The following is a 50,538-nucleotide window of genomic DNA, read 5'->3' as shown; positions in this document are numbered from 1 at the left end:
ACAGAAGAGCTAATGCCACCTGCTTTGTCAGAATCTCGTGGGACGGGAGTGGGAAACACTCAGCACAGCATGTAGTGAGTAGCGGGTACTCAATAATTGTTCGTTTCACAAAATGAAAAATGTATCGCCCAAGAGTGAACGCTAACGTAAACCATGGGGTTTGGGTGACTGGGATGTGTCACTGTAGGTTCATCAGTTGTAACAAATGTACCACTCTGGTGGGAATGTTGACGGTGGAAGAGGCAGCTCTGCCTGGGTGGGGGCGGAAGGTATATGGGAACTCTGTACTTTCCTCTCGATTTTGCTGTAAACCTGAAACTGCTCTGAAGAATAAAGTCTATTTTTTTGTAATTATTTCCTAGAATTCCTCTTAGGAAGAGTCTTATCTAGGGGTAGAGAGGACAGCATCTAAGCTGTTTGGGGCAAAGGACAAGGTCGGTGCCCCAGCCCCTGGGGCATGGTCAGGTGGCCATATTTGGTCACTAGCTGGTGGAGGCGTCAGCTTGGGCTGGGCGAGTGAAACAAAAGGAAAGACCTTCACCTTCTTGGTGGTAGAACTCTCAGCCCTGCCCAGGAAGAGACCCAGTTTGGGTGGGTGAAGATAAGCCACTTGGGAAAGGAAAAGATCATGTAACTCTCTTCACATGACCATCCCTGAGCTGTTTTCTCAACTGGGAGCAGGAAGCAATTCGCAAGCTCATCAGAGATGCTTGAGGCTGGAGTAGGAGACCAGGAAACACGTCTGATGTTGGTGAGGAGGAGGCTGGGGGGACAGTCAAGCGTATGAGTGTGGATTTGCCACGTGCTGTGTCAACGAACCCTCTCTTCAGTCTGGAATCATCTAGAGCAGTGCTTTCCAGTAGAAACATAATGCATGCCACCCATGTAACTTTAAATTTCCTGGTAGACACATTTTTTAAAAAGTAAAAAGAAGCAGGTGAAATTAATTTTAATAATCTATTTTATTTAACCCATATATCCAAAATATTATTATTTCAATAAGCAATCATATAAAAGTTATTGAGATATTATTTTTTATTTTTGGCTGCATTGGGTCTCCGTTGCTGCGTGCAGGCTTTCTCTAGTTGTGGTGAGCGGGGGCTACTCTTCCTTGCGGTGCGCGGGCTTCTCATTGCCGTGGCTTCTCTTGTTGCAGATCACGGGCTCTAGGCGCACGGGCTTTAGTAGTTGCAGCACGTAGGCTCAGTAGTTGTGGCTCGTGGGCTCTAGAGCGCAGGCTCAGTAGTTGTGGTGCACGGGCTTAGTTGCTCCGCGGCATGTGGGAATCTTCCCGGACCAGGGCTTGAACCCGTGTCCCCTGCATTGGCAGGCGGATTCTTAACCACTGTGCCACCAGGGAAGCCCTACATTAGCTTTTTTAAAAATAAAATAAAAATAAAAATAAACCTGAGGAGGTATGGTCTCTGTCCAAGGAAGACTGCCAAACACACCTGTGAGCTTCTCCCAGAGAGGGACCTGGTGTGAACTGACTTCCCCACAACGACATCTGATGCTCTTTACTCCATCTGGAATGTCTACCCCCACCCCCACCCCACCCCCAGGGGACTCCTACTGCCACGCTCAGAACGCAGCACCCTCTGTGCACCTGTGCCCCTTCCGCCTGCGCCCCTGGCTCGCTGGGGGCATCTTCTGAACCCTGCCAAGCTGTGAACTCCCTGAGGGTAGGTGCCAGGTCTGGCCCTTCTAGGCTTCCTCCGCAAGCCCAGGCTACACTTTATCCTCCCCGCAACCGAGTCTGCAGTTTGCCTGCCCAGGGGAGGGGAACCAGGGTCTCTGGCCTGTACCTCCCTTCCTAAGCAAAGCTGCCTCCCCCCGATCCCATCCACAGAGGGTCCTGCAGGACTCCCAGAAGGAGGAGGAAGCAGAGGGGAAGGAGAAGAAAGCAGGATGGGGAAGGCAGATGCTCCACCGGCAAAGGGGGGCCGAGCAGGAGTCCCTGGCAAGCGGAGGAAAAGTGAGAACAAGAAGAAAGCCTGGGGCGCAGCGGCAGGGGCCGGGGGGGGATGGCTGGAGGGGAGCAAAGCACGCTGGGCTTAAGGGTCCAGCTCCGTGAATTTTTACCACCAGGATCAAGATGGAGATCGTTTCCAGCACCCCATAAGGGTCCCTCGCGTCGCTTCCCACCACACACCCTGGGAGGGGGGAGGTTGAAGGGTGATGTATCATGAGCGGAACCCCGGCTGAGGGCTAAAGCACATCTCACAACAGCCCCGTGCAATCTGGGTCAGTGCTGCAGCAAGCCCAGGTCTGCCTCCTTTTCCAAGTGGTAAGAATAGCAGACTTCATTCCCTGAGGAGCGGTGGGGGGGACATGATTCCCATCATGTACATACATACTGGTAGCTCCCAAATAAGGAATGCAAGAAAGATCGCATGTATTTGACTTTCTTTCAATCAAGTTAAATCCTGTGCCAGTTATCCCACCAGCTGCCCAGAAATCTGACCTTGGATGTGACAGGGCCTGATCCCCAGGATTCCCTCTAGGTCACGGGGTTCTCTGTAGCACCAGAGCTACAGGGAGGCTGCTTGGACCAGATGAGCCATCTGCCTTGGTTACCATGGAGATGCCTATTTCCCCAGAGGATGTGATCTTTTCCTGGTGAGAGATTCTGCTGCTTCCATGCCAGGTTCAGAGCCCTGGGGAATCTTAATCAAGGCTGAAGGTCCCCAGGAGTCCCACACAGCCATGCCCTTGCCATGTCCCAAGCTCACCCTGGAGAGGTGCCCACCTCTGTCCCCCCATTCTCAGGGACTTGCTCCTGTCCCCTGCGGCTCTGAGCTCTCTCTCTTTCCCTTCTCCTCTGAGAATCTGGCATTATCTACTTAGTGATTTAATAACATTACATTTTTATCCTGTCACACTTATTTTTCTCTTTAAATCTCCTCAAAAGCTTAAGAGAGAAAGTATTCATATCCCTTTGTGCAGATGAAAAATATGGAGGCTGGGAGACTAAGTCACCCAGGCAGGAAGAGGTGGAGGTGATACTCAGATTCAGGTACTCCAGAGCCCGTGCTCTGGGGTCAGGACTCGGAAGTAGAGTGCGGTAACAAACAGGACAGTATTATCAGCAGGAACAGATGTCACTTTCAGACAAATTTGTCCTGGCTCCATCATTACTATACAAGCTCCCCGGGCTGGGACAACCTCTGCACTAGGTGGTGGACTCTTTTATTTTTTTTAAATAAGATTTTTTTTTTTAATGTGGACCATTTTTAGTCTTTATTGAATTTGTTACAATACTGCTTCTGTTCTATGCTTTGGTGTTTTGGCCCCAAGGCATGTGGGATCTTAGCTCCCCTACCAGGGATCAAACTCGCTCCCCCTGCATTGGAAGGCGAAGTCTTGACCACTGGGCCGCTAGGGAAGTCCCTGGATAGTGGACTCTTATAGACCCTCCTTGGAAATGTCCCCAACGGGAACACAGAACTACAGACTTTAGACCTGGAGAAGGCCTTAGAAATCACTGAGTCCTCCTTCTAGGGGATAAAATGGAAGCCCTGAGAGGCGAACAGGGTTCGCCCAGGAAGCTGGTGGTAACCAAGAACTGGGTGTCCCACTTTCCTAGCCACCTGCCCCCGGCCTGGCCTCTGAACAGTAGGCTGGCCAAAGCAAAGCCTGTGTGTGTTTGTGGCAATAACTGTTTACAGTGCACTGAGGTCAGGTCTGGCACCGGACACCAGGTCCCTGTAAGAGGAGCTGGGGAACATGCTTATCTAGGGCCACCCTCCCTGCCCTGCACCAGGAAGCCAGGTCCAGGAGCTCCCTTTAGAGCCCAGAGTCGGACCTCTGAAAAGGACCTTTTCTCAGTGCTTCACCCCAGGACTCTCTAAGAGGGCGGCAGAGGTTGCAGCCTGGAGCCAGGGGTTGGCCATTCCTAGTAACTGAGCAACTATGAGACAAGTTGGGACCTGGCACTCTTTGCTGCAGTGTTTGCACCTGAACAAACATCTCCTAGAGCAACAAAATGCAAAGAAACTATGAGGGACTAAAAATAACTGCATGCATGCACAGTTGGGGCAAATTATGGATAACAAGATACAAAAAGACCAAAAACCCAACTGCCACTTCTGAAGACCCAGGAGCAAAAGCGGGGTACTGCGCATGCCCCCTGCACTCAATTCCACCAAAGGGGTGGGCAGACCTCCTGAGCCACCCCTCTGGCCCGACCCCTGGACACACCCCTACCTCACCCCATATAGGGAACCAGCTCGCCCCCCCTCAGGAGCAATCAGGGGAACCGGTTGCTTGCTTTTGCTCCCCCCTGCTGCAGCAGGGCCCCCAGTGAAGCCTTGCCTGAATTTCTTGTCTGGCCTCTTAGCAATTTCTATCGATTAAGGAAGGCCAAGAACCCTAACCGGTAGCACCTACAACGCCTGTTCATTCGACAAGTATTGCGCACCCACCGTGTGCAGGCACCTACTGCACATACACAGCAGAGGAGAGAGGCACGTACCCTATTCTTTTGAGCTCACAGTCTAACAGGGAGATAAATAAGGGAACTGGCAGAGCCAGACCACGGGCATGCCACCTGCGCCATCACACAGGGCCCCACGCTTAGGAGGGCCCTGTGCCTGGCTTAATGTTCTGCTGTCGCTGTCTTCAAATTCTGAATCGTTTTTGAACAAAGAGCCTCACGCTGTCATCTTGTACCAGGCCCAGCAATTTATGTAGCCGGTTCAAGGAACAGGCAAGCAAAATGCAGTGTGATTAATGCCAAAGAGAGGAAGCGGGGGCACAGAGATGACTCCCAGCTGAGTCCTGGAGGATGAGTGGGAGATATCAAACAGGGAAGAGGAGGGGAAGAAAAGGGACAGCACGTACGGACCCTGCAATGTGAGAGATCGGGTGCTTCATAGAACGTTGTAGAACGTGGGGAGCGGTGATACACCATGAGGTGAAGGGGAACTAGGACCAAGAAAAGCCAAGATAATCCTGAAGAACAAAACAGAGGAGCTCACGCTATTGGGCACAGAGACTTTTTATAAAACTCCGATAATTGACAGATTATGGCTCTGGAATAAATAGAGCAGTGGAACAGAACAGAGAGTCTGAAAACGAACCCACGCATAAATGGAAATACGATTATGATAGAGAAGGCAGGACAAATCAGGTACTAGTCAATAAATGGTGCTGGGACAATTGGCTATCCACATAGGAAAAAGAATTAGACCCCTCTCTCACATCTCACACACACACACACACACACACACACTTCCTTCCAGGTGGTTTAAAGACCTAAATGTGATTGGGAGATTGCGATCGACATATATACACTAATATGTACAAAATAGACAACTAATGAGAACCTGCTGTATAGCACAGGGAACTCCACTTCGCTGTACAGTAGAAACTAACACAACATTGTAAAACAACTATATCCCAATTTTTTTAAAAAGATCTAAATGTGAAAAAGCAAAGCTTTAAAACTTTCAGGAAAAAAACAGCGTATCTTTATAAACTGGAGGCAGAGAAAAGATTTCTTCAATATGACATAGAAAGGATCTTTTCCTAAAAGGAAAAGATGAGCTGGACCACACTGCGATTTTAAATTTTCTTATAACAAAATACGTGTGCACACTGGGGGAGCCAGCTCTGACTCATTCACTCTCTCCCCCCAAACCCCTTTCAAGCACAGCCACGTCTGTGAGTGCAGAGGTTTCCAGGTGGAGGAAGGTTGTGTCCTTAGCTTCTTCTGGGATGGGTGTGAGACTGGGACGCCCATGCCTTCTAGCCATGGTTCCCCAATTCCTGATATCAAGGAAGCCAAATGATTATTCAAAAGACTACTTAGTAAATACGGAATCAAAAAAACTATCAAGAAGAATGGTATAGATGATCTTACTTGCAAAACAGAAATAGAGAGACACAGACATAGAGAACAAACGTAGGGAAACCAAGGGGAGCAGGGGGGGTGGGGGGATGAATTGGGAGACTGGGATTGACATATATACACTATTGATACTATGTATAAAACTGATAACTGGGCTTCCCTGGTGGCGCAGTGGTTGAGAGTCCGCCTGCCAATGCAGGGGACATGGGTTCCTGCCCCGGTCCTGTAAGATCCCACATGCCGCGGAGTGGCTGGGCCCGTGAGCCATGGCCGCTGAGCCTGCGCGTCCGGAGCCTGTGGTCCGCAACGGGAGAGGCCACAACAGTGAGAGGCCCGCGTACCGCAAAAAAAAAAAAAAAAAAAAAAACTGATAACTAATGGGAACCTACTGTATAGCTCAGGGAACTCTACTCAGTGCTCTGTGGTGACCTAAATGGGAAGGAAATCCAAAAAAGAGGGGATATATGTATATATATAGCTGATTCACTTTGCTGTACAGTAGAAACAAACACAACATTGTAAAGCAACTATACTCCAATAAAAATTAATTTAAAAAAAAAACTATCAAGTACACCCAGCTTTTCCTCCTTTGGGGTTTTCCATGTTATGGGCTCTTTCTCTTTAAGCATCAACTGGGAAGTCACCTCCTCAGAGGCCTCCTGAAGCCCTTGTTGTGATGCGCTCCACGGACAAAGAACAAGATAAACTCAAAGGGCCAACATCACCGGAACAGAGAGTTACCAGACCCTTATCACTCTGTCACAATGAGACCATTGCAACATCTCTGAGCTTTCCCAAGCAGCATGCCTTGCTCCTTTCCCATCCCATATAAAGGAAGATACGTATTCATCCCACTGGAAACATGTGGACCCTACCCAATTGGCAGGTGACTCACAAGTCCCTGGCTATAAAAACGGACAAGCAACCCATGCTCATCGTCGACTTTCCCTGGCTACCAGGAAGTCGGCCCACTGTTCTTGCAGCGACCCTTCTCTTTAATAAACTCTTCTTTACATTCTGCCTTGTGTCTGGAAATTCTTTTCCAACCCGTGCTCAGACCATGACATTTGTCACTCTCTCATGTCACCTTATTTACTTCTTTCTTGGCACCTGTCACAATCTGTCATCTTATTTATTGTCTCTCCCTCCCATTAGACTCCACTGGTGCCAGTGACCCTGACCATCAAGATACATAAACCCACAGTCCTTGGGGCCAGCATACATGTTTCTGTTTGCCTTGCGCAGTGTTTTTCCAAAATTAAATTTATTGGCAATGATTAGAAATCAAAAGATTTTATAGAAACATCTGAATTTCAGGGTTCTCTTGAAAAAGAAGATCCAGCACAATGGGCTGGAGCCGCTGCAGCCTCTGATTTTCACCCCGGCGCTCACCACACCCCGTTACACCACCCTTGGCTGTCTGCACTCCTTTAACTTACCTCTCTGGTCCCTAGAAGCCTTTGGAGTCTAAAACCACACTAGGTACCCCTGCAACTATGAGCATTTCAATTAATAAATTGAAAGTGCAAGAAAGGTTGACTGTTTTTAAGGAAATAGTTCAAGCTCTGGGAAGGCTCAACCTCACACAATTTGTATGACAAAAGTGCATGAATTCTTCTTGACCCCCAGAACCAGCGTTACTCTCCCTTGAACTTGTGCTAATGATCTGGGAATTCTTTCCTTAGACGATCTAAACGATACGTTTAAAGTAGATTAATTCATTTTTAGATTAGATTCATCTAAATGATAAATTAATCTAAATGATAAAGTTAAGGTTTTGGTTATACTATTGTACGTTGAAAAAGTGCCGCCCTAAATCTGTTACGGAGCAAATCTGTAAAGTAGGGAGTAAGTGGGTAGTTGGGTGGGTATGAGATAGTGGGAATTTGTCGTGTTTGGGAGGGTCAGCATCTAAATCCCCTCTAAGGAGTGTCAATCTACCCCAGGAAAAAACCCTTCCCTGCAACAGGATCAAGAAGGCGGAACAAGCCGGAGAACATAGGGTGCAGGCGCAGAAACCTCCGCCAGTTGTCTGCACCGGCCACCTTCCTCCAGCACTGCGCAGGCGCCTAGACGAACCAACCCTTCCCTCCCCCTTCCATCTCTCCCCTAGTCGAGAGGACGCCCTCCCGCAGCACACAGTTCCTGCGCAAGCGCCGTCCCGCGTCCCCGCCTCCGGACCAATTGGAAGCGGCGGCGCCCGGGCGCAGGGGGCACAACGTCGTGGGTGGGGCCTGGACGTGAGGGCAGCGCGCTGGCGTCACAGGGCGGCTACATAAGTGAATACAGGCACCGCCCCTCCGTCCCAGTCACTGAGCCGCCGCCGAGGACTCAGCAGTCTCCCCTTCGAGCCCCCTAGCTTCCCGACGCTCCGTCCCCCTCGCCCGCCTTCTCCAGCCGCCGCCTTCCGCAGGCCGTTTCCACCGAGGAAAAGGAATCGTATCGTATGTCCGCTATCCAGAACCTCCACTCTTTCGGTAAGTCCCGGAAAGGTCCCAAGAGGAGGAAGGCCCGGGCGGGGCGCTCCGGCTCCGCAGCCAGGGCTCGGAAAGCTGCTAAGAGTTCCGTACCTTAGTGAACTTGGGTAGAGGAGAGATGTCGGGGCTCGCAGGCAGTGGGGCCGCGGCCTGGGCCCTGGGGTTGGCCCCTGAGCGCGACCGGAAGGAGCGGGCGGGAGGTCAACCCTTGGGCGGGTCCGGCGTCTCGGGTGGCGCATTTACTAATGGCTCCCTGGCCTTTTCGGGCCACACCCGCCCCTCCCACCACCCTTTCGTCACATCCCATACGTCACCGCCGTTGTCACAGAGCCGGGAGGGAGAGGCGGTGCCAGCCATAAGTGACAGCTGCGCGCGCCAATGGGGCGGGAAGCGTGGCCCCGCCTCGGAGCTTGGGTTCCGGCCGGTTGCATCAGCTGGGTGGGGCGCCGCCGGCCAACCCTGGCTCCCCCGACATGTGATCGGCTTTCGAGGGCGGGCCTGGGGCAGGAAGCCCAGACTTTCTCCCGGACTGGGGAAGCCGGCCGTCCCGGACTGACCTGTTCGAGGAGAGCCAACAAAGAACATATCTGATCTGACCAGGCCCTGACGATTTCAGTATCAGTTTCTGCACACGGAAGAGATCCAGTGGGAGGGTGGCAGTGGGATCTGAGCACAATAGCACTAAACGAGCTTGACCTTTCTTCCCAGACCCCTTTGCTGATGCAAGTAAGGGTGATGATCTGCTTCCTGCTGGCACTGAGGATTATATCCATATAAGAATTCAACAGAGAAACGGCAGGAAGACCCTTACTACTGTCCAAGGGATCGCTGATGATTACGATAAAAAGAAACTAGTGAAGGCGTTTAAGAAGGTAGGTTTTCAATGAGATTGTAGGGAGATCGTGTTCACCTTGCCTACATGGGGCTGCTGTCCTGTATTACTTTCTGAAAAGGGTTTATTAGTGGCATTCAGGTTGTTGCGCTGCCTAACTTGTTTGCTTGCATTGTCCTTGCAGAAATTTGCCTGCAATGGAACTGTAATTGAGCATCCAGAATATGGAGAAGTAATTCAGCTACAGGGTGACCAGCGCAAGAACATATGCCAGTTCCTCGTAGAGGTGAGTGGTCACTTCCTGTTAGTACATTTGTGCCTGTGCCCTGGCTAACTCATCTGAGATCTGCCTAGTCTAGTCGGTCTCTGCTGGGGACGTAGAAGTTTGTTTTCTAAGGCTAAGCCAAACAGTTGAGTTTTTGAAGTTCATCGACAAAATGTATTTCTGAAAACAAGGGATTTGTCTGCCTTAAGTTTACTGTTTACACGGGTCTGCTTTAAGGGTGCAATTGCATGCAGACAGATACTAAAACAAGCAGGATGTCTGGTTGGCTGTTCCTAAGTGCTGAAATCCTATTGTACCATTGGTGGTTAACTGAGTGTACCCTGAGTTGAGAGCATCTGGGCTCTGGGACTTCTCTTGACCAGTGTAGAAGCAGGAAGACAGGATTGTTGTCATCAGAAATGGAGGCTTTAACTCTATTTCCTCTTTAAAACTGCCCTTTTTTCCTTTGCAGATTGGACTGGCTAAGGACGATCAGCTGAAGGTTCATGGGTTTTAAGTGCTCCTGGCTCACTGAAGCTTAAGTGAGGATTTCCTTGCAATGAGTAGAATTTTCCTCCTATCCCTTGTCACAAGTTTAAAAACCTCACAGCTTGTGTAATGTAACCATTTGGGGTCTGCTTTTAACTTGGACTAGTGTAACTCCTTCATGCAATAAACTGAAAAGAGCCATGCTGTCTAGTCTTGAAGTCCCTCATTTAAACAGAGGTCAAGCAGTAGGCACCTGGCAGTGTCCGGCCTGAAACAAAGCAATAACGGTGATGTTTCAGCCAAGTCCAGAGCCCCAAGATCACAGGCGACTATGTCTGGCCAGAAGCTCCTCAGCAATCCCTCTACAGAGTTCCCTGCCCTAAGAGAATGTCGCCACCTGAACAGCCCTCGGTGAAGCTGAGAGTGGAGGATGGGGTGAGGCAGCGACGGCAGCTGTACTGCTAGAGGGAGTCTCTGATCATCAGGGGAAAGATCCCGTGGTATCTCCAACGTGACCAGGTGGGCAGAGCTTAGAGCAGCCACCTTCCTTCTATTGAGGTGACAGGACATCTGGCTTGCCACCAAGGTCTTTTTGACCAGACATATCCTAGCTGATCGATGTCCAAACTAGAATGTGAGGCCAACCTTCTATCAGAGTTAAACTTTTGACAAGGGAACAAATTTCAAACCGATGTATCAGTCATGTAGCTGTAGAGCTCGCAACTTACTAGCAACAGCTGCCCGATGCCACGTGAAGTAACAAACTGGTTTTTGGTTTTTGGGGGGTTTTTTTCCCCTTCAGTTTTAATGTTATGTAATGTATTTAAACCCTTATTTAAATAAAACTTGTTTTCAGAAACATCTGACTTGCAGATTTCTGTTTAATATATAGTCATAGTCAATCTTGTATGTGTGGAGGAACCACAGAAATGGCAGTAGAGGTTACATCTGCACCTGCAGCTCCTCCAGTGGGGCCTCAGCCTCTTAATGAAAAACTAGTGAGCTTGTCCCTCCAAGTGCCCCCCATGTCAGCTGTCCTGTAAGCATTCAGCCAGAGCTGTGCTGTCCCATTAATCTGTCCTGAAAGAAGGTGCTGCTTGGCTGACGGACACTTGGTCAGCTGCCTGAGTGGTGTAGTGGTTGTGGAGGGACTTGCCTTGTGAGACGACAGAGCAGGGTTGGTTTGGAAATCCTTGACTTCCCTTGTTAACAGGTCTTAAGGACTGTGACAAAATGATGAATATGGTGTGCGACTTGATGTAATCCGCAAACCCTAGAAAAGGCATAACGAAAGTAATTTTTCTAGAGAATAGGTTTGTAGTATTAAAAATGTAACTAAAATGTTGGAGAAGCTGATACTTAATGTTGGGAGGCCATCCCTTGACAAAGGCAATGAGTAGTGAAGTGTATCAAAGTCTGCTCTTAGGGCCATTCTATTAAACACAAAATTTTCCGTTTGTGGATTATGAACTGGTCAGACTTCAAACTCGAATGGTCGTTAGGAGTCAACCCTTCCCCTCTTGGTTGCCGGCCCATTTTGTAGATAAAGGTTAGCCTCCCACATAGAGGCCAACCTGGAGCCAGGGAGGTGTTTGTGGAAGAGGAGGACCAATGAGATGCAGGGCTGAGCCAGTGGTAATTGCCCTGAAAAGAAGATTCTAACCCCAGAGGCAGAAGCTTGTAACCCAAGATCCTACAAAACTGATTGTGTTTAATAAACAACTTACCACTTGGCTCCAAATGTAGTAGCATTGTTCAAATTATTTGGATGATACTTTTAAAAATCAGAAAGATCTGACTGTTAGCCAAAAGGGCTTATAGGGGCTTCTATTATAGAACAACCTAGAGGCCAAACCCACAGAAGACCACAATCAGAATATGGGACGAGGGGCTTCCCTGGTGGCACAGTGGTTACGAATCCACCTGCCAGTGCAGGGGACACAGGTTCGAGCCCTGGTCCGGGAAGATCCCACGTGCCTCGGAGTAAGTAAGCCCGTGTACCACAACTACTGAGCCTGCGTGCCTAGAGCCCGTGCTCCTCAACAAGAGAAGCCACTGCAATGAGAAGCCCACGCACCACAATGAAGAGTAGCCCCCGCTCGCTGCAACTAGAAAAGCTCGCGTGCAGCAGCAAAGATCCAATGTAGCCAAAAATAAATACGTAAAATTTTTTTTTAATCTTTAAAAAAAAAGAAGATGGGATGAAACAGTAAGAGAATCCTGTGCTGTTGATGTGCTGGTCCTGTGCTAGGTTGTTAACATCTGTTGTGGCTATTAAAGACCTCCAGTTCTCCAGGATGGGACTTGGAAAACCGGCAACATCAGTATTCAATCAGCTGTCTGAAACTAAAACAAGTATCTGAACATAATGGCAAGAGGTTTGTGAACATTATTTATTTTGGCCTCACCAAATGGCATGAGAGATCTTAGTTCCCCCCGACCAGGGATCAAACCTGTGCCCCCCTAGTGGAAGCTTGGAGTCTTAACCACTGGACCACCAGGGAAGTCCTGGTTTGTGAACATTCTAATCAAATTGATGTGACTTGGGTGTATCTCAGGGAATGAAATAATTAAGAAAGGCTAGGGACTTCCCTGGCAGTCCAGCGGTTAAAAATCCATGCTTCCACTGCGGAGGGCACAGACTCAATTCCTGGTCGGGGAACTAAAATCCCACGTGACACGTAGTATAGACAAAAAATAAATACACAGGGCTTCCCTGGTGGCGCAGTGGTTGAGAGTCCACCTGCCAATGCAGGGGACACGGGTTCGTGCCCCGGTCCGGGAAGATCCCAAGTGCCGCGTAGTGGCTGGGCCCATGAGCCATGGTCGCTGAGCCTGCACATCCGGAGCCTGTGCTCTGCAACGGGAGAGGCCACAACAGTGAGAGGCACACATACCAAATAAATAAATACACAAATGGGCGTGCCCCCCCAAAAAAGCCTAATTGTCTCCATTTGATAGTTAAAAAATATGAAATGTGGAAATTCCCAAGGCTAATAGGTGGTTGCACATTTTCTAGAACCCAGGACTCTCCACTGCTCTTCCCACCAGATGACCTAAATAGTTTATTTTACAGAGGTTGCATGCTTGGTATATGCAGTGCAGTATGCAAGGAATCGTGGGCCTCAAAAAGGCTAGTCAGACACCCTGTGCTTGGGATGCTGACCCCAGATAGGGGTGTGAGACTGGCACACAGCCATGACACAAGGCAGAGAGGGGTCAAGGCCACCAGTGGCTTTACCAAAGAGCTGCAGGATCTCTGAGGATTAGGAAATGTTCCCCACTTCCATAGGACCTCCCATAGGACCAGGGAAGGCTTCATAAAGGAGGTGCCGTCAGAAGCAGGGCATTCCAGGCAAAGAGAAGGAATCAAGACCCAGGGGTGGAAGCACCTAGTGTGTGTGAGGAAGCCATGGCTGGAACAAAGGCTCTGCCTGGAGCAGAAATAATTCAGTACTGCCTCTCACTATATGCCAGCCCGGTGCTAAACGACTCATTTCACAGTACGGACTCAGTCCCATGGTAGACAGATTCAGAGGGAATATAACTTAACCAGCAAGTAGGTGGGGAGGAGGGGGTGGAGGAGAATAAGGGCTGGGGGAAGACTGGTGTGAGGTCAGAGTGGGCTGAGACACGAGCTAAGACGTTTTAATGTCAATAGGCAAAAGAATCACAGTAGAGAATGTCTCGCAGGGAATTCCCTGGTGGTCCAGTGGTTAAGGGTCCCCGTTCCCACTGCAGGGGGCACAGATTCGATCCCTGGTTGGGGAACTAAGATCCTGCATGCCGTGCAGCTCGGCCAAAAAAATGAAGACTGATTAGGAAGATGATTAATAAAATTTACGGCCAAAAAAAAAGTCTCCCAGCTCTCTGCTCCTTAGTTCCTTTCTCCCACCCCCAGTTTTTTCTCTCTGCCTCATCCTTCCCCTCTCTTCCTTCAGTCTCCCTGCCCAGCCCAATGCTCACCCTCGGCAACAGGGACAAGCAGGACCAAAGACAAAATGAAGGCAAAATGCAGACTGGTGAGCTAAAACTACTTTAAAATCTATTCAATTTTTAATCTATAAATAGGTCAAAGAAACCCAGTATATTCGTGAACAAGCATTGTACCAGGAGGCTCTAGAATTGACTCCCTTCCTCGTTTACCAGCCTGGGTGGTATGTGGCATCAGTGTCAAAACACTTTACTATTAATCTGAAAAAGAATGAATATATGTATGTATAACTGAATCACTATGCTGTACACCAGAAACTTAACACAACATTGTAAATCAACTATACTCCAATAAAGTTTTTTAAAAGAGAATTAAATTTTAAAATCTATATGGGAGGGACTTCCCTGGTAGTCCGGTGGGTAAGACTCTGCGCTCCCAGGGCAGAGGGCCTGGGTTCGATCCCTGGTCAGGGAACTAGATCTCACATGCATGCCACAACTAAGAGTTCACCTGCCGCAACTAAGAGCCCACATGCCACAACTAACACCCGGAGCAGCCAAAATAAATGAATAAATTTTTTTTAATAAAAAATAAAATGTATATGGGAAAAGAATCTAAAAAAGGTTGAATATATGTATATGAAGAACTGAATCCCTGTGCGGTACACCTGAAACTAACACAACATTGTAAATCAACTCTACTCCAGTAAAATTTTTTAAAAAGAATTAAAAAAACAAAACAAAAAAAACTATTCACTGTCACAATTACTTTGAAATTAAGAGCTCCTTGACTAATTTTTAACTTTTAAGGAGATAAGACATTATTTCAAAATTAGCTCATAATCAACTCCAATTAAAATATTCATAAAATGCACTGTTCTTGGGGGAGCCTGTTAAAAATTCAGATTCTAGGCCTCCCCCAGGACAGTTTGGCTGTACCGGGTATTAGCTAACCAGTGCCCGGGTCCCAGCTACTTTTCAAGGGCCTACAAAAATGTCTAAGGACTGAAGAAAAATGCATCATTTCCAAAATCTGACTCAAACACTGCAAAATCAGCATAATTGTTCAACACTACAAAAGCTAACATTGTCCGTAGCTGCAATATAATTCTTATATAACTATATGTAAACGTAATAAAGGTTCTAGAGAAAGAATAATATTATTTTTAACAAAACTCAGATTTGTAAAATTTATCAATATGTTTTCAAAAATGTTACAGAATTGCTTCCTCCCTCCTCAAAAAAAAAAAAAAGTTACAGAAAATGTATGTCTATATGGCCTGTGAGTACATTTTATTCATTTGGTATGAGGTGTGACGTAGCCTCGGAGGATATTACAGAGGCCTACAAACTCCAGGAAGTGGCCCTGCCTTTAGGGCCAGAGATTCTGATCCAGAAGCTCTGAAATGGGGCCCAGGAACCTGCCCTTTAACCAGCATCAGCCAGTTCCTATGGGAGGGCCACAAACCCCATGTGGGAAAACACTGCTGTGGCTAATGGGGAGATATTGAAGAAACTTGAGCAGGAGAGAAACATCAGCAGAGCTAAACTTCAGGGCAGGTAATCAAGAGTATTTTATCTAAGGGACTTCCCTGGTGGTCCAGTGGTTAAGACTTTGCCTCCCAAGTTAGGGGGTGCGGGTTCAATCCCTGGTCGGGGACTTAAGGTCCCACATTCCTTGCAGCCGAAAAACAAAAAACAGAAGCAATATTGTAACAAGTTCAGTAAAGACTTTAAAAATGGTCCACATCAAAAAAAACTTTTAAAAAAGAGTATTTTATTTATTTAAGATGGTAGAAAAAGGGGTAACCGAGAGTTACCAGCATCTGAGAAACCAACCCCTGAGACTGTGAGGGTTCATGTATAACGTATGTGTGTGCGTCTTCTTCCAGACCTTCCATAGCTTTAATCAGATTCTTAAAGGAAGCCACTACCCAAAACAGTTAAGAATCTCTGGCCCATGATTTCCTCCCAAGACTTGCGAAGCCCCAGGGATTATCAAAGGTTTTCCAGGCACATCACTACAAGCAGTAAAAGTGCCTATTTCAATGTCGATTTTTTAAATTAATAACTATTTAAAATATTTAAAAATAACTCTGAAACGAGTGTGTTGAGCAGAAGACGCACGCAGCAGCCAGACTCCAAGGCGCTCAGAAGCCCACACACGACTCACTCGCTGCACAGCCACTATCACCAGCCGTCATCCAGCTGCAGCCATCCAGATCGTTGCGAGGTTCAAATTATCTTTAATCTTAGACCTTGATGGTTAATTTATACCCAGAATGGACAACTGGTTGAAAACAGGAAGCATAGGGAACGCAGAGGTTGGAAAATGTTAATGTGGAAGCATAAACATGACAGTCATTCTGTGCGTGTGTCAGGTCATTGATTCTCACTCCATTTCTATGAAACAGTAGAAAACAAACACAGGACCAAATCAGGTGCAGGGAGATTGCGACTTAGGTTCCATTGTCCCATCATGGAAACAGAGCTAAAGACCTGCTGCTCAGCAGCACCTGGGAGCTTGTTAGATGTGCAGAATTTCAAGCCCCACAGTAGACTTAGTAAATCAATCTTTTTTTTTTTTTTTTTTTTTTTGGCCGCACTGGGCTTTCATTGCTGCGTGCAGGCTTTCTCTAGTTGCGGCGAGTGGGGGCTACTCTTTGTTTCAGTGCACGGGCTTCTCAGTGCAGCCGCTTCTCTTGTTGCAGAGCCCCGGCTCTAGGCGTGCAGGCTTCAGTAGTTGCGACGCGTGGGCTCAGTAGTTGTGGCTCGTGGGCTCTAGAGCGCAGGCTCAGTAGTTGTGGCGCACGGGCTTAGTTGTTCCAGGACATGTGGGGTCTTGCTGGACCAGGGATCGAACCCGTGTCCCCTAGCATTGGCAGGCGGATTCTTAACCACTGCGCCACCAGGAAAGTCCCTCAATCTTCACTTTAACAATCTTCATTAACAAAGTTTAAGAAGCACCAGCTTGGACCATAAAATTAGCAGACCTCATAGAGTGATCTGCAAGCTGGTTAAAGAAAGACGGTAACGTTATGAGTTTAAATTTTTTATAAATGCATTTCCCATTACAGTTTCAGATATGCATTGAAATGCACAAAAACAGGCCGTTGAAGAATGGAAAGCAACAGTTATGAGCTAAATATGAACTGGTTAGTACCATGGTACACTGATTAGTACCATGCATCTCCAGGTTATTCAAGCAGACAGCACCTGAAAATTATTTTTCTCCTAACATGCTGTTTTCATTTATGACACAGCAGCTCCTTTGTAAGTACCAGGTCACATCCATCCCTTGGTACATATCTCTATTTGCTTTTAGACCATTTCTTTTGTTTAAAAATAATAATAATGAAGCTGATTCTATTGAAATGCAAAAAATAAATAACATGGCAGCGGCTGAGAGGTGCAGAAACCTGGCTGTCACAGCAGTCAGCTGGGGTGCTTTTTACTGGTACCAAGCCTGAGCTCAGCCCTCAGATCCTCAGGCCAGAACCCCTGGAGTGGCCCATGAGTGATCTCTCCATTCACCACTACCGAACCCTACCAGATCTGCAGGTCCTGTTCATCGGATCAAGGATGTCAAAAACAATGTTGGAGGAGAAAATACAAGGATGGCTATATCAAATGTGGCTTTTCATTTACTGGGACCAAAGGCAGCGCCCATCTCTCATGTGCTATCTGTAATGTGCTTGCATAAGTAGCCTGAAACTCTCTTATATCACCCTCCAGGAAAAATAATACAAAGTTTATTAAAAAATATCAGGTGATCCGTATGGACTACAGCTTTAAAAAAAATACATAATGAACTTTAAATCTGCATTTTAACATATATTTGTTCTCATAACCAAGCATGATGCAATATCACTTTTTAATTTGTCTAAAATCGTGCTTTTTCTTCTAATTAAATATAAGCAATGTTTTGTCACTTTTAAATGGGAAAGTCAAATTTTATCTTTAAATGGTATGATTATTACAGATATTTTATTTCATTTTTATTTTTTATTGAAGTATAGTTGATCTTCATCGTTGTGTAAATTTCTGCTGTACGGCAAAGTGATTCAGTTTTACATATATAAATACATTCTTCTTTATATTCTTTTCCATTATGGTTTATCACAGGATATTGAATATAGTTCCCTGTGCTATACAGTAGGACCTTGTTGTTTATCTATTCTATATGTAATACTTTGCAACTGATAACCCCCAACTCCCACTCCATCCCTCCCCCATCCCCCATCCCCCTTGGCAACCACAATCTGTTCTCTATGTCTGTGAGTTACAGATTATATTTTAAATTAAGCTTTAAAGAAGAACCTGTCATTACCAACCTCAAATAAATTATCTTTTACTTAAAATGCCTGGCGTATACCTGGCATATGATGAAAATGATCTAAAATTCCCAAGCTGGTTCTCTAGGTTCTTGTGGTGGCTTGTGGTGGCTTATGGAATCTTAGTTCCCCACACACTCAGCAGTGGAAATAGGGAGTCCTAACCACTGGACCGCCAGGGAATTCCTCTCTAGATTCTTTTTTTTTTAATTTATTTATTATTTATTTATTTTATTTATTTTTGGCTGCATTGGGTCTTAGTCGAGGCATGTGGGATCTTTTATTGTGGCGCGAGGGCTTCTCTCTAGTTGTGTCCTGCGGGTTTTCTCTCTCTAGTTGAGGCATGGGAGCTCAGTAGTTGTGGCACGTGGGCTTAGTTGCCCCACAGCATGTGGGATCTTAGTTCCCCGACCAGGGATCAAACGCACATCCCCTGCATTGTAAGGCAGATTCTTTACCACTGGACCACCAGGAAAGTCCCTCTAGATTTTTCGTATGAGAGTAAGAAGGATCATCGATACAAAAAATTGAGACTCACTGAGAGAGATCTCAGATGCTTTGCTGCTGGAGGCGGGACAGAAGACACGGTGTGGGTGACTCTGAAAAGCCTTCCCAGGTTTATGACAGTGCCCAGTGGGCTCATGTAACCCAGGGTTTCTCAGCCTCAGCACTATTGATATTTAGTGCCAGGTAGTTATTGCAGGGAGGGAGAGGAGGTGGTCTGTCCCGCGTATCATAGAACGTTTAGCGGTATCTCTGACCTCTACGAATTAGATGCCAATAGCACTCCTTCCCCTACCCCCCCTCCCCAGACAACCAGAACTGTCTCTAGACATTGCCAAATGCCCCTGGGGGCAAAATCATACCTCCCTTTTGAGACCCACTGATTTCTCCCATCCTTTACCTCCTGCTCTACCAGATAGGCTAACCCTGCTCATTTTAAGCTTCTCATAGCATGAGCCATTCATTCATTCAATAAGCATTTATTCAGCACCTAATATGTGCCAGATAGTCTTTGAGGCACTGGGGATATAGCACTAAACAAAGATCCCTGCCCATGTGGAGTTTACACTCCAGTGGGGGAAGATGAACAGAATCAAACAAATGAATTAGATCCTTGTCCAGAAGGTGATAAGTGCTATGGAGAAAAAGAGAGCAGGAAAAGAGTGCCTCTCCCTGTCACACACTGAATGTGACCCCTTGCCTAAACACAGTGGAAATAATTTAGCTATTTGTACAGTGGTTGGCTTAGCGTCTGACTCCCCAACTAGAATAGAAACTCCATGAGAAAAAGGTGTGATTTGACTTGTTCGTTGCTGAACCCCTGCATGGTAGAGCACCTGCACCAAGTAAGTACTCCGTAAATGTGAATGAATGAGCGAATGAATGAATGAACACAGCCGAGAGCTGGCAATGGGGTCTGGACATGGAAGAGAAGGTGTGTCTGGAAACAGCTTTAAGATCATGAACGCTGAAGTCATGACAGGGTGAGACCATCAAGGGAGACAGAAGAAGCGTCCATACGATCCCTGTGGAACTCCTATATTTGGAAGGAAAGGAAGGTTCAGGTAGGTAGAGAGGTTGAATGGTGCCTAACAGGAGACCTTAAAGAAGCCCAGAGGGCTGGACTACAATGCCAAATGCTGCAGGAAACAGTTGTAGGCAACTAGGAGACACCCAAGGCCAATGAGTTGGTGACCTTGAGAAGGGTCAGAAGCCCCTTTTCAAGGAGCAGTGTAGGGGGTTGGTGAAGAGGTGAGTGCATTGGATACACACTACTCTTCCTTAAAAATATATATTTTATTTGACTCTGAAAACGATATGCACTCACTGAAAAATTGGAAAACAGCAAAAAGTAGGAAAAAAGAAAACAGAAATCTATGTAATCTACTATGTGAAAATTTCCCTGTATCCTTAACTGTTTTTCAAAAACACCATTATTGGGCTTCCCTGGTGGCGCAGTGGTTGAGAGTCCGCCTGCCAATGCAGGGGACACGGGTTCGTGCCCCGGTCCGGGAAGATCCCACATGCCGCGGAGCGCTGGGGCCCGTGAGCCATGGCCACTGAGCCTGTGCGTCCGGAGCCTGTGGTCCGCAACGGGAGAGGCCACAGCAGTGAGAGGACCGCGTACCGCAAAAACAAAAACAAAAACCCAGTGAGATGACACTTTACTCAGTAGGATGGCTATAGTCAAAAAGACAAAAAATAACCATTTTTGGTGGAGGATGTGGAGAAATGGGAACCCTCATGCATTGTTGGTGGGAATGTAAAATGGTACAGCCTCTGAAGAAAACAGTCTGTCAGTTCCTCAAAAAGTTGAACATAGACTTACTCTGTGATCCAGCCCTTCCACTCCTAGGTATATACCCAAGAGAGCTGAAGACATATGTTCACATAATACCTTGTACATAAATGTTCCTAGCAAGCATTGTTCATAATAGCCAAAAAGTGGAAACAACCCAAATGTCCATCTAATCACGTTAATTGATGAATGAATAAATAAAATGTAGTGTATCCATGCAATGCCATATAATTTGGCAAAAAAAGGAACGAAGTACTGATACAGGCTGTAACATGAGTAAATCTTGAAAACAATGCTAAGTGAAAGAAGCCAGACACAGAAGGCCACGGTTTGTATGATTCCATTTATGTGAAATGTCCAGACGTATCCAGAGACAGAAAGTTGATGAGTGGTTGCCAGGGGAAAGGAGGAATGAGGAGGGACAGCAAAGGGGAACAGGGTTTCCTCTTGGGGTGATGAAAATGGTATTAAATAATGGTAATATTTGGGCTTCCCTGGTGGCGCAGTGGTTGAGAGTGCGCCTGCCGATGCAGGAGACACGGGTTCGTGCCCCGGTCCGGGAAGATCCCACATGCTGCGGAGTGGCTGGGCCCGTGAGCCATGGCCACTGAGCCTGCGTGTCTGGAGCCTGTGCTCCGCAATGGGAGAGGCCACAACAGTGAGAGGCCCGCGTACTGAAAAAAAATAAAAATAAAAAATAATGGTAATATTTGGGTAACTTTGTGAATATCCTGAAACCCCTGGATTGTATACTTTAAAAGAGTGAATGGTGTGATATGTGAAATATATCTCAAGAAATAGGTTATATGTATTTTTTTAATTGCATCCTTTCAAAGCTGGCTGGGTGAGCCAATTATGAGCAGGGATTTTTGCTCTTGCCACATGGTACCCCTTTGGCTGGTGAACACAAATGTCCTCTACCCTCTGCCAGGGATAGTGTAGAATGAGATGGGTTTATAAATGCAGGAGAACTTCTGTAAAGCCTGGAGAAATACACTGCCCCCTCTCCCCTCCCTGAAATAGCTTTTCACAATAGCCAAGTGAGGTCGCAGGTGAAACCAGCCATCAAAACCTCCTCCCATTTCTCCTTAGCCCCACTGTCCCTCCAACCAACCCCACTCAAAGACTGCCGTACAGGGAGCAGGAAAGCAGCAAGGAAAGACTTTTATTTAATGCTTGTGAAATCAAACTGCCTAAGTTCAGATCTCAGTGGATGAGCCCTGTGTCCCGGGCAAATCACTGTGTGACTCTGGGATTGATTTGATTGATTTGATTTTATCCTAGTTGGGAGCTGATAAGTTATTCTTTGATCAATGCCGGCAGAAGACAAAAGACTCCTGGGTCAGAGACAAATAACCTTATTACTTACAACCCAGCTAACAGCATGATTTGCATCAATTCCCCTCGCCCCTCAAGCTCCACAGTTGGTGACACAATATGGACCCAGATGGATGCTTTGTGGGCAGTAGTTGCAGCTGAGGAACGCTGAGCTTGGGGAATCTCCCTACTCCCATCGGGAGATCAAGAACCTCATCCTTCAAGGTTACTCACTCCAAAGACATCTCCGAGACATGGCCCAGGTGAAGAGTGGTCATAACCTTGCATTCTTGGCCTCCTCAGCAAGAACATTCAGGAATGCTCAAGGTCCATAGTGGACCTTCATGGCTTCATTGCTTCTCCCAACAATCACCAGCTCTTTCTGTGCGTTCGTTTCTTCAGCTATAAACTAGGGACAAGAGTGTTACCCTCCTTGTGGAGTTGTGGTAGGGATTAGAAGACATAATGCATGTAAAGTGCTTACCATGGAGGTCTGGCCATAGAAATGCTCCCTAAATTTTAATCACCATCATTCTGAGAAGAGGGAGGGGAAACGTGTTATAGATGTCAGGAGGCTTTCATGGAGGAGAGCTTCAAGGTCCAGGGAAATAAACAAGGTTCCCCCGCTTACATCACCCCCAACCACCTGTGGTACCTTAAGCTCCCATCATACTGTCTCTCCTTCAAGAGAAAAGGCATGAAAACCCTCTCGATCAACACTGTGTCCCCAGGGTCAGCACAGTGCCTGGCACTCAGTGAGAACTTAGAGGATTTTTGTTGAAGAAACAGATGAATGTATGAATGAATGAATGAATGAAAAAGTGAAGGCACAAGGTCTCTAACCAGGCAGGAGGGTCTGGGATGAAGGACCCTGGGAGGGGGGTTGATCTTGAACGGGGCTATGGCCCCTCTAGTAACGGCAGAAAGGAGAAAAGGATGGAAGGCAGGGATTTCCCTGGTGGTCCAGTGGTTAAGACTCCACACTTCCACTGCAGGGGCACAGGTTCGATCCCTGGTTGGGGAACTAAGATACCAAGGGGCCTAAAACAAATAAAAAAAAAAAGGATGGAAGGCAGACTTGGACAACCTTGTTCATGGTGGAGAGATGGGGGCCGATGTCAGATGACTTTGAGAGTGAAGGGAGAGATGAGTCACAAGGTTGCCAGGCAACAGCCCAGCTGCAGACTATTAATCTGTAATCGAATCAACTGGCCACTTTCAGGAACTTTCCTGTTTGCAGGGAGAGGAGGACAGAGACTAAGGGGTAGTGGCATCCTCTGGCAGGAACTGGGGACCAGCCTGGCAGGTTCTGAAACAGGACAAGGGCAGCAATCCAGAGGCACCACACACGACTGAAATGACAAACCCTGTGACCCAGGCTGGGGAGGAAAGTGAGACCGGGAAGGCTAGGTGGGTTGTGAGGACCCAGACGGGGTTGGGGAACCGGAGGTCCCAGCAAAGGTAGATTCAGCAGGCGCTGGGCTTCAGAAGAAAGGGTAGAACAGGAGGCTGTGGGCGAGGAGAGGCTGCAGTAGCCGGAGACCAAGAAGATGGACCAGGTTCACAGCTCAGCCGCCTCGCCTCCTACCCGTGGGGTCTGGGGTAAGCGACTCAACCTGGCCAACCACCCCTAAAATGTACCTGAGGAAAGAGTCCTCTCACATTAGTACTTTTAGAATTATTTTCCCATTTAAAAACACTATCGGTGGGACTTCCCTGGTGGTCCAGTGGTTAAGACTCCACACTCCTGATGCAGGGGGCCCGGGTTCGATCCCTGGTCGGGGAACAGATCCCGTGGGCCGCAACTGAGACCTGGTGGAGCCGAATAAATATTTTTAAAATAAAAACACTGTCGAGGAAGTGGGGGGGGAGCTTCCCTGGCAGTCCAGTGTTTAAGACCCCGCGCTTCCACTGCAGGGGGCGCGGGTTCGATCCCTGGTCGGGGAACTAAGATCCCGTAAGCCACGCAGCACAGCCAAAAAAAAAAGAGAGAGGTGAGAGGCAGGGCCAGGGAGAGAGGCTGGTATGGGAGCACCTCTGCTCTCTCTCCTCTCCGCTGGGCCTGTCACCTGCACTTGAGGTTGGCGGGTGGCCTCTTCGGACAGCAGGTGAGGCTAGAAGTCGTGAACCCACCTCCCTCTCCCCAGCCCCAGCCCTGGGAGGAACCGTGGATACCCATGTGGATATGAACGGCACCCAGGTGTCACTGTTTGTCCCAGCACCTTCACACCCTCCAAGGCCCCGTTGCCTGGGGCGGGGTGACTGAGTCACCGTCAACCTCTCCCTTTTTCCATATCAATAACTGATTAGGAAGCCAAGGCACTGCCTTCCTGACAGCAGCTCATCAGAGGTTTCCCAAGGCCAGTCCTGACAGCAGGGAGTGTAGCTGGGGCGAGGGGCGGGGGACGTGGTGGCAGCGGAGTCCAAGGAAGATTTTCCCCTTGACAGGGAACCATCGCTTTTGTCTATTTTATGTGTCCCCCCTCCTCAAGAATCTAAACTCCACCAAAGCAACGAGAGGGCTGGTCACAGTCTCCTCTTATCCCCAGGGCCTCATCCAGACCATGGTTTACAGCACATGCTCGATAACTGGAACAAAAATGGACTAGATGGACAGTCAGATGCCCTGACAAACATCTCCCTTAATTGCACTGGAAAAATCACCCGCGAACTCACTCAGGGTCCGTTCTCACTGACAGAAGCCTTCAAAAGGCTGGAACTCCTTGGATTCATTTTCTAGTGTTGCCATAATAAATTACCACAAACTTAGAAGCTTAAAATAACGCAAATTCATTCCCTCACAGTTCTGTAGGTCAGGAGTCCAGGTATAGCATGGCCCACTGGGCCGAAATCAAGGTGCTGCCAGGGCTGCATTCCTTTCTGGAGGTGCCAGGGACAAATCCAAGTTCAAGTTCATCCAGGTTGTTGGCGGAATTCAGTTCTTTGCGGTCATGGGGCTGAAATCCCTGTTCCTTGCTGGTGGTCAGGGGGAACCACTTCACTCCTTAAGGTCACCTGCATCCCTCATCTCGCTGCCCCTCACCCGCCTTCAGCCCAGCAAGGGCTGGTCCTTCTCATTCTTCAAATCTCTGTTTCATCCTTCAGCCACATCACTTTTGCCTCTGGCCGAGGAGCGCTCTCTGTTTTTAAGGACTCATCTGATTAAATTGGGCTCACTCAGACCATCCAGAGTAAACTTCCTATTTTGAAGTTTGTAACCTTAATCGCATGTGCAACATCTCTTTTGCCATGCACTGTCATATCTTCACGGGTCCCAGAGTTTCCGGCCCAGCTCTCCTTGGTCAGTCATGTCAACTCAGGACCGTGTATGCAAAACGTGTGCATAGATCTTGTCACATTCCCCCTTCACCACAGCCCTGTGAGGTAGGAATGAGTGATTCCCATTTCACAGATGAGGCTAACTGAGACCCAGAGAGGCTAAGGGGAGAAGATGCAAACAAATTAGGTGCCCACGATATTCTGGGCAGCTTGCTTTATGTACGTCATCTTCAAGACTCCTCTCCAGTTACTTCCTTCATTCCCTGGGGGGATAAAACAACCATCTGCCCCAAACTGGAAAAGGACAGAGCCAGGAAACCCTTCCCTTTGCCATCGGACTAGCTCCTCTTGTGAGGAGAACATGCAGTTTCTGTGACTGTGAGCCCCCCACCACCACCCGCAGGCCCGCCAACGCCCACCAGCAGCAGCCGTCTTCCGCCATCACCTATTGCATGGGAGTACCTGCCTCTGTTCTGTGCAGTGGCCGCCCCTCCAGCAACCAGCCTGCAGAAGAACAGCCAAAGGAACATAACCCCCTCCTCAGCAGAAATCCAGTCCTGGGCCCTATACAACCAGGGCTCTGCTGTGGGCTTATAATTTCCTGTTACCACAGCAACGCAAACGCCTCTATTCCCCTAGCACGTGAGCAGAGCTGCTCCCCACCACACCTTTTCTCCCAAGGCCCTTCAAAGTCCCTTCCATCTCTAAGATTCTGTGATTCGATTAATTATCAACAATGCCTGCCCCGTTTTTGTCATTTTCATTTATTTCATCTGCTGAGTCACTGAGTCCTGCTCCGGTTGTGAGTGGTTATTTACCAGAACGTTTGGCCACTGGTTGCCATGGACACTTCACAGCCTGCTTCTTTCATCATCTGTTCATTTTCAGCAAGTCTGGCTGTGAGCGTGGGTACCATGGCCCCTTATGATACCCAGGGACATCAAAACTCCCCCAGACAAGGAGGGGCCCTGATGACACATGAACAAGAGCTAAATCTCTAGCCCCAACCGTGGAAAAATCAAACACAGCCTAGAGCTAGTTATATCCACCCAAACCAGGTCGATGCAGCAGTTTATCAAATAAGTTGACCAAACGCACCCTTTGGTTTTCTGGTACATTCGGGCAAACGCTTTAGTCTCTTGACTAACCATTTAAAGATGTATTTCAATATTGAAAAGTGCAGATTACTGTCTTGCATTGCAAACAAAATGAGGGAGCCTGGAAGTCCAGGAACCTCAGGGAGCTGGCTTTGATGGGGGATGCAAGGGGTGGGGGAGGAGGGACAGACCCAAGAGATGATGGGGAACACCAAGCTAAACCCAGCCCAGCACAGAGGGCGTCAAAGGCATCAGAAGGGGGACGCTCAGGTTTTTCCAGGTAAGGGAGGTGAAGGGGCTTCAGAGGCAACCAGGATGCAGCCACTAGGCAGAGAGAGCAGGACCATCAGCCCACGGCCCATTGCTCCTGTTAGCTATGACACGTCCTGTTTGCAGAGCCCAACAGAGGGGACAGGGGATCAATACATCACTCCACATTCACACACTCCCTGCTCTTCAAACATGAACGTGTCGGGAAATATGCTTCCCCTGAATCTAAGGTCACTCGGTCCATCCAACTGGGATGTGGTCCAAGGAATGACCACCAGGCTGCTGACCCCAAGGACATGGCAGGGGGCTCTGTCCTGAGCCCAGGGAGCCTGTCTCCCGCCTGATATGCCCAGCTGAAGAATTGCCCCCACTCTGCTCCTGCCCCTCTCTGTGAAGTTCAACTCGCCTTCCCTTCCCCCACATCTGGACAGCTGACTAAATGACAGGACGGGGCGGGGCTGAGGTACCTGTGCCCATCCTTATTCCTCTGCAGTGGGGAGCCTGGCCTCCTGGGGGAGGAGGGCTTGGGAGTGCCCTTGAGGGTTTATAAGTCAGGCTGGAGCGCCCAGCAGAGCAGAGAACTGAGGCGCCAGGCCAACAGCAGCGACACGCATCTCCCAACTCTGCAGGTGAGAGCACCCAGGAAGGGAGGGGAGAAGCTGGGAGGAGGGTTAATGGGACCCCTGCCCTCATCCAGTTAGCAGCCTCACACTTCAGTGTCTCCAGGGCTGGGAGCCTTCCCTTAGCCCTTAGCTGGGTTAGGTCTCAGCTCTAGGACCCACCCTGGCATCCCAGCCCTTGCCTTCGAGCTGCCCTGCTGCCTCAACCAGGGCCCTTCCCTGACCCCCTGACTCCATGCTCACCCCAGCCCTGCGGGGTGAGGATGAAGACTATTCTCCCATCTCTCGGGGGAGAAAACTGAGGCCCAGAGAGAGATGTGACTTGCCCAAAGTCACACAAATTGGGCAGGGTTGGAACTGGAACCTACAGCTCCTAGACCCATCTCAAGCTCTTTCCTAGACCAGCACTGTCTCATGGAACTTTCCATGTTGGTGGTAACATTCCACAGCCTCACTGTCCAATACGGTATCTGCCAGCCACATGTGCACTAAAAATGTGGCTTGTGCAAGAGAGGAATTTGTGTGTGTGTGTGTGTGTGTGTGTGTGTGGCCACCCAGCATGTGGGATCTTTGCTCCCCGACCAGGGATTGAACCCATGCTCCCTGCAGAGGAAGCACAGAGTCTTAACCACTGGGCCGCCAGGGAAGTCCCAGGAATTTTTAACTTTTATTAATTTAAATGTAAACAGCCACATGTGGCTGGTGGCCACCATATTGGACAGCATCACTCTAGATCACTGGTTTTTCAGGTTTGTTTCTTTAGCAGCAGAACCCTTTCTCTTCCAAAAGAAATCTAACAGAGAAAACAGATGAAACCAGTAATTTATTAATACAAATGTGTTCTTCGAAGGCAACATGTTTATTATTTACTTCCGATAAATTTTAGATTTGTTTGAGGGTCCGGTTTATTTCTGTATTCTGGTTTCCCCAAACTTGGTTCACCTTGACACACAGCTGCAAATGGTGACAGTTTCAGTTTGTTTGTTTGTTTTTTAATTGCTAGATTATCATCAGAGGATAGTCCTCAGGTAAGTGAAAATGGCAGGAGAACTTTTCCTCCGAAGGCTGCACAAAAACAGGGTGACCCCACTACACAGTGAATGTGCTGGTTGGCTGCATAGAGAGGCGTGAGCAGCTGAGTGTGCGTATCCCATTCCTATTACTATTTAAAAGTTCACCTTCAGGGCTTCCCTGGTGGCGCAGTTGTTGAGAGTCTGCCTGCCACTGCAGGGGACACGGGTTCGTGCCCCAGTCCGGGAGGATCCCACATGCCTCGGAGTGGCTGGGCCCGTGGGCCATGGCCGCTGGGCCTGCATGTCCGGAGCCTGTGCTCCGCAACGGGAGGGGCCACAACAGTGAGAGGCCCGCGTACCGCAAAAAAAAAAAAAGTTCACTTTCAGTTCCAAGACTTAAGCAGCTGAGTGTGTGTATCCCATTCCTATTACTATTTAAAGTTCACTTTCAGTTGCAAGACTTAAGCATTATGGAACCGCTCACATGGCCTCAAATTCTTCAGAACAGTTTAGAAACCATTGTTCTGGGTTTTAAATTCCTCCGAGAGAAACAGTCGCTGTAACTAGGGTAGGTAAGGAGCAAAGGGGCAAGGCTTGAGGTTGGGAGTTAGGGGAGGATCTGGCAGGACCTGGAGGAACAGACCACAACCCCACGCAGAATTGCAGATTCGTCAGCAGGGAGGGTCCTGGCCCTGCCTCTGGGTGCCTGGACAGCCCCACCTTTAAGCTCAACCCCTCTCTCCTTTGCAGACAAGATGCAGCGACTGTGTGCGTATGTGCTGATCTTGGTGCTGGCTCTGGCCACCTTCTCTGAAGCTTCTTGGAAGCCCCGCTCCCACCTGCAGGATGCACCCTTGGGTCCAGGGGCCAGTAGGGGCCAGGAGCCACGTGGGCTGGACCAGTTGGGCCCAGCCTCTCACCACCGAAGGCAGCTGGGGCTCCAGGATCCTTCACACTTGGTAGCAGGTAGGAGCTGCTGACAACAGTCCCTACTTGCCTCGCCCAGCCTGGTTTAGCCAAAGTCCCCCCAGGCTGGCCCTGGCCTCAGTCTCCAGAGGCTAGGCATCCTTCCCCCATCCTCACCTCCTCTCCCACCTCTGACCCTCAGACCTGTCCAAGAAGCAGGGACCATGGGTGGAAGAAGAAGAAGAAGCATATGGCTGGATGGACTTCGGCCGCCGCAGTGCCGAGGAAGGGGACCTAGGTCCCTAGAGCCAAGCTTGAGAGCCCAGCCACCTCCCAGCCCAGCCTAGCCCAGCCCCTGAAACATAAATCGAAATAAACTAGCTTCCAATGGATCACATTGTGTCAAGTGTCACGGGGCAGGGAATGGGGGTGGCTGCGGCAGAGTTGAGACAGGGAGGAGGGTTGAGCATGCCCCTAGGGGCAGGGATACTGGCTAAGTCTCCTGGGCGTCCCCAGAGCTTAACATTGAACAAGACTCTATAATGCGGATGGGAGAATAGACGGTGTTATCGCAACCAGAGTGAGCCTTCTAAAAGAGAAATCCATCATGCCACTCCAGAGTGAACCCCCCAGTGCTTTCCGTTGCACTTAGAATAAAACCTAAGCTCCTGGGGACTTCCCTGGTGGTCCAGTGGTTAAGACTCCACGCTTCCACTGCAGGGAGCACGGGTTGGATCACTGATTGGGGAACTAAGATCGCCGCATGCCGCGTGGCCCAGCCAGAAAAACAAAACGAAAACAAACAAAAAAACCAACGTGGGCTCCTTGCCATAGCCCTAAGACCTAGCCCTGCTGTCCTCTTCCACCTCATGGGTGCCAAATTCCTTCCTCCTTCCTCTTCCTTCCTGCTACTCAAGCGCACCATGCTCTTTCCTGCCCTGAACCTTTGTCCTCTCTGTTCCCTGTGCGTGGAATGCATTTCCTGGGCACAAACGTGGCCGGCTCCTCTTTTTCTCTTGGGTCTTGGTTGAAAGGCCTCTTCCTGTGAGACCTGCCCTTTCTGCTCCTCGCACGCAGCCCCCAATAGTCTTTCATCACAGCATAGCACCGTCTGCAGGGCGCATTTCACAATCTGTAGTTGTTTTGTTTGCCAGTTTATTGTCTGCCTCCCCAGGTAGAAGGGAAACTCTATGGGTGGGGACTACGTGTCCTTCTTCCCTGCTGTATCCCTAGTGCCAAGAACAGGAGATACCCCATACATATTTATCAAATAGGGGACTTCCCTGGTGGTCCAGTGGTAAAGAATCTGCCTTATAATGCAGGGGATGAAGGTTTGATCCCTGGTCAGGAAACTAGGATCCCACACGCCGCGGGGCAACTAAGCCCGCATGCCTCAACTACTGAGCTCGTGTGTCTCAACGAGAGAACCTGCGTGTCACAAACTACAGAGCCCACGCGCTCTGGAACCCGCGCCACAACTAGAGAAGAGAAAAATCCACGCACCACAACTAGAGAAGAGAAAATCCACACGCCACAATTAGAGAGAGGCCCGAGTGCCGCAACGAGGGGTCCCGTGTGCTGCAACTAAGACCCAACGCAGCCAAAAATGAATTAAATAAATAAATAATTTAAAAAATATTTATCAAATGGATAAATATTTATCAAATGGATAATTTGATTTATTTTGATAAAAAACATTTATCAAATGGATAAATATTTAAAAATATTTATCAAATGGATAGGCACGTGGCCGGCACACACACTTTGCGTTTTGCTCATATTCCTTTACTGTTCCTGTGCCTGTCACAGCATCCTACCCCAGGCACCTGCTACTCGCCACCTGAGGGCTTTCAGAACGCAAGGCAGGCTAGAAATTCTGGGGAGTTAGTGCCTCCAGAAGCATCTGTCAGTCAATGACAGATTAGAGTTGGAGAACAATTACCCCAGCTCCCTCACCTGGGGCGGGGTAACACTGAGGTATATGCTACTCTGTCTCCCAGAGGTCCCCAGTAGCACTGAGCCCTAGTTACCCACAACAGTAACCTGCTCAACGATCTCCTTTATTGGCTCCCTTCCCTTCCCTGTCTCACATCCTTAGGCTGCTACAGATATTTCTTGTGATCACCGCCCAGATAAACTACCTGCATTCAAATCCCTATCTCCAAGTCTGCACCTGGGGGAACGCATCCTAAGACAGTGGGTACTAGAAGCAGTTATAGGAAGTAAGACCCCCATGATGGGATTCCGAGATTTGGTCCTGCACCGGCCAGACCCCATTGCTGTGCTAAGAAGGGTGCTGATAACACCTGCAGCATCACAGTCCCCTGTGGATTCTCTCATCTTACATCACAATTCCATTCTAGCAATGGAATGGGTCTTCATTGCTCCCTCTCTGAGCCTGTTGTCTCCTTCCTCAATACTCTGCTGAGGCAATTCAGACATCTTCCATTCAGTTGCTGTATGCTGTTGTTTTGTCTGTCAAGGAGTCATTACCAGCGAGTCATCTGGCTTCAGGTGTCTTTGCCAGGAAGTTAGATCCTGAGTCATAGGAGAGTAGGCATCCTTGTCTCCTATATAAATAAACTCTCCCCTGGGAATTCCCTGGCCGTCCAGTGGTTAGGACTCCACATTTTCACTGCCGAGAGCCTGGGTTCAATCCCTGGTTGGGGAGCTAAGATCCCGCAAGCCGGGCGGTGTGGCCAAAATAAAATAAAATAAAATAAACTCTCCCCTAGCCAGTCATTCTCCAGCTCACCCTCCTGGGTCTACCAACCTCAAAAATCCACTCCTATATTTGCTGTCCTGGTCCCTGCTGGTACATATTATCAGGTCATTCAGCTCCTGCAGCATTTGGCGGAGAGTAATCCCTCTATTCTCTTACCTGGAACAGTACTTCTCCACATGCTAAGACCTGGACGTCAGCTTGTGGTTTAGAAACGCCTAAGGGTGACAGGGGCAAATCTTGAGAAGCATCATTTCAGGAGGCATCTGCCTCAGGGAGGTCTTTGCAGCCTCCAGGTAAAGGGAAGCTGCTTCCCTCTGGCAAAGTAGAGGTCCTTCTTCCAGCCCAGAGGATTCCCGGAAACCGGGAGTTCAAGATTCTTTTACTTTTTTTTTTTTTAATTGAAGTATAGTTGATTGACAACGTTGCGTTAGCTTCTGGTGTACAGCAAAATGATTCAGTTATACATATGTATACATATTCTTTTTCATATTCTTTTCCATTATGGTTTATTACAGGATATTGAATATAGTTCCCTGTTCTTTACAGTAGGTCCTTGTTGTTTATCTATTTTATATTTAATAGTGTGTATCTGCTAATCCCAAACTCCTAATTTATCCCACCCCCTTTCCCCTTTGATAACCATAAGTTTTGTTTTTTGTTTTTTGTTTTGTTTTGTTTTTTGCGGTACGCGGGCCTCTCATGTGGGATCTTCCCGGACCGGGGCACGAACCCGTGTCCCCTGCCTCGGCAGGCGGACTCTCAACCACTGCGCCACCAGGGAAGCCCTTCTTTTCTTTTTTAAATGGGGGAGGGGATTTATTTGTTTGTTTGTTTGTTTGTTTTGGCCTTGGGACGCAAGGCTTGCAGGATCCTAATTCCCCGGTCAGAGATCAAACCCAGGTCACGGCAGTGAAAGTGCCGAGTCTTAACCACTGGGAATTCCCCATAAATTTGTTTTCTATGTCTGTGAGTCTGTTTCTGTTTTGTAGACAGGTTCCTGTCATTTTTTTCTTAATTAATTAATTTATTTTTGGCTGCGTTGGGTCTTCATTGCTGCGCGCAGGCTTTCTCTAGTTGCAGTGACCGGGGGCTACTCTTCGTTGCGGTGGGTGGGCTTCTCATTGCGGTGGCTTCTCTTGTTGCAGAGCACGGGCTCTAGGCGCACAGGCTTCAGTAGTTGTGGCTTGCGGGCTCTAGAGTGCAGGCTCAGTAGTTGTGGCTCACAGGCTTAGTTGCTCCGTGGCATGTGGGATCTTCCTGGACCAGGGCTCGAACCCATGTCTCCTACATTGGCAGGCAGATTCTTAACCACTGCACCACCAGGGAAGTCCCTGTGTCATATTTTAGATTCCACATGTAAGTGATATCTTTTTGTACTTGTCTTTCTCTGACATCCTTCACTTAGTATGATAATCTCTAGGTCCATCCATGTTGCTACAAATGGCATTATTTCATTCTTTCTATGGCTGGGTAGTATTCCATTGTATATATGTACCACATCTTCTTTATCCATTCATCTGTCGATGGACATTTAGGTTGCTTCCATGTCTTGGCTATTGTAAATAGTTCTGGTATGAACATAGGGGTGCATATATCTTTTCAAATTAGAGTTTTGCCCACATATATGCCCAGGAGTGGGATTGCTGGGTCATACGGCAACTCTATTTTTAGCTTTTTAAGGAACCTCCATACTGCTTTCCATAGTGGCTGTACCAATTTACATTCCCACCAACAGTGTAGGAGGGTTGGGAGTTCAAGATGCTTAAGGGTAGGGCTTCCCTGGTGGCGCAGTGGTTGAGAGTCCGCCTGCCGATGCAGGGGACACGGGTTCGTGCCCTGGTCCAGGAAGATCCCACATGCCGCGGAGCGGCTGGGCCTGTGAGCCATGGCCGCTGAGCCTGCACGTCTGGAGCCTGTGCTCCATAACGGGGTACTGCCAAAAAAAAATAAAAAGATTTTTAAGGGTATCTCCTCAAATGTTCCACCCATGGGTGTCATGGTCACATTCCTTTCATTCTAGGACTTCAGCAGAGGAGACTTTTGGGGTGCTGCTTTCAGCCTCCTTTGTTACTCTGCACTCTTACCATCAGGTCTTGGTCCTGATTTCCAATGCAGTCTTCCCTTTGTTGCAATGGAGGCCATTTGACTTTCATACCATATCCTGAGTGAATGGTTGGCTGACCTGAGCCTAACATTTTCCTCCTTTAGAGATTCTCTGGTGATTAACAATAGCCAAGCCACTCCACAGTCATAATAATCATTGCTCTTATCTCTCAAGCGCTGAAGCAATTGATAAGCCAATGGACCCTCATCCACCGGGATCCCATCCTAATTCACTACAGATAAGAATCTCAGTAATTGTGAAGGACCTACTGTATAGCACAAGGAACTCTGCTCAATACTCTGCAATAAATGGGAAAAGAATTTGAAAAACAATAGGTACATGTACAACTGAATTACTTTGCTGTACACCTAAAACTACACAACATTGTTAATCAAATATACTCCAATATAAAATAAAAATTTTTTAAAGGAATCTCAGTAATTGTGTTGCTACAGATCCCACAGTGCTAGAAATATCTGTGTTGGACAAGAATTTCATGTGAAGTCTCGGAAATCCCAATAAGAGAACTGCAGTGCAGACCCCTAGGGCTGGCGAACTTCTTTTAAAGGGCCAGATGGAAAATATTTTAGGCTTTGCAGGCCAAGAGGCAAAATCAGGGACATTGCATAGGTACTCAAATAACCATTCAAAGTGTACCCATTTAAACTATAAAAAACATTCTTAGCTTGCAGGCCAAACAAAAACAGGTGACGGGCCAGATTTGGCCCATGGGTTATAGTTTGCTGACCCCTGTTCTAGAGTCAAGGGCATGCTATCTACAGAAGAGAATTATTTACTGTTAAAAAAGCCACTCCCAGCATGCTACTGGGCCCTAGTAGGGAATGAGCACTTGACCACTGGACATTAAGTTACTATGCAATCAGAGTTGCCCACCCTGAGCTGGGTGTTTTCAGACTCACCACGTCATAAGGTTGGATGGGCCAAGCAGTGATTCAGTTTAGGATGAAATGGTACACTTGAGATTGGGCCTGAGGAAGGCCAGAGGGCACAAACAAGTTAGTCAGTCACCCACACCCCCAGGCCACCTACGTCTACTGCACCAGTGCCTCTTCCTCGGCTTACCCCTATAGCCTCACTGGAGGTTCCCTATGGCCAGCTCATACAGGAGGAAAAATTCAGACCTGGTTCACGAGGAGGTAGACTTGAAAAGCCGGTAAAAACTGAAAATGAACTGCTGCTGAACCACGGCTCACTCTGGGTGGCCCTGGAAGACGGTGGTGAAGGGCAGTCTTTCAGGTGGGTAGAGCTTCACGTTCTGGACCTGGGCATCCACTTGGTGTGGAGGGAGAAGCGGTTTGGTGGAAGAACACACACAGACCTCCGGGCAGCAGCAGGTCGGTCAGGGGACGTGCAAGAGGAAGACTAGAAATTCCGAGACGAAGACAACTGGGAAAGAAGCAAGTAGATAGATCCATGGGGGGCGGCACAGGGCCTGTGGACTTCCGTGTCTCACACCAGTGCCCACCCGAGAGCATCCACTGAAACGACCAGGTGGTCAGGATGTCTCACCCAATGGAGGTCAGCTAGGTGCAGTCTTTGGCCACTCCCTACTTGCACTATGGGCCCATGAATAAAGTGACCATGGTGCCAGAGACAGAGGTCAGGCATGGAACCGATCGTCAATCCAGCTACTACCTCTGCTGCACATCTGACTTGTGAGCAGCAGAGGCCATTTCTGAGCCCTGGCTGTGGGACCACAGGGGACCAACAAGCCACTTGGTAAATTGATTCCATCAGACACCTTCCACCCTAGAAGGGGCATTGAACCATCCTGGTGGGGAGTGGTTCACGTTCTGAATGTAGGCTTTCCCTTCTGCCCGCAGTGCCTCCCCCAGCACTACAGGACGACAGAGCATCTAAGGACGTACAGCGTGTGACATGCTATCACAGGATCCCCTAAAACATGATCTCATATCACCTCACACGGGTCAGAATGGCCGTCATCCAAAACTCTACAAACAAGAAATGCTGGAGAGGGTGTGGAGAAGAGGGAACCCTCTTGCACTGTTGGTGGGAATGTAAATTGGTACAGCCACTATGGAGAACAGTATGGAGATTCCTTAAAAAACTAAAAATAGAACTACCATACGACACAGCAATCCCACTACTGGGCATATACCCTGTGAAAACCATAATTCAAAAAGAGTCATGTACCACAATGTTCATTGCAGCATTGTTTACAATAGCCAGGACATGGAAGCAACCTAAGTGTCTATTGACAGATGAATGGCTAAAGATGTGGCACATATATACAATGGAATATCACTCAGTCGTAAAAAGAAATGAAACTGAGTTATTTGTAGTGAGGTGGTTGGAACTAGAGTCTGTCATACAGAGCGAAGTAAGTCAGAAAGAGAAAAACAAATACCGTATGCTAACACATATATATGGAATCTAAAAAAAAAAAAAAAGGTTCTGATGAACCTAGGGGCAAGACAGGAATAAAGACACAGATGTAGAGAATGGACTTGAGGACACGGGGAGGAGGAAGGGTAAGCTGGGACGAAGTGAGAGAGTAGCATTGACATATATACACTACCAAGTGTAAAACAGATAGTTAGTGAGAAGCAGCTGCATAGCACAGGGAGATCAGCTCGGTGCTTTGTATCCACCCAGAGGGGTGGGATAGGGAGGGTGGGAGGGAGATGCAACATGGAGGGGATATGGGGATATATGCATATATATAGCTGATTCACTGTTATACAGCAGAAACTAACACAACATTATAAAGCAATTATACTCCAATAAAGATGTTAAGTTAAAAAAAATTAAAAAATAAAAAAACAGGACCTCAGACAAGGGACCTGCTTTATAGTGAAGGAGGTGCAGCAATGAGCACGTGACCATGGGATCCACTTGTCCTACCAGACACCGTGTGACCCAGAGACCGCAGGCCTAAAAGAGTGTCGGAATTAAAGGCGCAGCTAAGGCACTAACTTGGGGATGCACCCTGGAGGGTGGGGTGCAGGATATACTTTGAGCCAGAGGTTCTCAAACAATGCTTTGTCCCTGACAGCCAGAACACATGGGATAGGGAACCTAGGGGGAGAGTGGAAGTGGTCCCTATGACCACCATTGCCAGTGGCCCACCTCAGAAATTTGTACTTTCCGTCCCCACGCTTCTAGACACTCCTGGACTAGAAATCCTGGTTCCTGGGGAAAGATGCTTCCACCAGGGAGAACAGTAAAGGTTCTCCTAAATCTAAAGTTATAGGGGCTTGCGAATTCCCTGGTGGTCCAGTGGTTAGCACCCTGTGCTCCCACTACGGGGGGCCCAGTTTCCATCCCTAGTCAGGGAACTAAGATCTTGCAAGCCACACAGTGCGGCCAAAAACAAAAAAACAAAAAAAGAAAGAAAAAGAAAAAAATAAAGTTATAGGGGCTGCCTGGCCATTTTTGGTTCATGTCATTAGACCATCAGGCAAAGAAAAGTCAATTATTAGCAGCGGTTACTGATTCTGATTAACATGAGGGGTTAGGATCACTGCCTCATAGTGGGGACAGGAAGGAGTATTCAGGGTCTGGAACTCAGGGGGATTCACTGAGGTGCGTCTTGGGACTTCCCGCCTGGCAATAACCATAAACAGGCAGTTGTAGTAACAATAGCCTGACCAGGGCCGATGACCAAGTGTTCAGACCTCTCAGGAATTACGATCTAGGTTACTTCACCAGGAAAGCAACCTGGACCAGCTGAAGTGCTGACCAAGGAAGAGGGGAATATAGGATGGGTGGTAGAGGAAGGAGATGAGAAGTATCATCTAGGGATTCAGGAGCAATTGCAGCTGAGGACCACAGCTTATACCATTCATCCTCCAGGTGTAATTCTTCTTCCTAAGACACTGTGACCAGCCGCCATCTTGGGCCAGAGTGAACTCCACATGGGGCTTGAGCGCATCTGAGTGGCACAAAGGGTGGACTGTAGCAGACTGTCAGTGACCTGCCCGCCTCCTCGGCACTCACCATTCTAGCACACGCTGACCACGGTCCATGACAAGCACAGTTAGTCTCTGCCAGGGGGCTTTTCCCCAGCGTATGTGTGGAGAGGCCAGAGCACCAGTGAGTTAATAACCCCCGGAGCAGACCTCAGCCAATGACAAACAAAACTTGGAGGATGCCTGCCCCAGCTTCCTCGCCCCTTGGATGGGGTAACTGAAATGGGTTCTAGACTGGTGCATCTCCGACTTCAATATGCATTGAAGGTCAAGGTCTTGGGGACCTTGTCAACATGCAGATTCCGACAATATAGGTGTTGGGTGAGACCTGAGACTCTGCATTTCTGATAAACTCCCAGGAGATGTTAATGATGCTGGTCCACAGACCACACTTTGAGTTGCAACGGGCTACACTCCCTCCCAGGTTTCCCCGGTAGAACTGAGCCTCTGTTGCCTAAAACTCCCTTTCGTTAGCTTCCTTCTGTTCTCAATTCCCCACTCCCCCACCAGCAGGGCTTCCTGGGATCATCTTCTAAATAAACTACTTGGTTTTTTTTTTTTTTCATGATTGAAATCTTTATTATCAATGCTCTGGAAACACCAAGAATTAATTAGAAGGTGACTAAACCGCTCTGAGAATTGAGCTCTTATTTTCCAAAATGATAAACTCTAAACTGGAAATTGAACATATCAAGCCAGACTCATAACAAAAGTTCTGGGACCCTCTGATCTCATACTGTTTTCTGTCCCTCTCTGCCTGCATGTTTGAGAATCCTGCCTTGGCAAGAGTCAGTCCAACAGCCTCATTTAACGGAACAAACGACGTGTTTTCACATGTTGTTCTGGGGGACCTCTGCCTAAGACAGTGGTGACTTCATTCCTGCTTTACCCTTTGCAGCTAGGCACTGAGTCAGGATCCCAGGAACAGAAAGGATCGGGGAAGGGGGCCTGCCCAAGCATGGGCTCTGGAGGCCTGAGGGCTTGGGTTCAAATCCCAGCTCCACAACCAGCTGTTCCATTCTTGGGAGGGTCACTTCACCTGCCTAGGTGTCAGTTTCATCACCTGACGACCATTTATCAGATCACCCACCAACCCTCCAGGGGTTGTTGAAATGATTATGTGTTTAATCAAAGCCCCTGGCACGTAATTCACTACTGGAGCCCATCCTCTCGCCACAGCTTTGCCGCACCAAAGTGCACATGCACACGCACACACACACACACACACACACACACACACACGTGCACTCCCTGAGAAAGACAGCAGAGGCTGGGCCAGGTAGCGCACAGGTCCTTTATTTCCTTCACCGGCACGTACACGGTCTGACAAGCAACAGAAGCATGAGAAGCACTGTGGGGAGGTGGGCAGATACCGACGGGGGCCTGAGCCCCCGACTCTAGGTGTTTATGAGTAAAGGGTGGGAAAGGGCGAAACATCTAGAACAAGGAAACAAGGGGCACTGAGGAGAGGATGTGGTGGGGAGTGACAGGGCCTTGGGAGGGAGCCTGGACACTCACAGGCCACAGGTGGGGAGGTGGGGAGGGCAGGGGAGGGGAGGGAGCCCTGCACCCCCATCCCGGGCAGAGGGAGTCCTCGCCCACACAGACAGATGCTTCTGGTTACACACAGCAATTAGGGACTGAGAAGAAAGAGCTAAGAACCGGGAAAGACGACCAGGTCCCTAAAAGTCACCAAGGACTGGGAAGCCACCTTTGATTGGGGGTCAAGGGGTGAGGGGCATGTAGTGACCAAGGTGCTCAAAACAACTTCCTACACCCCGGGCCTGAGCCCTGCCCCAGCTCAGAGCCGAGTCTGGTAGCTGGTGGGCCTCCCCCTGGGCTTCTTACGCCCCCTGAGCTTCTTACGCCCCTGGGGCCACCAAGTGATCCAGGCGCAGCAGCCACAGCTTTTGCACCAGCTGCAGAACGAGGGCCGGGGTTCCTTCAGCCTGTCCCAGAAGAGGGTCAAGGCTTGGGCCCTCAAGTTCCAGCCCAGGTTCATCAGGACAGCGGGTGGGCTGGTGACAGATCGGGGGTCCGGTTTCTGAGCAAGGGAAGGGAGGTCTGGGGAGGGTGGGGCTTGGCCAGGCAGCGGAAGGAGGGGCCTCAGGCTGTCTATGGGGCCTCAGCAGGCTGCTGGGAAACAGCAAAGCCTGGAAAAGAAGTGGGTGGACGTGAACTGGGGGCCTGAGGACCACAGGTCTGGCCTGGGCAGTAGGCAGGGGCTACGCCTCGTCAGCTGTATCAGAAAGAGACAGCCACCATTGAGTTATGCAGGTTGTCTAGCCATAGAGGTCACCATTCAGTTTACAACCTGCACAACCTTACATGGAGACCCTGATGAGGCCACCCAGCAGTGACCAAACGGCCATCAGAGTCAGGGCAGATCAGATATAATGGTGAGGCTGCCAACAGGTTATAAACATCACAGCTCACCCAGGAGGCCAAGAAGGCACCAGGACAGGGTTAGAGGGGAGGGATGGGTCAGGGAAGTCGTTATGGCATAGCAGTGACGAAAACGGGTTCAGTGGCCTTGAACAAATTATTTTGCTCTCTGAACCTCCGTTTCCTCTCCAAACGGGGATAATACGTACCTACAGGGGTGTGAGGATTAGAGAAGATAATTCGCATCACTAAATCATCTTTGATATCTCCATGTACTCCTCAAGGCAGGGCTCTCACAGCCTAGCACAAGGCCTGTACTCAGCAGGTGTTACTCCCCAACCTTTGGGGCTTCCAGCTGGGGAGAGGAGACCTTAACCGCCCCCCATCACCCTGTAGGAGCCCCTAGCCCACCTTCAGACTCACCCAGGGGACTGGTCCGACTGTGGCCCTTGCTGGCAGAGGCTTTTGTCCTAATGGCCTGGGAATGTCCTTCCAGGCCCTGGGAGGGTGATTGGCCCCTTCCTCCTCCAGCCTCCGAAAGTCCTGGGTCGGCCCCCACAGCTGCTGCTCCACGACCCCGCCCCCCATGTTTGTTTTGGCTGCTGCCCCTGCTGCAGGGTTGAGGAGCCTTGGGGATGGGGGAGGTGGGGGTGGGGGGGACGCGGGAAGGGGGCGGGCCGAGACAGGCAGCTGAGACGCAGTGAGGGGCTACAGTCCGCGCCCTGACCCCCAGCCCAGCCCCAGGAGCAAAAAGGGTGAAGATCTGGAATCCTATGCACACTCCACGTAAATAAGCATTGGGGCCACAGTTCCCACTGAGGGGGACCTGAGGTGCCTATGTAAATGATATGCAAAGTCCATGCAAATCAGCACGCTGGGTGGGGCCGGGCTGGGGTAAGTGAGCGTCTGGGGGGCTCACCTACCCTCACCTTTCATCGGCTTCACGATCTGCAGCTTGTCCGGCTGGCCAAAGGGAGGCCCCCACAGGAGCACTCACCTTTCTGGAGCATCTTCTGCCGCAGCTGCTGCCTGTAATGGGCGTCCTGCCAGTTGGCCAGTTGCTGGAGGACATACTTCATGTCCAGGCACGAGGGGCCCAAGCCGCTGGCATCCAGGGCTGACGTGACCACGTTCATCCGCGTTGCCTCATCCAGCTCGGGCTCCGCCTCTTCCCAGGCCTCAGCCTCCTCAGACACCAGCTCTGCCTCTTCCGTCACCCCCTCGTCAGCTGGCAGCGCCTCTCCTGTGGCCCCCAGCTCCTCCGCAGGCGCGAAATCCTCAGCTGACATCAGCCCCTCCTCTGCCTCGAGCCCCTGCTCCCGCTCTCGATCTTCACTGTAGTGCAGCTCACAGCTGGGCAGGGAGACAGGAGAGTCCTTCCCTAACCCCCCAAAGCCAGAGCCACCCCTCTTCACTGCCCCAGGGCACCTCCAGCCACTGGGGCTCCTGCTCTCTGCCCCGGCCTGCACACAGACCCTGATGGTTACTCCCCAGTTCTGTCCCAGCCAGGGGAGAGGGCAGCTGGGTACCAGCCTCAAGGCTTCAAACACCCAGCCCATGACCCTGGTAGAAAGAAGAATGGTCACCAACACTGCCTAGGCCCCGCCTTCCCCCAGTAACCACACCCTGCTGCACGGAACAGACCAGCAGGAATAACATCCCCTCTGCCCCCCTCCTTCATTATTTAACATTCACAACCCATCCCACATCTAGTTGCCATGGGAACAAATCCATTTTAGTAAGGCCCAGACAGGTCAAGTGACTTGCCCAAGGACACACAGCCAGTAAAGGGATCAAGCTGGGACTCAGTCCCAGTTGTTTCCAGCTCCTAGGCCAGTGCCCATTCGCCTCTCAGTCCCTGGTCAGGTGAAGGGAAGGCTTCAGCTCCCACTTGGAGAAGCCTCAAATCAGATGGCCACCCATGGGGCAAAATTTGAAGACAAAGCGGGCAGCTCCTTCCCAGAACAACTCTTAGCCCAGCCAGCCCGAGAGCAGGGGCTTCTCCAGGGTTGTAGGGCCACAGAACCAGCTGCAGGGGGTTGTCTGGCTGCTGAAAGGTGAGGGCAGGTGGGGACTTCCCTGGTGGCGCGGAGTTTAAGAATCCGCTTGCCAATTCACGGGACGTGGGTTCAAGCCCTGGTCGGGGAACTAAGATCCCACATGCCACAGAGCAACTAAGCCCATGTGCCACAACTACTGAGCCTGCACTCTAGAGCCCGCGAGCCACAACTACTGAGCCCGTGCACCACAACTACTGAAGCCCACGCACCTAGAGCCCGTGCTCCTCAACAAGAGAAGCCACCGCAACGAGAAGCCCACGCACTGCAATGAAGAGCAGTCCCCGCTCGCCGCAACTAGAGAAAGCCCGCGTACAGCAACGAAGACCCAACGCAGCCAAAAACATAATAATATTTTTTTAAAAAAGGTGAGGGCAGGTGAAGGGGGAGCCCCTGGTCGGCGTACCCCAGATCTGAGGTCTCCTCTGGAGTCACCTTCAACATAGAAAAGGGCCTTCACTGTCCCGAGGCAACGGGAAGCTGAAAGTGTGAAATCCCTGGGACCCCATCATGCAGAAAAATCCCAGGGAGAAATGATACACCCAGAACGTGTGCACAGAGGAAAGGTTTTGAGTGGAAGGGGCCAAGGACCAATGAGGCAGGAGGAGGGGCAGCCGGGGGGGGAGGAGCGGGGGAGGGAGGTCAGAGCCGGGTGTGAGGTGAACCCCCTCCCACTACCAGAAAGGCTGCTGCCTACCAGGTAGGCGAGAGTGAGTGCAGGGCAGGCAAAGGTCTGGGGCCCAGAGTGCACCTTTCCATAAAATACACAGGGTCTGAGATAATCCTCCTTATAGACGTTCTGAGCTCCTCAGCCAGGGTCTCCTGGAAATCAGGAAGTGCTTCCTACGGTGGAGAGGGGGCACATCACCAGAAGATCCCCACAGAACCCCCCACCCATACCCCCAGGCACAGGAAAGGACCGCGGATAGACACAGATCGCACAGAGGTAAAAAGGCAGGCAGCCAGGGGGCCTCACCAGAGGTACAGTGTCCGTGTAGTGGGTGACAGAGCCAGTGGACGCCGGGGCTTGCTGGCGGAGGGTCTTCACCTCCTCCTGGGCCTCAGTCAGCATGCTCCCACGCTCAGAGTACTTCTCCCGTAGGTCCTGCAGCTGGGAACCCGCCCACAGGCTCTGCTGGGACGCAGGCACACCCAGCCCAGACGCCTTGCCCACTCTCTCCCCAGGGAGCGGGGAAGCCTGGGCAAAGAGGCAAGAGGCCCAGACTCTAGACCCCCATAATGATATGCAGGGTGATCCCCGGACTCCGCTCCACTCAGACCCCAAATGAACTGCCACCTGCCAGGCCCTGTGCCAGAGGCTGAGGGTATGGAAAGGACAGACCCTGTCCCTGCTGCAAGGAGCTTGTCCTCTCAGGAGAGTCAGGCAGCTGCCCAAGGGTCCCAGGTCCCCCAGGAGCCCAGGGTAGCCTCACCTCATCCTGGAGCTGCGTCTGGATTTCTTTCTCCGAAGCCAGCTGCAGCTGCAACTTCTCAGCCTCAGCCCCATACTGGAAGGACCCAAGACCAGTGAAGTTCACCCCAGACCTCCCCGCTCCCGCGCACACCCTGCTCTGGCAAGTCTTCCCAGGCTCATCAGTGAGTCTCTGGCAGCTCTTCCAAAAAGAAGTCACGTGGAATAAGGCCAAAGAACGTGGGCAGTCACGTGGCCTGTTTCCTGGAACACCCTGTGTCTCTCTTTGGGCTCGGTCCCCAACTTGGGACGAGTGGACAGGATGAGGCGCTCTCTGATGTCTCCTCCAACACTGACTCTGACACAGAGAGGGGCCTTGGGCCTCTGAGCTCCATGGGGTGTGGGTCCCATGGGGCCACGACAGGAGCAAGGAGCCCCGCACACACCCCGACGCACCGTCTGGCAGCACTGCTGCAGCTTCATGACCTGGGCCCGCAGCTGGGCAGCCTCCCTCTGCTGCTGTTCAGAGTTCTGCATCCTGAGCGCCAGCACCTCCGACAGCTCGGCCATCTGCTGGCTGGCCTCCGCTGGGGAGGAGTGAGGAGAGGTCAGTTCTGGTTCCCTGGGTCCTCAGTCTCCCAGATGCCTCCGTCCACCTGCACCCCTCAGCTCGCGCCAAGTACCCGAGGTTCCACAGGGCTTAGCATCCCTCACTCGGGTCTTCTTTTCAATAAACATTTACTGACTGACACAGAGCAGGGTGTTGGACAAGCAGTCAGCAAGACCTGGCCCCAGCCCACACTGAGCTCAAGACTAGTGTGGAGACTGAGGGAAAAAGAAATCGCAATAGTGCACGTTATGGACTAGGATGCGGCAAGCGTAAAGGGTGCATCGGGGTCACAGCTGCCGCACCCAGGCCAGCCTGGCAAGGTCTGAGATGCTAGGACCTCCCCGGGGAAATGGGGCTCGCCCAGCAGAAGGGAAGACAGGGCCCAGGCAGGGTGTGGAGAGGCCCAGAGGACGCCAGGAGGGAATGGCTGGGGCTGTGGGCAGGGCCCAGATCACTAGGGCTGGGGTAGGGAGGGTGGGGTTTATCCTTTGGCCAATGGGGAGTTACTTGGGTGTTTTAGGCAGGGGAGTGACATAGATTTGGTTTTAGAAAACTCCTTTGCGCTGTGTGCAGAAGGGCCTGGAAGGGTAGGAGTGGAGGCAGAGAGACCAGTTAAGAGTTGGCCTGGGCTAGAGGCAGCTGGGGTGGGAAAAGGAAAGAGACGTGAGCCTTTCCTAGCCTTTCCTGTTGTAGAAGCAACAGAATGTGGGGACTGGCTCCTACTCCGGGGGCCTGGGACCGGGGTGGGGGGGGCCATTCAGGGAACCCAGGGGGAAGGAAGGCCAGATTTGGGGTGAGCGGAACAGCACGAGTTCATCTGTTGCCACCTTGAGTATGCATCTCCCCAGCTAGGCCTGAGCTCCTCAGGGACAAACGCTGTGCCTCACTCATCTTCAGGACCACACAGTGCCAGGCACAGCCTCTGCCTGATAATGCAGTGCCTGAGGAGGGAGGGGGGCCCTGGTCTCTGGCGGTTCATGGCTCCCTCCATTCCTCGCTCCCAGCCCCCTCCCTCCCCCTTCTCAAATAACAAAAGGAGACAAGCTTAGAGGAGCCCCATAGCATCCACACAGCTCTTTACAGTTTGCACAAAGCACTTCCTCAGCTGTAACCCCTGGAGAGGTCAGCAGGGCCAAGTTTATGAACCCCCATTCTAAAGATGAAGTTTCAGAGAGGTTAAGGAACTTGTCCAAGGTAACACAGCTAGGTGTCAGAGCTGCGACATGAACTCAAGTCTCCAAACTCCAAATCCCAGGTTCTTGTCTCTGCTCCTCTGGACAGCGCCGCCTACCCCCAGTTACAAGTTCACGTACAAAACTGCTCCACACAACCCAGGATGAACATCTGTCCTTCCTCCTCAAGGTCATCGAGTTGAGAGACCTGGAGAGCGGGAGAGAGGAAGGGGCAGGGGCGTCAACACCCCCTGCCCACGGGCACGCCCTCCTCCCCCGTCCTCACCTCCTCTCGCAGCTGCTCGTTCTCCTCCTCCAGCAGCCGCAGCCGCTCCTGCAGGGCCTCCAGCTGCGGGCAGTGGTGTGCCTCTGACTCTGTCAGAGGAGTCCTAGGGGAGGGAGTGATGGGAGTCGGGGTGCAGGGGCTCGGGGGACCCAGTTCCCAGCCCACCCAGGGCTCCCCCACCCCAGGCTGACTGCGGTGGTCTCAGTTAGCTCCAGCAACCCCAGTGGCAGGTACATGGTGTCCCTGTTTGCGAACAAGGAAACTGAGGCTCGGAGAAGGGGCCGCCCAGGTGCAAAGGCAGGACACTTGCGGGGAGTTCCCTGGTGGTCCAGTGGTTAGGATTGGCACTTTCACTGCCGTGGTCCAGGTTCAATCCCTGGTTGGGGAACTGAGATCTCGAAAGCCGCGTGGCGCAGCGAAAAATTAAAAAAAAAAAAAGGCAGGACACTGACGGATCTGAGGCTTCGTAGGGATGACCATGCCCCCGCTCTTCTTCTTCATCCTCCTCGTCCTCCTCCTCTTCATCATCAGAGTCTGAGTAAAGCTGAAGGAGGTCATCCCGCAGGCTCACCTGGTGTCTGAGATGTAAAATCTGGCAGGAGGAAGAGAAGCCCTGGGGCGGGGTATGGGCAGGGGCAGGCACACAGCCCAGCACAGTGGGATGGAGGCCGGCCTGAGATACGCCTCCCGCTGCCCTCCCCACCCAGGTACCTCCTCCCTGGCCGAGCCCAGCATGGCTTCCAGCTTGCTGTTCTCCTCCGGCAGAACACTGTTCTGTTTCACCAGGGACTGGCCAATGCGAGCTGCCGTGTTCAAGTCCCGCTCTCTCTGCAGAGGGACCCCCATCCATGGGGAATATGTTCCTGGTTTCTGGGATCTCCCAGACAGATGGGAGGAGCTAGCGTCCAGAGGAAAGCTAGGCCACTGCTGGAGACCCTCTCCATCCCCTAGTTCTCCGAGGTACTAGACAAGAGCCTGCCATGAACCCACTGTGGGACCTGACTCAGTTTCCCCCTATGGAAAAAGAGATCAGACCGGAAGGTGCTAAGAGCTCTCGCAGCCTGGACATCCCACATCTACCTGTCTTCCGTAAGAGGGACCTCCAGCTTGGCCCCCAGAGAGGTAGCCAGGCAGGAACACTCCTACCCCTACAGACATAATTAAAACGGGAGCCTGGCTAAAGCTGGGGCTGTCCCGGGCGGGGAAGGCAGCACACACCTCCTCTAGCAAACTCAACATCACTTTGACATCTTCTTGGGTGATTTTCTTGACTGGTGGGTGTAGGTCAGGACACAGCGCTGCAAGAGAAAGCGGGAAGCCACATCAGGGAAAAGGGGGCCCATGCTACCTGCCACCTTACTGTTTCCTGCCCTCAACAGCAAGGATCAGCAACAAGGGAGAAGACTGAGTTCCCTTTCTGCCCCCAATATCCTCTCCATACCCCCAGTAATCAGCACTCCCTTCCCTGCTCCCAGGGCCAGCTGGACTCCTGTTTGTTTGATCGATTGATTGTTTGTTTTTTCTGGAGGGGCCTGGGAGGGGTAAGGAGATCCCAGTCCTACAGCTCGGAGGGAAGAGGAGAGGCAGCCTCTGTCTGAGGCTCCGCCCACCCCCAAGATTGTTTGGGGGTAGGGGGGGAAGCCCGATCTTGACCCCAGCAGCCAGGAGGTTGGCAAAACCTCCTCTCTGCCCACCCACCTCCCCGTCGCTGGCGCGGCGGGCCAGCGCAGGCTCAGAGCGCACCGGTCAGAGCCCTCCCGCAGCCCCCCGGCCCTCTCCTGGCACTGCGGTAGCCTCGGGAGGGGGGCACTGAGAGTGCGCAGATCTGCTGCAGCAACAGGCGTGAAGAGGGGGGCAGGGGAGCGCGAGCACCGGGGATCTTACCCACCGACGGAAATAGGGAACGAGAGAAGGGGAGAAGGAGGTGGGGAAAAGGGGACCGGAGAGGCGCCGCAGACCATGACTTCGCAAGGGTGGGCGGAGGGGTGGGACTGAGGGCCAGAGGGTACCGGGCGCCCGGACCCGACGGGGCCCACTCCTCCCTGCTGCTGCCCTAGTCCCACCTGCTCCGGGGGTCCGGGGACCCAGTTTACTTTCCTCCAGCTCCCGAATAAAGGAGGCGCGCTCGGGGCCCGACACCCCAGGCCGCCGGCCGATGTAGGCAGCCGGCGTCTTCCAGATGCCCGCTGCCTTTCCAGTCCCCAAGCCAGCGGCGCGGGGGCCAAATGGACCTTGGAATATGAAGCGAGTCCGCGGCGCGTCCGAGTTGTCGGGCACGGACTGGGCATTCCCCTGGACTGCCGAGAATGCGGACGCGCGCTGGACTCCTGCCTCCGATCCAGCCTTGGAGGCCGGGCGAGCTCCCGCTGAGGGTCCCGAGACGGTTGCGGATCCGGATCCTGCTGCCTGTCCTGCCGCCGGTACCTGCACAGGGGCGGGCTCAGGCTCGCCGGAGGGCTCTGGAGCGGGATTGCCTGCGGGCAGAGGAGATGGGGTGACTGCTGCCGGATCGCCGGGTCCCGGCCAGTCGCCGGCTGAACCCTGCCCCAACTCTTGCCGGCGCATGTTGAGTCCGCAGTCGGCTGCCGCAGCAGGGCCTTTATAACCTGTGCCTGGATGCGCGCCAGCCGGGCCGTACCACGCGCGGGAGGGGGCGGCCGAGGAGCGACTGGTGGTGCCCGGCACTGGCGGGCGCTCAGGAGGCGAGCCAATGAGGCGAAACAGAGCGCAAAAGTAAGAGAAGAGCGAGGAGAAGAGGCGAGTGGAGTTCCAGCTGGTTCAGCGGACTTGAGCTCCGAGTGCTGGCCTTCTCTCCCCTCTCCACCTCCGGAGAATGGTTTTGCCCAAAGCCGCCGCTTCCCGGGGTTTCGGTTACCCGGACTTGGAAGTCCCTAACTGGGGGAACCCCCTCGCTCCGCTCCAGCCAGAGGCTTTTCGGCTGCCTTCCCTGGATCTGACCTGTAAGTTGGGGCCGTATTGTGTCTCTCCCGCGTGGGCTGGGAGATAAATCCAAACTCCAGTACGGCCTCCACGCGCTGCCCAGTCTGGGACATCATGATCCCGGCGCTCACACCCACGGTGTTCCAGCCGCTTGACAGACCTCTTTCTTATTTCTTAAGTCGTTTTATTGCCTTTCCTAGTGCTTTACCTCCGCCCTTATTCACTTTGCCCACCTCATACCACGGTAGCAAACACCTGTTCTTCCGGGAGACCCCACTTAGATGTCTCCGCGTAAAGACTCATCCGACCCCGTCCTTCTCGGCCCCAGAGCATCCTTTATGCGATGGCCGCAGTGGTCACACTGTGTCTGTCTCCGAGACCAGACGTGCGCCCCTTCAACACAGGGAGCGTGTTCCTCAGAGCGCAGCACGTGACGGGATACCTGTGAGGGTCGCCGTAAGTCCTGAATGAACTGTGGAGCGGCAGAGGAGTCCAGTGGCCATTTCTGTGCCTTTGGACCGGAGGAACCTACAGGCCAAAAAGAAATGGCTGCGGCACTGATTCTTTTAAAGCCTTGGGATTATTCTTGGTGCCCCAATTCCCTTCTCTTCAATACCGTCAATCACCAAATCCTGCTTAATTTACCTCCTAAATAGTTCTCACATGTGCCACCTCCTTTTCAGCCCTTCTGCTCTTGAGGCCTCATTCTCTCTTCTAGATTGTTGTGAGTCTCTCCTCCCACCCACCCGACCCCCATCCACATGACTCCATCTCTAACCCATCTCTCTCACTCATACCCCTATCCTAGCTAAGGAATTCCAGGAGCCCTTTTCCTACCGCCACCACTCAAAGCCGGAGCCCAGGACAGAGGCTGTGCCCAAGTGTGCCCCTGGGACAGAGGCTCTTCGTGCTGACAGCGTGCTTTGGGGGCCAGGTGTCCATGACACAACCTGGAACAAGAGGCACAACCCAGGAAGGAGGATCAGAGTGCCCCATCCCCAGCCGTCCAGTGGAGAAGCAGTGTGATTAGAGTATTTCCTTCTGTCTGGGTTCATTCATTCCTTTGACAAATATTTCTTGAGCACCTACTATATATACTAGGCACCGTGCTAGACTCTCAGGCTAGACCAGGGAACAAGGGAAACTAGATCCCTGCTCTCCTGGAGTTTAGAGTCTAGAAGGGGAGGCAGATAAACAAGAGAACAAGTAAGGTAGTTACAGAGTGTGGGGAGTTCTCTGAAAGAAACAAACGGAGCTATGACTGAGAAAAATGGAAAGTGCTACTGACAGGGTAGTCTGGGCCGTGGCAGAGGAGAAATCATTAACTGCGTAGTATTTTGCATCTCAACCCACACCTCCACCTTCACAGCCCATTCATACCCACCCCCCTCCAGTGGCAGCCTCTCTCCCCAGAAGCCTGTGTTTCTTATTCCTGATTGGTGAGTGAACCCTGGAGCCAGTTCACCTCCCCTTCCCCACATCCTGCATACCCACATGGGGATTCATCTGCCAGTTGATCAAAGGAGCAGTCTGCACTAGTTACCTTGTTTCTGAAACAGTGGCTCAAATGCAGCCCCCTCATTGGCTGGGAAGTAAGAAGTGGTTCCCCTGTGGAACCAGACCCCTCCCAACCCTTGCCCACCTGGCCCCTGCTCCCTCTTCCTCTCCTCTCCTCCCATCCAGACTCCAGGGCACTTCTGCCAAGTTGTTAAAGGTGGCTCAGGCCAGAGGCTTTGGATAAAAAGGTGGGGCATCTAAGCTCCACGGCCATTTTTTATGGTCATAATCCTTAACAACCTTAATATTTGTTGGCTTCATTTCTTCTTTCATCTCAGCTCTTCTCGTCCCCCTAACTTACCTTCTACTCCTTATTCATTCAACAAATATTTATTTATTTATTTATTATTAAA

General features: G+C 50.7%; 3 protein-coding genes across 3 annotated transcripts; 2 read left to right on the top strand and 1 right to left on the bottom strand.

Moving 5' to 3' along the window:
* The first annotated feature begins 8,144 nt into the window (after positions 1-8,144).
* EIF1 (eukaryotic translation initiation factor 1) lies at positions 8,145-10,773 on the top strand. Its single transcript, XM_030839706.3, has 4 exons — positions 8,145-8,328; positions 9,037-9,200; positions 9,345-9,446; positions 9,898-10,773. Exons 1-4 carry the CDS (start codon positions 8,298-8,300, stop codon positions 9,940-9,942), a joined length of 342 nt encoding a protein of 113 aa, XP_030695566.1. The 5' UTR covers positions 8,145-8,297; the 3' UTR covers positions 9,943-10,773.
* An 18,061-nt stretch (positions 10,774-28,834) lies between these two features.
* GAST (gastrin) lies at positions 28,835-29,291 on the top strand. The gene is made up of 2 exons (XM_030839677.2): positions 28,835-29,045; positions 29,188-29,291. The coding sequence occupies exons 1-2, from the start codon at positions 28,835-28,837 to the stop codon at positions 29,289-29,291; spliced, it is 315 nt and encodes a 104-aa protein (XP_030695537.1).
* A 9,784-nt stretch (positions 29,292-39,075) lies between these two features.
* On the bottom strand, positions 39,076-48,253 carry HAP1 (huntingtin associated protein 1). Its single transcript, XM_060290935.2, is given in 12 exon segments — positions 39,076-41,505; positions 42,476-42,496; positions 42,937-43,052; positions 43,643-43,746; positions 43,749-43,811; positions 44,067-44,207; positions 45,544-45,610; positions 45,689-45,791; positions 46,141-46,280; positions 46,400-46,516; positions 46,907-46,986; positions 47,782-48,253. Coding segments are annotated over 12 exon segments (1,836 nt in total). The 3' UTR covers positions 39,076-41,093.
* Between the last annotated feature and the right edge of the window lie 2,285 nt (positions 48,254-50,538).

The sequence above is a fragment of the Globicephala melas genome, chromosome 20, assembly GCF_963455315.2.
Source record: "Globicephala melas chromosome 20, mGloMel1.2, whole genome shotgun sequence".
Classification (NCBI taxonomy): Eukaryota; Metazoa; Chordata; class Mammalia; order Artiodactyla; family Delphinidae; genus Globicephala; species Globicephala melas.
This window is presented reverse-complemented; position numbering and strand designations above follow the sequence as displayed.

What these genes read in the sequence shown, in the direction of transcription:
- EIF1 (XM_030839706.3), top strand. Translation starts at nt 8,298, where the DNA reads ATGTCCGCTATCCAGAACCTCCACTCTTTCG. An exon ending in TAGTGAAGGCGTTTAAGAAG is followed by an intron (nt 9,201 to 9,344) that starts GTAGGTTTTCAA and finishes TTGTCCTTGCAG; the next exon opens with AAATTTGCCTGCAATGGAAC. An exon ending in TATGCCAGTTCCTCGTAGAG is followed by an intron (nt 9,447 to 9,897) that starts GTGAGTGGTCAC and finishes TTTCCTTTGCAG; the next exon opens with ATTGGACTGGCTAAGGACGA.
- GAST (XM_030839677.2), top strand. Translation starts at nt 28,835, where the DNA reads ATGCAGCGACTGTGTGCGTATGTGCTGATCTTGGTGCTGGCTCTGGCC. An exon ending in TCCTTCACACTTGGTAGCAG is followed by an intron (nt 29,046 to 29,187) that starts GTAGGAGCTGCT and finishes TCTGACCCTCAG; the next exon opens with ACCTGTCCAAGAAGCAGGGA.